Genomic DNA, 72,089 nt, shown 5'->3' on the forward strand with positions numbered 1-72,089 from the left:
TATTTGACTAAGAGATATCTTGCTGGGAAAAAAGGTGGAAGTGGGATTTGAACCCTTGTAGCTCCTGCACTTCGCTTCTAATTGGGAACATGTGGATCTACACGTTGAGCTACCAGAGAAGACATGAACATAGGGTAAACTTTAGGTCTTTTGAGGCAAGGATAGAATGTACAATGTCAATGCGCAGTTGCCTCTACAATTTATATTTCAAATCCGAGTTTGTCATCTGTCCACAGAATGTGATTTCGGATACACTAGCTGTCTGGTAAAAAAAAATTACTTGGTTTCAGGTATTTGACTAAGAGATATCTTGCTGGGAAAAAAGGTGGAAGTGGGATTTGAACCCATGTAGCTCCTGCACTTCGCTTCTAATTGGGAGCATGTGGCTCAACACGTTGAGCTACCAGAGAAGACATGAACATAGGGTAAACTTTAGGTCTTTTTAGGCAAGGACAAAATGTACAATGTCAATACGCAGTTGCCTCTACAATTTATATTTCAAATCTGAGTTTGTCATCTGTCCACAGAATGTGATTTTGGATACACTAGCTGTCTGGTAAAAAAAAAATTACTTGGTTTCAGGTATTTGACTAAGAGATATCTTGCTGGGAAAAAAGGTGGAAGTGGGATTTGAACCCTTGTAGCTCCTGCACTTCGCTTCTAATTGGGAACATGTGGATCTACACGTTGAGCTACCAGAGAAGACATGAACATAGGGTAAACTTTAGGTCTTTTGAGGCAAGGATAGAATGTACAATGTCAATGCGCAGTTGCCTCTACAATTTATATTTCAAATCCGAGTTTGTCATCTGTCCACAGAATGTGATTTCGGATACACTAGCTGTCTGGTAAAAAAAATTACTTGGTTTCAGGTATTTGACTAAGAGATATCTTGCTGGGAAAAAAGGTGGAAGTGGGATTTGAACCCTTGTAGCTCCTGCACTTCGCTTCTAATTGGGAACATGTGGATCTACACGTTGAGCTACCAGAGAAGACATGAACATAGGGTAAACTTTAGGTCTTTTGAGGCAAGGATAGAATGTACAATGTCAATGCGCAGTTGCCTCTACAATTTATATTTCAAATCCGAGTTTGTCATCTGTCCACAGAATGTGATTTCGGATACACTAGCTGTCTGGTAAAAAAAAATTACTTGGTTTCAGGTATTTGACTAAGAGATATCTTGCTGGGAAAAAAGGTGGAAGTGGGATTTGAACCCATGTAGCTCCTGCACTTCGCTTCTAATTGGGAGCATGTGGCTCAACACGTTGAGCTACCAGAGAAGACATGAACATAGGGTAAACTTAAGGTCTTTTGAGGCAAGGATAAAATGTACAATGTCAATGCGCAGTTGCCTCTACAATTTATATTTCAAATCCGAGTTTGTCATCTGTCCACAGAATGTGATTTCGGATACACTAGCTGTCTGGTAAAAAAAATTACTTGGTTTCAGGTATTTGACTAAGAGATATCTTGCTGGGAAAAAAGGTGGAAGTGGGATTTGAACCCATGTAGCTCCTGCACTTCGCTTCTAATTGGGAGCATGTGGCTCAGCACGTTGAGCTACCAGAGAAGACATGAACATAGGGTAAACTTTAGGTCTTTTTAGGCAAGGACAAAATGTACAATGTCAATACGCAGTTGCCTCTACAATTTATATTTCAAATCTGAGTTTGTCATCTGTCCACAGAATGTGATTTCGGATACACTAGCTGTCTGGTAAAAAAAAATTACTTGGTTTCAGGTATTTGACTAAGAGATATCTTGCTGGGAAAAAAGGTGGAAGTGGGATTTGAACCCTTGTAGCTCCTGCACTTCGCTTCTAATTGGGAACATGTGGATCTACACGTTGAGCTACCAGAGAAGACATGAACATAGGGTAAACTTTAGGTCTTTTGAGGCAAGGATAGAATGTACAATGTCAATGCGCAGTTGCCTCTACAATTTATATTTCAAATCCGAGTTTGTCATCTGTCCACAGAATGTGATTTCGGATACACTAGCTGTCTGGTAAAAAAAAATTACTTGGTTTCAGGTATTTGACTAAGAGATATCTTGCTGGGAAAAAAGGTGGAAGTGGGTTTTGAACCCATGTAGCTCCTGCACTTCGCTTCTAATTGGGAGCATGTGGCTCAACACGTTGAGCTACCAGAGAAGACATGAACATAGGGTAAACTTTAGGTCTTTTTAGGCAAGGACAAAATGTACAATGTCAATACGCAGTTGCCTCTACAATTTATATTTCAAATCTGAGTTTGTCATCTGTCCACAGAATGTGATTTTGGATACACTAGCTGTCTGGTAAAAAAAAATTACTTGGTTTCAGGTATTTGACTAAGAGATATCTTGCTGGGAAAAAAGGTGGAAGTGGGATTTGAACCAATGTAGCTCCTGCACTTCGCTTCTAATTGGGAGCATGTGGCTCAACACGTTGAGCTACCAGAGAAGACATGAACATAGGGTAAACTTTAGGTCTTTTGAGGCAAGGATAAAATGTACAATGTCAATACGCAGTTGCCTCTACAATTTATATTTCAAATCCGAGTTTGTCATCTGTCCACAGAATGTGATTTCGGATACAATAGCTGTCTGGTAAAAAAAAATTACTTGGTTTCAGGTATTTGACTAAGAGATATCTTGCTGGGAAAAAAGGTGGAAGTGGGATTTGAACCCTTGTAGCTCCTGCACTTCACTTCTAATTGGGAACATGTGGATCTACACGTTGAGCTACCAGAGAAGACATGAACATAGGGTAAACTTTAGGTCTTTTGAGGCAAGGATAGAATGTACCATGTCAATGCGCAGTTGCCTCTACAATTTATATTTCAAATCCGAGTTTGTCATCTGTCCACAGAATGTGATTTCGGATACACTAGCTGTCTGGTAAAAAAAAATTACTTGGTTTCAGGTATTTGACTAAGAGATATCTTGCTGGGAAAAAAGATGGAAGTGGGATTTGAACCCTTGTAGCTCCTGCACTTCGCTTCTAATTGGGAACATGTGGATCTACACGTTGAGCTACCAGAGAAGACATGAACATAGGGTAAACTTTAGGTCTTTTGAGGCAAGGATAGAATGTACAATGTCAATGCGCAGTTGCCTCTACAATTTATATTTCAAATCCGAGTTTGTCTTCTGTCCACAGAATGTGATTTCGGATACACTAGCTGTCTGGTAAAAAAAAATTACTTGGTTTCAGGTATTTGACTAAGAGATATCTTGCTGGGAAAAAAGGTGGAAGTGGGATTTGAACCCATGTAGCTCCTGCACTTCGCTTCTAATTGGGAGCATGTGGCTCAACACATTGAGCTACCAGAGAAGACATGAACATAGGGTAAACTTTAGGTCTTTTGAGGCAAGGATAAAATGTACAATGTCAATGCGCAGTTGCCTCTACAATTTATATTTCAAATCCGAGTTTGTCATCTGTCCACAGAATGTGATTTCGGATACACTAGCTGTCTGGTAAAAAAAAATTACTTGGTTTCAGGTATTTGACTAAGAGATATCTTGCTGGGAAAAAAGATGGAAGTGGGATTTGAACCCTTGTAGCTCCTGCACTTCGCTTCTAATTGGGAACATGTGGATCTACACGTTGAGCTACCAGAGCAGACATGAACATAGGGTAAACTTTAGGTCTTTTGAGGCAAGGATAGAATGTACAATGTCAATGCGCAGTTGCCTCTACAATTTATATTTCAAATCCGAGTTTGTCTTCTGTCCACAGAATGTGATTTCGGATACACTAGCTGTCTGGTAAAAAAAAATTACTTGGTTTCAGGTATTTGACTAAGAGATATCTTGCTGGGAAAAAAGGTGGAAGTGGGATTTGAACCCATGTAGCTCCTGCACTTCGCTTCTAATTGGGAGCATGTGGCTCAACACATTGAGCTACCAGAGAAGACATGAACATAGGGTAAACTTTAGGTCTTTTGAGGCAAGGATAAAATGTACAATGTCAATACGCAGTTGCCTCTACAATTTATATTTCAAATCCGAGTTTGTCATCTGTCCACAGAATGTGATTTCGGATACAATAGCTGTCTGGTAAAAAAAAATTACTTGGTTTCAGGTATTTGACTAAGAGATATCTTGCTGGGAAAAAAGGTGGAAGTGGGATTTGAACCCTTGTAGCTCCTGCACTTCGCTTCTAATTGGGAACATGTGGATCTACACGTTGAGCTACCAGAGAAGACATGAACATAGGGTAAACTTTAGGTCTTTTGAGGCAAGGATAGAATGTACAATGTCAATGCGCAGTTGCCTCTACAATTTATATTTCAAATCCGAGTTTGTCATCTGTCCACAGAATGTGATTTCGGATACACTAGCTGTCTGGTAAAAAAAAATTACTTGGTTTCAGGTATTTGACTAAGAGATATCTTGCTGGGAAAAAAGGTGGAAGTGGGATTTGAACCCATGTAGCTCCTGCACTTCGCTTCTAATTGGGAGCATGTGGCTCAACACGTTGAGCTACCAGAGAAGACATGAACATAGGGTAAACTTTAGGTCTTTTTAGGCAAGGACAAAATGTACAATGTCAATACGCAGTTGCCTCTACAATTTATATTTCAAATCTGAGTTTGTCATCTGTCCACAGAATGTGATTTTGGATACACTAGCTGTCTGGTAAAAAAAAATTACTTGGTTTCAGGTATTTGACTAAGAGATATCTTGCTGGGAAAAAAGGTGGAAGTGGGATTTGAACCAATGTAGCTCCTGCACTTCGCTTCTAATTGGGAGCATGTGGCTCAACACGTTGAGCTACCAGAGAAGACATGAACATAGGGTAAACTTTAGGTCTTTTGAGGCAAGGATAAAATGTACAATGTCAATACGCAGTTGCCTCTACAATTTATATTTCAAATCCGAGTTTGTCATCTGTCCACAGAATGTGATTTCGGATACAATAGCTGTCTGGTAAAAAAAAATTACTTGGTTTCAGGTATTTGACTAAGAGATATCTTGCTGGGAAAAAAGGTGGAAGTGGGATTTGAACCCTTGTAGCTCCTGCACTTCGCTTCTAATTGGGAACATGTGGATCTACACGTTGAGCTACCAGAGAAGACATGAACATAGGGTAAACTTTAGGTCTTTTGAGGCAAGGATAGAATGTACCATGTCAATGCGCAGTTGCCTCTACAATTTATATTTCAAATCCGAGTTTGTCATCTGTCCACAGAATGTGATTTCGGATACACTAGCTGTCTGGTAAAAAAAAATTACTTGGTTTCAGGTATTTGACTAAGAGATATCTTGCTGGGAAAAAAGGTGGAAGTGGGATTTGAACCCTTGTAGCTCCTGCACTTCGCTTCTAATTGGGAACATGTGGATCTACACGTTGAGCTACCAGAGAAGACATGAACATAGGGTAAACTTTAGGTCTTTTGAGGCAAGGATAGAATGTACAATGTCAATGCGCAGTTGCCTCTACAATTTATATTTCAAATCCGAGTTTGTCATCTGTCCACAGAATGTGATTTCGGATACACTAGCTGTCTGGTAAAAAAAAATTACTTGGTTTCAGGTATTTGACTAAGAGATATCTTGCTGGGAAAAAAGGTGGAAGTGGGATTTGAACCCATGTAGCTCCTGCACTTCGCTTCTAATTGGGAGCATGTGGCTCAACACATTGAGCTACCAGAGAAGACATGAACATAGGGTAAACTTTAGGTCTTTTGAGGCAAGGATAAAATGTACAATGTCAATACGCAGTTGCCTCTACAATTTATATTTCAAATCCGAGTTTGTCATCTGTCCACAGAATGTGATTTCGGATACAATAGCTGTCTGGTAAAAAAAAATTACTTGGTTTCAGGTATTTGACTAAGAGATATCTTGCTGGGAAAAAAGGTGGAAGTGGGATTTGAACCAATGTAGCTCCTGCACTTCGCTTCTAATTGGGAGCATGTGGCTCAACACGTTGAGCTACCAGAGAAGACATGAACATAGGGTAAACTTTAGGTCTTTTGAGGCAAGGATAAAATGTACAATGTCAATACGCAGTTGCCTCTACAATTTATATTTCAAATCCGAGTTTGTCATCTGTCCACAGAATGTGATTTCGGATACACTAGCTGTCTGGTAAAAAAAAAATTACTTGGTTTCAGGTATTTGACTAAGAGATATCTTGCTGGGAAAAAAGGTGGAAGTGGGATTTGAACCCTTGTAGCTCCTGCACTTCGCTTCTAATTGGGAACATGTGGATCTACACGTTGAGCTACCAGAGAAGACATGAACATAGGGTAAACTTTAGGTCTTTTGAGGCAAGGATAGAATGTACAATGTCAATGCGCAGTTGCCTCTACAATTTATATTTCAAATCCGAGTTTGTCATCTGTCCACAGAATGTGATTTCGGATACACTAGCTGTCTGGTAAAAAAAAATTACTTGGTTTCAGGTATTTGACTAAGAGATATCTTGCTGGGAAAAAAGGTGGAAGTGGGATTTGAACCCATGTAGCTCCTGCACTTCGCTTCTAATTGGGAGCATGTGGCTCAACACGTTGAGCTACCAGAGAAGACATGAACATAGGGTAAACTTTAGGTATTTTGAGGCAAGGATAAAATGTACAATGTCAATACGCAGTTGCCTCTACAATTTATATTTCAAATCCGAGTTTGTCATCTGTCCACAGAATGTGATTTCGGATACACTAGCTGTCTGGTAAAAAAAATTACTTGGTTTCAGGTATTTGACTAAGAGATATCTTGCTGGGAAAAAAGGTGGAAGTGGGATTTGAACCCTTGTAGCTCCTGCACTTCGCTTCTAATTGGGAACATGTGGATCTACACGTTGAGCTACCAGAGAAGACATGAACATAGGGTAAACTTTAGGTCTTTTGAGGCAAGGATAGAATGTACAATGTCAATGCGCAGTTGCCTCTACAATTTATATTTCAAATCCGAGTTTGTCATCTGTCCACAGAATGTGATTTCGGATACACTAGCTGTCTGGTAAAAAAAAATTACTTGGTTTCAGGTATTTGACTAAGAGATATCTTGCTGGGAAAAAAGGTGGAAGTGGGATTTGAACCCTTGTAGCTCCTGCACTTCGCTTCTAATTGGGAACATGTGGATCTACACATTGAGCTACCAGAGAAGACATGAACATAGGGTAAACTTTAGGTCTTTTGAGGCAAGGATAGAATGTACAATGTCAATGCGCAGTTGCCTCTACAATTTATATTTCAAATCCGAGTTTGTCATCTGTCCACAGAATGTGATTTCGGATACACTAGCTGTCTGGTAAAAAAAAATTACTTGGTTTCAGGTATTTGACTAAGAGATATCTTGCTGGGAAAAAAGGTGGAAGTGGGATTTGAACCCATGTAGCTCCTGCACTTCGCTTCTAATTGGGAGCATGTGGCTCAACACATTGAGCTACCAGAGAAGACATGAACATAGGGTAAACTTTAGGTCTTTTGAGGCAAGGATAAAATGTACAATGTCAATACGCAGTTGCCTCTACAATTTATATTTCAAATCCGAGTTTGTCATCTGTCCACAGAATGTGATTTCGGATACAATAGCTCTCTGGTAAAAAAAAATTACTTGGTTTCAGGTATTTGACTAAGAGATATCTTGCTGGGAAAAAAGGTGGAAGTGGGATTTGAACCAATGTAGCTCCTGCACTTCGCTTCTAATTGGGAGCATGTGGCTCAACACATTGAGCTACCAGAGAAGACATGAACATAGGGTAAACTTTAGGTCTTTTGAGGCAAGGATAAAATGTACAATGTCAATACGCAGTTGCCTCTACAATTTATATTTCAAATCCGAGTTTGTCATCTGTCCACAGAATGTGATTTCGGATACACTAGCTGTCTGGTAAAAAAAATTACTTGGTTTCAGGTATTTGACTAAGAGATATCTTGCTGGGAAAAAAGGTGGAAGTGGGATTTGAACCCTTGTAGCTCCTGCACTTCGCTTCTAATTGGGAACATGTGGATCTACACGTTGAGCTACCAGAGAAGACATGAACATAGGGTAAACTTTAGGTCTTTTGAGGCAAGGATAGAATGTACAATGTCAATGCGCAGTTGCCTCTACAATTTATATTTCAAATCCGAGTTTGTCATCTGTCCACAGAATGTGATTTCGGATACACTAGCTGTCTGGTAAAAAAAAATTACTTGGTTTCAGGTATTTGACTAAGAGATATCTTGCTGGGAAAAAAGGTGGAAGTGGGATTTGAACCCATGTAGCTCCTGCACTTCGCTTCTAATTGGGAGCATGTGGCTCAACACATTGAGCTACCAGAGAAGACATGAACATAGGGTAAACTTTAGGTCTTTTGAGGCAAGGATAAAATGTACAATGTCAATACGCAGTTGCCTCTACAATTTATATTTCAAATCCGAGTTTGTCATCTGTCCACAGAATGTGATTTCGGATACAATAGCTCTCTGGTAAAAAAAAATTACTTGGTTTCAGGTATTTGACTAAGAGATATCTTGCTGGGAAAAAAGGTGGAAGTGGGATTTGAACCCTTGTAGCTCCTGCACTTCGCTTCTAATTGGGAACATGTGGATCTACACGTTGAGCTACCAGAGAAGACATGAACATAGGGTAAACTTTAGGTCTTTTGAGGCAAGGATAGAATGTACAATGTCAATGCGCAGTTGCCTCTACAATTTATATTTCAAATCCGAGTTTGTCATCTGTCCACAGAATGTGATTTCGGATACACTAGCTGTCTGGTAAAAAAAAATTACTTGGTTTCAGGTATTTGACTAAGAGATATCTTGCTGGGAAAAAAGGTGGAAGTGGGATTTGAACCCTTGTAGCTCCTGCACTTCGCTTCTAATTGGGAACATGTGGATCTACACGTTGAGCTACCAGAGAAGACATGAACATAGGGTAAACTTTAGGTCTTTTGAGGCAAGGATAGAATGTACAATGTCAATGCGCAGTTGCCTCTACAATTTATATTTCAAATCCGAGTTTGTCATCTGTCCACAGAATGTGATTTCGGATACACTAGCTGTCTGGTAAAAAAAAATTACTTGGTTTCAGGTATTTGACTAAGAGATATCTTGCTGGGAAAAAAGGTGGAAGTGGGATTTGAACCCATGTAGCTCCTGCACTTCGCTTCTAATTGGGAGCATGTGGCTCAACACATTGAGCTACCAGAGAAGACATGAACATAGGGTAAACTTTAGGTCTTTTGAGGCAAGGATAAAATGTACAATGTCAATACGCAGTTGCCTCTACAATTTATATTTCAAATCCGAGTTTGTCATCTGTCCACAGAATGTGATTTCGGATACAATAGCTCTCTGGTAAAAAAAAATTACTTGGTTTCAGGTATTTGACTAAGAGATATCTTGCTGGGAAAAAAGGTGGAAGTGGGATTTGAACCAATGTAGCTCCTGCACTTCGCTTCTAATTGGGAGCATGTGGCTCAACACATTGAGCTACCAGAGAAGACATGAACATAGGGTAAACTTTAGGTCTTTTGAGGCAAGGATAAAATGTACAATGTCAATACGCAGTTGCCTCTACAATTTATATTTCAAATCCGAGTTTGTCATCTGTCCACAGAATGTGATTTCGGATACACTAGCTGTCTGGTAAAAAAAATTACTTGGTTTCAGGTATTTGACTAAGAGATATCTTGCTGGGAAAAAAGGTGGAAGTGGGATTTGAACCCTTGTAGCTCCTGCACTTCGCTTCTAATTGGGAACATGTGGATCTACACGTTGAGCTACCAGAGAAGACATGAACATAGGGTAAACTTTAGGTCTTTTGAGGCAAGGATAGAATGTACAATGTCAATGCGCAGTTGCCTCTACAATTTATATTTCAAATCCGAGTTTGTCATCTGTCCACAGAATGTGATTTCGGATACACTAGCTGTCTGGTAAAAAAAAATTACTTGGTTTCAGGTATTTGACTAAGAGATATCTTGCTGGGAAAAAAGGTGGAAGTGGGATTTGAACCCATGTAGCTCCTGCACTTCGCTTCTAATTGGGAGCATGTGGCTCAACACATTGAGCTACCAGAGAAGACATGAACATAGGGTAAACTTTAGGTCTTTTGAGGCAAGGATAAAATGTACAATGTCAATACGCAGTTGCCTCTACAATTTATATTTCAAATCCGAGTTTGTCATCTGTCCACAGAATGTGATTTCGGATACAATAGCTCTCTGGTAAAAAAAAATTACTTGGTTTCAGGTATTTGACTAAGAGATATCTTGCTGGGAAAAAAGGTGGAAGTGGGATTTGAACCAATGTAGCTCCTGCACTTCGCTTCTAATTGGGAGCATGTGGCTCAACACATTGAGCTACCAGAGAAGACATGAACATAGGGTAAACTTTAGGTCTTTTGAGGCAAGGATAAAATGTACAATGTCAATACGCAGTTGCCTCTACAATTTATATTTCAAATCCGAGTTTGTCATCTGTCCACAGAATGTGATTTCGGATACACTAGCTGTCTGGTAAAAAAAATTACTTGGTTTCAGGTATTTGACTAAGAGATATCTTGCTGGGAAAAAAGGTGGAAGTGGGATTTGAACCCTTGTAGCTCCTGCACTTCGCTTCTAATTGGGAACATGTGGATCTACACGTTGAGCTACCAGAGAAGACATGAACATAGGGTAAACTTTAGGTCTTTTGAGGCAAGGATAGAATGTACAATGTCAATGCGCAGTTGCCTCTACAATTTATATTTCAAATCCGAGTTTGTCATCTGTCCACAGAATGTGATTTCGGATACACTAGCTGTCTGGTAAAAAAAAATTACTTGGTTTCAGGTATTTGACTAAGAGATATCTTGCTGGGAAAAAAGGTGGAAGTGGGATTTGAACCCTTGTAGCTCCTGCACTTCGCTTCTAATTGGGAACATGTGGATCTACACGTTGAGCTACCAGAGAAGACATGAACATAGGGTAACCTTTAGGTCTTTTGAGGCAAGGATAGAATGTACAATGTCAATGCGCAGTTGCCTCTACAATTTATATTTCAAATCCGAGTTTGTCATCTGTCCACAGAATGTGATTTCGGATACACTAGCTGTCTGGTAAAAAAAAATTACTTGGTTTCAGGTATTTGACTAAGAGATATCTTGCTGGGAAAAAAGGTGGAAGTGGGATTTGAACCCATGTAGCTCCTGCACTTCGCTTCTAATTGGGAGCATGTGGCTCAACACGTTGAGCTACCAGAGAAGACATGAGCATAGGGTAAACTTTAGGTCTTTTGAGGCAAGGATAAAATGTACAATGTCAATACGCAGTTGCCTCTACAATTTATATTTCAAATCCGAGTTTGTCATCTGTCCACAGAATGTGATTTCGGATACAATAGCTGTCTGGTAAAAAAAAATTACTTGGTTTCAGGTATTTGACTAAGAGATATCTTGCTGGGAAAAAAGGTGGAAGTGGGATTTGAACCCATGTAGCTCCTGCACTTCGCTTCTAATTGGGAGCATGTGGCTCAGCACATTGAGCTACCAGAGAAGACATGAACATAGGGTAAACTTTAGGTCTTTTGAGGCAAGGATAAAATGTACAATGTCAATACGCAGTTGCTTCTACAATTTATATTTCAAATCCGAGTTTGTCATCTGTCCACAGAATGTGATTTCGGATACACTAGCTGTCTGGTAAAAAAAAATTACTTGGTTTCAGGTATTTGACTAAGAGATATCTTGCTGGGAAAAAAGGTGGAAGTGGGATTTGAACCCTTGTAGCTCCTGCACTTCGCTTCTAATTGGGAACATGTGGATCTACACGTTGAGCTACCAGAGAAGACATGAACATAGGGTAAACTTTAGGTCTTTTGAGGCAAGGATAGAATGTACAATGTCAATGCGCAGTTGCCTCTACAATTTATATTTCAAATCCGAGTTTGTCATCTGTCCACAGAATGTGATTTCGGATACACTAGCTGTCTGGTAAAAAAAAATTACTTGGTTTCAGGTATTTGACTAAGAGATCTTGCTGGGAAAAAAGGTGGAAGTGGGATTTGAACCCATGTAGCTCCTGCACTTCGCTTCTAATTGGGAGCATGTGGCTCAACACGTTGAGCTACCAGAGAAGACATGAACATAGGGTAAACTTTAGGTCTTTTTAGGCAAGGATAAAATGTACAATGTCAATACGCAGTTGCCTCTACAATTTATATTTCAAATCTGAGTTTGTCATCTGTCCACAGAATGTGATTTCGGATACACTAGCTGTCTGGTAAAAAAAAATTACTTGGTTTCAGGTATTTGACTAAGAGATATCTTGCTGGGAAAAAAGGTGGAAGTGGGATTTGAACCAATGTAGCTCCTGCACTTCGCTTCTAATTGGGAGCATGTGGCTCAACACGTTGAGCTACCAGAGAAGACATGAACATAAGGTAAACTTTAGGTCTTTGGAGGCAAGGATAAAATGTACAATGTCAATACGCAGTTGCCTCTACAATTTATATTTCAAATCCGAGTTTGTCATCTGTCCACAGAATGTGATTTCGGATACAATAGCTGTCTGGTAAAAAAAAATTACTTGGTTTCAGGTATTTGACTAAGAGATATCTTGCTGGGAAAAAAGGTGGAAGTGGGATTTGAACCCTTGTAGCTCCTGCACTTCGCTTCTAATTGGGAACATGTGGATCTACACGTTGAGCTACCAGAGAAGACATGAACATAGGGTAAACTTTAGGTCTTTTGAGGCAAGGATAGAATGTACAATGTCAATGCGCAGTTGCCTCTACAATTTATATTTCAAATCCGAGTTTGTCATCTGTCCACAGAATGTGATTTCGGATACACTAGCTGTCTGGTAAAAAAAAATTACTTGGTTTCAGGTATTTGACTAAGAGATATCTTGCTGGGAAAAAAGGTGGAAGTGGGATTTGAACCCATGTAGCTCCTGCACTTCGCTTCTAATTGGGAACATGTGGATCTACACGTTGAGCTACCAGAGAAGACATGAACATAGGGTAAACTTTAGGTCTTTTGAGGCAAGGATAAAATGTACAATGTCAATGCGCAGTTGCCTCTACAATTTATATTTCAAATCCGAGTTTGTCATCTGTCCACAGAATGTGATTTCGGATACACTAGCTGTCTGGTAAAAAAAAATTACTTGGTTTCAGGTATTTGACTAAGAGATATCTTGCTGGGAAAAAAGGTGGAAGTGGGATTTGAACCCATGTAGCTCCTGCACTTCGCTTCTAATTGGGAGCATGTGGCTCAACACGTTGAGCTACCAGAGAAGACATGAACATAGGGTAAACTTTAGGTATTTTGAGGCAAGGATAAAATGTACAATGTCAATACGCAGTTGCCTCTACAATTTATATTTCAAATCCGAGTTTGTCATCTGTCCACAGAATGTGATTTCGGATACACTAGCTGTCTGGTAAAAAAAATTACTTGGTTTCAGGTATTTGACTAAGAGATATCTTGCTGGGAAAAAAGGTGGAAGTGGGATTTGAACCCTTGTAGCTCCTGCACTTCGCTTCTAATTGGGAACATGTGGATCTACACGTTGAGCTACCAGAGAAGACATGAACATAGGGTAAACTTTAGGTCTTTTGAGGCAAGGATAGAATGTACAATGTCAATTCGCAGTTGCCTCTACAATTTATATTTCAAATCCGAGTTTGTCATCTGTCCACAGAATGTGATTTCGGATACACTAGCTGTCTGGTAAAAAAAAATTACTTGGTTTCAGGTATTTGACTAAGAGATATCTTGCTGGGAAAAAAGGTGGAAGTGGGATTTGAACCCTTGTAGCTCCTGCACTTCGCTTCTAATTGGGAACATGTGGATCTACACATTGAGCTACCAGAGAAGACATGAACATAGGGTAAACTTTAGGTCTTTTGAGGCAAGGATAGAATGTACAATGTCAATGCGCAGTTGCCTCTACAATTTATATTTCAAATCCGAGTTTGTCATCTGTCCACAGAATGTGATTTCGGATACAATAGCTCTCTGGTAAAAAAAAATTACTTGGTTTCAGGTATTTGACTAAGATATCTTGCTGGGAAAAAAGGTGGAAGTGGGATTTGAACCAATGTAGCTCCTGCACTTCGCTTCTAATTGGGAGCATGTGGCTCAACACATTGAGCTACCAGAGAAGACATGAACATAGGGTAAACTTTAGGTCTTTTGAGGCAAGGATAAAATGTACAATGTCAATACGCAGTTGCCTCTACAATTTATATTTCAAATCCGAGTTTGTCATCTGTCCACAGAATGTGATTTCGGATACACTAGCTGTCTGGTAAAAAAAATTACTTGGTTTCAGGTATTTGACTAAGAGATATCTTGCTGGGAAAAAAGGTGGAAGTGGGATTTGAACCCTTGTAGCTCCTGCACTTCGCTTCTAATTGGGAACATGTGGATCTACACGTTGAGCTACCAGAGAAGACATGAACATAGGGTAAACTTTAGGTCTTTTGAGGCAAGGATAGAATGTACAATGTCAATGCGCAGTTGCCTCTACAATTTATATTTCAAATCCGAGTTTGTCATCTGTCCACAGAATGTGATTTCGGATACACTAGCTGTCTGGTAAAAAAAATTACTTGGTTTCAGGTATTTGACTAAGAGATATCTTGCTGGGAAAAAAGGTGGAAGTGGGATTTGAACCCTTGTAGCTCCTGCACTTCGCTTCTAATTGGGAACATGTGGATCTACACGTTGAGCTACCAGAGAAGACATGAACATAGGGTAAACTTTAGGTCTTTTGAGGCAAGGATAGAATGTACAATGTCAATGCGCAGTTGCCTCTACAATTTATATTTCAAATCCGAGTTTGTCATCTGTCCACAGAATGTGATTTCGGATACACTAGCTGTCTGGTAAAAAAAAATTACTTGGTTTCAGGTATTTGACTAAGAGATATCTTGCTGGGAAAAAAGGTGGAAGTGGGATTTGAACCCATGTAGCTCCTGCACTTCGCTTCTAATTGGGAGCATGTGGCTCAACACGTTGAGCTACCAGAGAAGACATGAGCATAGGGTAAACTTTAGGTCTTTTGAGGCAAGGATAAAATGTACAATGTCAATACGCAGTTGCCTCTACAATTTATATTTCAAATCCGAGTTTGTCATCTGTCCACAGAATGTGATTTCGGATACAATAGCTGTCTGGTAAAAAAAAATTACTTGGTTTCAGGTATTTGACTAAGAGATATCTTGCTGGGAAAAAAGGTGGAAGTGGGATTTGAACCCATGTAGCTCCTGCACTTCGCTTCTAATTGGGAGCATGTGGCTCAGCACATTGAGCTACCAGAGAAGACATGAACATAGGGTAAACTTTAGGTCTTTTGAGGCAAGGATAAAATGTACAATGTCAATACGCAGTTGCTTCTACAATTTATATTTCAAATCCGAGTTTGTCATCTGTCCACAGAATGTGATTTCGGATACACTAGCTGTCTGGTAAAAAAAAATTACTTGGTTTCAGGTATTTGACTAAGAGATATCTTGCTGGGAAAAAAGGTGGAAGTGGGATTTGAACCCTTGTAGCTCCTGCACTTCGCTTCTAATTGGGAACATGTTGATCTACACGTTGAGCTACCAGAGAAGACATGAACATAGGGTAAACTTTAGGTCTTTTGAGGCAAGGATAGAATGTACAATGTCAATGCGCAGTTGCCTCTACAATTTATATTTCAAATCCGAGTTTGTCATCTGTCCACAGAATGTGATTTCGGATACACTAGCTGTCTGGTAAAAAAAAATTACTTGGTTTCAGGTATTTGACTAAGAGATCTTGCTGGGAAAAAAGGTGGAAGTGGGATTTGAACCCATGTAGCTCCTGCACTTCGCTTCTAATTGGGAGCATGTGGCTCAACACGTTGAGCTACCAGAGAAGACATGAACATAGGGTAAACTTTAGGTCTTTTTAGGCAAGGATAAAATGTACAATGTCAATACGCAGTTGCCTCTACAATTTATATTTCAAATCTGAGTTTGTCATCTGTCCACAGAATGTGATTTCGGATACACTAGCTGTCTGGTAAAAAAAAAATTACTTGGTTTCAGGTATTTGACTAAGATATCTTGCTGGGAAAAAAGGTGGAAGTGGGATTTGAACCAATGTAGCTCCTGCACTTCGCTTCTAATTGGGAACATGTGGATCTACACGTTGAGCTACCAGAGAAGACATGAACATAGGGTAAACTTTAGGTCTTTTGAGGCAAGGATAGAATGTACAATGTCAATGCGCAGTTGCCTCTACAATTTATATTTCAAATCCGAGTTTGTCATCTGTCCACAGAATGTGATTTCGGATACACTAGCTGTCTGGTAAAAAAAAATTACTTGGTTTCAGGTATTTGACTAAGAGATATCTTGCTGGGAAAAAAGGTGGAAGTGGGATTTGAACCCTTGTAGCTCCTGCACTTCGCTTCTAATTGGGAACATGTGGATCTACACGTTGAGCTACCAGAGAAGACATGAACATAGGGTAAACTTTAGGTCTTTTGAGGCAAGGATAAAATGTACAATGTCAATACGCAGTTGCTTCTACAATTTATATTTCAAATCCGAGTTTGTCATCTGTCCACAGAATGTGATTTCGGATACACTAGCTGTCTGGTAAAAAAAAATTACTTGGTTTCAGGTATTTGACTAAGAGATATCTTGCTGGGAAAAAAGGTGGAAGTGGGATTTGAACCCTTGTAGCTCCTGCACTTCGCTTCTAATTGGGAGCATGTGGCTCAACACGTTGAGCTACCAGAGAAGACATGAACATAGGGTAAACTTTAGGTCTTTTTAGGCAAGGATAAAATGTACAATGTCAATACGCAGTTGCCTCTACAATTTATATTTCAAATCTGAGTTTGTCATCTGTCCACAGAATGTGATTTCGGATACACTAGCTGTCTGGTAAAAAAAAATTACTTGGTTTCAGGTATTTGACTAAGAGATATCTTGCTGGGAAAAAAGGTGGAAGTGGGATTTGAACCAATGTAGCTCCTGCACTTCGCTTCTAATTGGGAGCATGTGGCTCAACACGTTGAGCTACCAGAGAAGACATGAACATAAGGTAAACTTTAGGTCTTTGGAGGCAAGGATAAAATGTACAATGTCAATACGCAGTTGCCTCTACAATTTATATTTCAAATCCGAGTTTGTCATCTGTCCACAGAATGTGATTTCGGATACAATAGCTGTCTGGTAAAAAAAAATTACTTGGTTTCAGGTATTTGACTAAGAGATATCTTGCTGGGAAAAAAGGTGGAAGTGGGATTTGAACCCTTGTAGCTCCTGCACTTCGCTTCTAATTGGGAACATGTGGATCTACACGTTGAGCTACCAGAGAAGACATGAACATAGGGTAAACTTTAGGTCTTTTGAGGCAAGGATAGAATGTACAATGTCAATGCGCAGTTGCCTCTACAATTTATATTTCAAATCCGAGTTTGTCATCTGTCCACAGAATGTGATTTCGGATACACTAGCTGTCTGGTAAAAAAAAACTTACTTGGTTTCAGGTATTTGACTAAGAGATATCTTGCTGGGAAAAAAGGTGGAAGTGGGATTTGAACCCTTGTAGCTCCTGCACTTCGCTTCTAATTGGGAACATGTGGATCTACACGTTGAGCTACCAGAGAAGACATGAACATAGGGTAAACTTTAGGTCTTTTGAGGCAAGGATAGAATGTACAATGTCAATGCGCAGTTGCCTCTACAATTTATATTTCAAATCCGAGTTTGTCATCTGTCCACAGAATGTGATTTCGGATACACTAGCTGTCTGGTAAAAAAAAATTACTTGGTTTCAGGTATTTGACTAAGAGATATCTTGCTGGGAAAAAAGGTGGAAGTGGGATTTGAACCCATGTAGCTCCTGCACTTCGCTTCTAATTGGGAGCATGTGGCTCAACACGTTGAGCTACCAGAGAAGACATGAACATAGGGTAAACTTTAGGTATTTTGAGGCAAGGATAAAATGTACAATGTCAATACGCAGTTGCCTCTACAATTTATATTTCAAATCCGAGTTTGTCATCTGTCCACAGAATGTGATTTCGGATACACTAGCTGTCTGGTAAAAAAAATTACTTGGTTTCAGGTATTTGACTAAGAGATATCTTGCTGGGAAAAAAGGTGGAAGTGGGATTTGAACCCTTGTAGCTCCTGCACTTCGCTTCTAATTGGGAACATGTGGATCTACACGTTGAGCTACCAGAGAAGACATGAACATAGGGTAAACTTTAGGTCTTTTGAGGCAAGGATAGAATGTACAATGTCAATGCGCAGTTGCCTCTACAATTTATATTTCAAATCCGAGTTTGTCATCTGTCCACAGAATGTGATTTCGGATACACTAGCTGTCTGGTAAAAAAAAATTACTTGGTTTCAGGTATTTGACTAAGAGATATCTTGCTGGGAAAAAAGGTGGAAGTGGGATTTGAACCCTTGTAGCTCCTGCACTTCGCTTCTAATTGGGAACATGTGGATCTACACGTTGAGCTACCAGAGAAGACATGAACATAGGGTAAACTTTAGGTCTTTTGAGGCAAGGATAGAATGTACAATGTCAATGCGCAGTTGCCTCTACAATTTATATTTCAAATCCGAGTTTGTCATCTGTCCACAGAATGTGATTTCGGATACACTAGCTGTCTGGTAAAAAAAAATTACTTGGTTTCAGGTATTTGACTAAGAGATATCTTGCTGGGAAAAAAGGTGGAAGTGGGATTTGAACCCATGTAGCTCCTGCACTTCGCTTCTAATTGGGAGCATGTGGATCTACACGTTGAGCTACCAGAGAAGACATGAACATAGGGTAAACTTTAGGTCTTTTGAGGCAAGGATAGAATGTACAATGTCAATGCGCAGTTGCCTCTACAATTTATATTTCAAATCCGAGTTTGTCATCTGTCCACAGAATGTGATTTCGGATACAATAGCTCTCTGGTAAAAAAAAATTACTTGGTTTCAGGTATTTGACTAAGAGATATCTTGCTGGGAAAAAAGGTGGAAGTGGGATTTGAACCAATGTAGCTCCTGCACTTCGCTTCTAATTGGGAGCATGTGGCTCAACACGTTGAGCTACCAGAGAAGACATGAACATAGGGTAAACTTTAGGTCTTTTGAGGCAAGGATAAAATGTACAATGTCAATACGCAGTTGCCTCTACAATTTATATTTCAAATCCGAGTTTGTCATCTGTCCACAGAATGTGATTTCGGATACACTAGCTGTCTGGTAAAAAAAATTACTTGGTTTCAGGTATTTGACTAAGAGATATCTTGCTGGGAAAAAAGGTGGAAGTGGGATTTGAACCCTTGTAGCTCCTGCACTTCGCTTCTAATTGGGAACATGTGGATCTACACGTTGAGCTACCAGAGAAGACATGAGCATAGGGTAAACTTTAGGTCTTTTGAGGCAAGGATAAAATGTACAATGTCAATACGCAGTTGCCTCTACAATTTATATTTCAAATCCGAGTTTGTCATCTGTCCACAGAATGTGATTTCGGATACAATAGCTGTCTGGTAAAAAAAAATTACTTGGTTTCAGGTATTTGACTAAGAGATATCTTGCTGGGAAAAAAGGTGGAAGTGGGATTTGAACCCTTGTAGCTCCTGCACTTCGCTTCTAATTGGGAACATGTGGATCTACACGTTGAGCTACCAGAGAAGACATGAACATAGGGTAAACTTTAGGTCTTTTGAGGCAAGGATAAAATGTACAATGTCAATACGCAGTTGCTTCTACAATTTATATTTCAAATCCGAGTTTGTCATCTGTCCACAGAATGTGATTTCGGATACACTAGCTGTCTGGTAAAAAAAAATTACTTGGTTTCAGGTATTTGACTAAGAGATATCTTGCTGGGAAAAAAGGTGGAAGTGGGATTTGAACCCTTGTAGCTCCTGCACTTCGCTTCTAATTGGGAACATGTGGATCTACACGTTGAGCTACCAGAGAAGACATGAACATAGGGTAAACTTTAGGTCTTTTGAGGCAAGGATAGAATGTACAATGTCAATGCGCAGTTGCCTCTACAATTTATATTTCAAATCCGAGTTTGTCATCTGTCCACAGAATGTGATTTCGGATACACTAGCTGTCTGGTAAAAAAAAATTACTTGGTTTCAGGTATTTGACTAAGAGATATCTTGCTGGGAAAAAAGGTGGAAGTGGGATTTGAACCCATGTAGCTCCTGCACTTCGCTTCTAATTGGGAGCATGTGGCTCAACACGTTGAGCTACCAGAGAAGACATGAGCATAGGGTAAACTTTAGGTCTTTTGAGGCAAGGATAAAATGTACAATGTCAATACGCAGTTGCCTCTACAATTTATATTTCAAATCCGAGTTTGTCATCTGTCCACAGAATGTGATTTCGGATACAATAGCTGTCTGGTAAAAAAAAATTACTTGGTTTCAGGTATTTGACTAAGAGATATCTTGCTGGGAAAAAAGGTGGAAGTGGGATTTGAACCCATGTAGCTCCTGCACTTCGCTTCTAATTGGGAGCATGTGGCTCAGCACATTGAGCTACCAGAGAAGACATGAACATAGGGTAAACTTTAGGTCTTTTGAGGCAAGGATAAAATGTACAATGTCAATACGCAGTTGCTTCTACAATTTATATTTCAAATCCGAGTTTGTCATCTGTCCACAGAATGTGATTTCAGATACACTAGCTGTCTGGTAAAAAAAAATTACTTGGTTTCAGGTATTTGACTAAGAGATATCTTGCTGGGAAAAAAGGTGGAAGTGGGATTTGAACCCTTGTAGCTCCTGCACTTCGCTTCTAATTGGGAACATGTGGATCTACACGTTGAGCTACCAGAGAAGACATGAACATAGGGTAAACTTTAGGTCTTTTGAGGCAAGGATAGAATGTACAATGTCAATGCGCAGTTGCCTCTACAATTTATATTTCAAATCCGAGTTTGTCATCTGTCCACAGAATGTGATTTCGGATACACTAGCTGTCTGGTAAAAAAAAATTACTTGGTTTCAGGTATTTGACTAAGAGATCTTGCTGGGAAAAAAGGTGGAAGTGGGATTTGAACCCATGTAGCTCCTGCACTTCGCTTCTAATTGGGAGCATGTGGCTCAACACGTTGAGCTACCAGAGAAGACATGAACATAGGGTAAACTTTAGGTCTTTTTAGGCAAGGATAAAATGTACAATGTCAATACGCAGTTGCCTCTACAATTTATATTTCAAATCTGAGTTTGTCATCTGTCCACAGAATGTGATTTCGGATACACTAGCTGTCTGGTAAAAAAAAATTACTTGGTTTCAGGTATTTGACTAAGAGATATCTTGCTGGGAAAAAAGGTGGAAGTGGGATTTGAACCAATGTAGCTCCTGCACTTCACTTCTAATTGGGAGCATGTGGCTCAACACGTTGAGCTACCAGAGAAGACATGAACATAAGGTAAACTTTAGGTCTTTGGAGGCAAGGATAGAATGTACAATGTCAATGCGCAGTTGCCTCTACAATTTATATTTCAAATCCGAGTTTGTCATCTGTCCACAGAATGTGATTTCGGATACACTAGCTGTCTGGTAAAAAAAAATTACTTGGTTTCAGGTATTTGACTAAGAGATATCTTGCTGGGAAAAAAGGTGGAAGTGGGATTTGAACCCTTGTAGCTCCTGCACTTCGCTTCTAATTGGGAAAATGTGGATCTACACGTTGAGCTACCAGAGAAGACATGAACATAGGGTAAACTTTAGGTCTTTTGAGGCAAGGATAGAATGTACAATGTCAATGCGCAGTTGCCTCTACAATTTATATTTCAAATCCGAGTTTGTCATCTGTCCACAGAATGTGATTTCGGATACACTAGCTGTCTGGTAAAAAAAAATTACTTGGTTTCAGGTATTTGACTAAGAGATATCTTGCTGGGAAAAAAGGTGGAAGTGGGATTTGAACCCATGTAGCTCCTGCACTTCGCTTCTAATTGGGAGCATGTGGCTCAACACGTTGAGCTACCAGAGAAGACATGAACATAGGGTAAACTTAAGGTCTTTTGAGGCAAGGATAAAATGTACAATGTCAATACGCAGTTGCCTCTACAATTTATATTTCAAATCCGAGTTTGTCATCTGTCCACAGAATGTGATTTCGGATACAATAGCTGTCTGGTAAAAAAAAATTACTTGGTTTCAGGTATTTGACTAAGAGATATCTTGCTGGGAAAAAAGGTGGAAGTGGGATTTGAACCAATGTAGCTCCTGCACTTCGCTTCTAATTGGGAGCATGTGGCTCAACACGTTGAGCTACCAGAGAAGACATGAACATAGGGTAAACTTTAGGTCTTTTGAGGCAAGGATAAAATGTACAATGTCAATACGCAGTTGCCTCTACAATTTATATTTCAAATCCGAGTTTGTCATCTGTCCACAGAATGTGATTTCGGATACACTAGCTGTCTGGTAAAAAAAATTACTTGGTTTCAGGTATTTGACTAAGAGATATCTTGCTGGGAAAAAAGGTGGAAGTGGGATTTGAACCCTTGTAGCTCCTGCACTTCGCTTCTAATTGGGAACATGTGGATCTACACGTTGAGCTACCAGAGAAGACATGAACATAGGGTAAACTTTAGGTCTTTTGAGGCAAGGATATAATGTACAATGTCAATGCGCAGTTGCCTCTACAATTTATATTTCAAATCCGAGTTTGTCATCTGTCCACAGAATGTGATTTCGGATACACTAGCTGTCTGGTAAAAAAAAAATTACTTGGTTTCAGGTATTTGACTAAGAGATATCTTGCTGGGAAAAAAGGTGGAAGTGGGATTTGAACCCTTGTAGCTCCTGCACTTCGCTTCTAATTGGGAACATGTGGATCTACACGTTGAGCTACCAGAGAAGACATGAACATAGGGTAAACTTTAGGTCTTTTGAGGCAAGGATAGAATGTACAATGTCAATGCGCAGTTGCCTCTACAATTTATATTTCAAATCCGAGTTTGTCATCTGTCCACAGAATGTGATTTCGGATACACTAGCTGTCTGGTAAAAAAAAATTACTTGGTTTCAGGTATTTGACTAAGAGATATCTTGCTGGGAAAAAAGGTGGAAGTGGGATTTGAACCCATGTAGCTCCTGCACTTCGCTTCTAATTGGGAGCATGTGGCTCAACACGTTGAGCTACCAGAGAAGACATGAACATAGGGTAAACTTTAGGTCTTTTGAGGCAAGGATAAAATGTACAATGTCAATACGCAGTTGCCTCTACAATTTATATTTCAAATCCGAGTTTGTCATCTGTCCACAGAATGTGATTTCGGATACAATAGCTGTCTGGTAAAAAAAAATTACTTGGTTTCGGGTATTTGACTAAGAGATATCTTGCTGGGAAAAAAGGTGGAAGTGGGATTTGAACCAATGTAGCTCCTGCACTTCGCTTCTAATTGGGAGCATGTGGCTCAACACGTTGAGCTACCAGAGAAGACTTGAACATAGGGTAAACTTTAGGTCTTTTGAGGCAAGGATAAAATGTACAATGTCAATACGCAGTTGCCTCTACAATTTATATTTCAAATCCGAGTTTGTCATCTGTCCACAGAATGTGATTTCGGATACACTAGCTGTCTGGTAAAAAAAATTACTTGGTTTCAGGTATTTGACTAAGAGATATCTTGCTGGGAAAAAAGGTGGAAGTGGGATTTGAACCCTTGTAGCTCCTGCACTTCGCTTCTAATTGGGAGCATGTGGCTCAACACGTTGAGCTACCAGAGAAGACATGAACATAGGGTAAACTTTAGGTCTTTTTAGGCAAGGATAAAATGTACAATGTCAATACGCAGTTGCCTCTACAATTTATATTTCAAATCTGAGTTTGTCATCTGTCCACAGAATGTGATTTCGGATACACTAGCTGTCTGGTAAAAAAAAATTACTTGGTTTCAGGTATTTGACTAAGAGATATCTTGCTGGGAAAAAAGGTGGAAGTGGGATTTGAACCAATGTAGCTCCTGCACTTCACTTCTAATTGGGAGCATGTGGCTCAACACGTTGAGCTACCAGAGAAGACATGAACATAAGGTAAACTTTAGGTCTTTGGAGGCAAGGATAGAATGTACAATGTCAATGCGCAGTTGCCTCTACAATTTATATTTCAAATCCGAGTTTGTCATCTGTCCACAGAATGTGATTTCGGATACACTAGCTGTCTGGTAAAAAAAAATTACTTGGTTTCAGGTATTTGACTAAGAGATATCTTGCTGGGAAAAAAGGTGGAAGTGGGATTTGAACCCTTGTAGCTCCTGCACTTCGCTTCTAATTGGGAAAATGTGGATCTACACGTTGAGCTACCAGAGAAGACATGAACATAGGGTAAACTTTAGGTCTTTTGAGGCAAGGATAGAATGTACAATGTCAATGCGCAGTTGCCTCTACAATTTATATTTCAAATCCGAGTTTGTCATCTGTCCACAGAATGTGATTTCGGATACACTAGCTGTCTGGTAAAAAAAAATTACTTGGTTTTAGGTATTTGACTAAGAGATATCTTGCTGGGAAAAAAGGTGGAAGTGGGATTTGAACCCATGTAGCTCCTGCACTTCGCTTCTAATTGGGAGCATGTGGCTCAACACGTTGAGCTACCAGAGAAGACATGAACATAGGGTAAACTTAAGGTCTTTTGAGGCAAGGATAAAATGTACAATGTCAATACGCAGTTGCCTCTACAATTTATATTTCAAATCCGAGTTTGTCATCTGTCCACAGAATGTGATTTCGGATACAATAGCTGTCTGGTAAAAAAAAATTACTTGGTTTCAGGTATTTGACTAAGAGATATCTTGCTGGGAAAAAAGGTGGAAGTGGGATTTGAACCAATGTAGCTCCTGCACTTCGCTTCTAATTGGGAGCATGTGGCTCAACACGTTGAGCTACCAGAGAAGACATGAACATAGGGTAAACTTTAGGTCTTTTGAGGCAAGGATAAAATGTACAATGTCAATACGCAGTTGCCTCTACAATTTATATTTCAAATCCGAGTTTGTCATCTGTCCACAGAATGTGATTTCGGATACACTAGCTGTCTGGTAAAAAAAATTACTTGGTTTCAGGTATTTGACTAAGAGATATCTTGCTGGGAAAAAAGGTGGAAGTGGGATTTGAACCCTTGTAGCTCCTGCACTTCGCTTCTAATTGGGAACATGTGGATCTACACGTTGAGCTACCAGAGAAGACATGAACATAGGGTAAACTTTAGGTCTTTTGAGGCAAGGATATAATGTACAATGTCAATGCGCAGTTGCCTCTACAATTTATATTTCAAATCCGAGTTTGTCATCTGTCCACAGAATGTGATTTCGGATACACTAGCTGTCTGGTAAAAAAAAATTACTTGGTTTCAGGTATTTGACTAAGAGATATCTTGCTGGGAAAAAAGGTGGAAGTGGGATTTGAACCCTTGTAGCTCCTGCACTTCGCTTCTAATTGGGAACATGTGGATCAACACGTTGAGCTACCAGAGAAGACATGAACATAGGGTAAACTTTAGGTCTTTTGAGGCAAGGATAGAATGTACAATGTCAATGCGCAGTTGCCTCTACAATTTATATTTCAAATCCGAGTTTGTCATCTGTCCACAGAATGTGATTTCGGATACACTAGCTGTCTGGTAAAAAAAAATTACTTGGTTTCAGGTATTTGACTAAGAGATATCTTGCTGGGAAAAAAGGTGGAAGTGGGATTTGAACCCATGTAGCTCCTGCACTTCGCTTCTAATTGGGAGCATGTGGCTCAACACGTTGAGCTACCAGAGAAGACATGAACATAGGGTAAACTTTAGGTCTTTTGAGGCAAGGATAAAATGTACAATGTCAATACGCAGTTGCCTCTACAATTTATATTTCAAATCCGAGTTTGTCATCTGTCCACAGAATGTGATTTCGGATACAATAGCTGTCTGGTAAAAAAAAATTACTTGGTTTCGGGTATTTGACTAAGAGATATCTTGCTGGGAAAAAAGGTGGAAGTGGGATTTGAACCAATGTAGCTCCTGCACTTCGCTTCTAATTGGGAGCATGTGGCTCAACACGTTGAGCTACCAGAGAAGACTTGAACATAGGGTAAACTTTAGGTCTTTTGAGGCAAGGATAAAATGTACAATGTCAATACGCAGTTGCCTCTACAATTTATATTTCAAATCCGAGTTTGTCATCTGTCCACAGAATGTGATTTCGGATACACTAGCTGTCTGGTAAAAAAAATTACTTGGTTTCAGGTATTTGACTAAGAGATATCTTGCTGGGAAAAAAGGTGGAAGTGGGATTTGAACCCTTGTAGCTCCTGCACTTCGCTTCTAATTGGGAACATGTGGATCTACACGTTGAGCTACCAGAGAAGACATGAACATAGGGTAAACTTTAGGTCTTTTGAGGCAAGGATAGAATGTACAATGTCAATGCGCAGTTGCCTCTACAATTTATATTTCAAATCCGAGTTTGTCATCTGTCCACAGAATGTGATTTCGGATACACTAGCTGTCTGGTAAAAAAAAATTACTTGGTTTCAGGTATTTGACTAAGAGATATCTTGCTGGGAAAAAAGGTGGAAGTGGGATTTGAACCAATGTAGCTCCTACACTTCGCTTCTAATTGGGAACATGTGGATCTACACATTGAGCTACCAGAGAAGACATGAACATAGGGTAAACTTTAGGTCTTTTGAGGCAAGGATAGAATGTACAATGTCAATGCGCAGTTGCCTCTACAATTTATATTTCAAATCCGAGTTTGTCATCTGTCCACAGAATGTGATTTCGGATACACTAGCTGTCTGGTAAAAAAAAATTACTTGGTTTCAGGTATTTGACTAAGAGATCTTGCTGGGAAAAAAGGTGGAAGTGGGATTTGAACCCATGTAGCTCCTGCACTTCGCTTCTAATTGGGAGCATGTGGCTCAACACGTTGAGCTACCAGAGAAGACATGAACATAGGGTAAACTTTAGGTCTTTTTAGGCAAGGATAAAATGTACAATGTCAATACGCAGTTGCCTCTACAATTTATATTTCAAATCTGAGTTTGTCATCTGTCCACAGAATGTGATTTCGGATACACTAGCTGTCTGGTAAAAAAAAATTACTTGGTTTCAGGTATTTGACTAAGAGATATCTTGCTGGGAAAAAAGGTGGAAGTGGGATTTGAACCAATGTAGCTCCTGCACTTCGCTTCTAATTGGGAGCATGTGGCTCAACACGTTGAGCTACCAGAGAAGACATGAACATAAGGTAAACTTTAGGTCTTTGGAGGCAAGGATAGAATGTACAATGTCAATGCGCAGTTGCCTCTACAATTTATATTTCAAATCCGAGTTTGTCATCTGTCCACAGAATGTGATTTCGGATACACTAGCTGTCTGGTAAAAAAAAATTACTTGGTTTCAGGTATTTGACTAAGAGATATCTTGCTGGGAAAAAAGGTGGAAGTGGGATTTGAACCCTTGTAGCTCCTGCACTTCGCTTCTAATTGGGAACATGTGGATCTACACGTTGAGCTACCAGAGAAGACATGAACATAGGGTAAACTTTAGGTCTTTTGAGGCAAGGATAGAATGTACAATGTCAATGCGCAGTTGCCTCTACAATTTATATTTCAAATCCGAGTTTGTCATCTGTCCACAGAATGTGATTTCGGATACACTAGCTGTCTGGTAAAAAAAAATTACTTGGTTTCAGGTATTTGACTAAGAGATATCTTGCTGGGAAAAAAGGTGGAAGTGGGATTTGAACCCATGTAGCTCCTGCACTTCGCTTCTAATTGGGAGCATGTGGCTCAACACGTTGAGCTACCAGAGAAGACATGAACATAGGGTAAACTTAAGGTCTTTTGAGGCAAGGATAAAATGTACAATGTCAATACGCAGTTGCCTCTACAATTTATATTTCAAATCCGAGTTTGTCATCTGTCCACAGAATGTGATTTCGGATACAATAGCTGTCTGGTAAAAAAAAATTACTTGGTTTCAGGTATTTGACTAAGAGATATCTTGCTGGGAAAAAAGGTGGAAGTGGGATTTGAACCAATGTAGCTCCTGCACTTCGCTTCTAATTGGGAGCATGTGGCTCAACACGTTGAGCTACCAGAGAAGACATGAACATAGGGTAAACTTTAGGTCTTTTGAGGCAAGGATAAAATGTACAATGTCAATACGCAGTTGCCTCTACAATTTATATTTCAAATCCGAGTTTGTCATCTGTCCACAGAATGTGATTTCGGATACACTAGCTGTCTGGTAAAAAAAATTACTTGGTTTCAGGTATTTGACTAAGAGATATCTTGCTGGGAAAAAAGGTGGAAGTGGGATTTGAACCCTTGTAGCTCCTGCACTTCGCTTCTAATTGGGAACATGTGGATCTACACGTTGAGCTACCAGAGAAGACATGAACATAGGGTAAACTTTAGGTCTTTTGAGGCAAGGATATAATGTACAATGTCAATGCGCAGTTGCCTCTACAATTTATATTTCAAATCCGAGTTTGTCATCTGTCCACAGAATGTGATTTCGGATACACTAGCTGTCTGGTAAAAAAAAAATTACTTGGTTTCAGGTATTTGACTAAGAGATATCTTGCTGGGAAAAAAGGTGGAAGTGGGATTTGAACCCTTGTAGCTCCTGCACTTCGCTTCTAATTGGGAACATGTGGATCTACACGTTGAGCTACCAGAGAAGACATGAACATAGGGTAAACTTTAGGTCTTTTGAGGCAAGGATAGAATGTACAATGTCAATGCGCAGTTGCCTCTACAATTTATATTTCAAATCCGAGTTTGTCATCTGTCCACAGAATGTGATTTCGGATACACTAGCTGTCTGGTAAAAAAAAATTACTTGGTTTCGGGTATTTGACTAAGAGATATCTTGCTGGGAAAAAAGGTGGAAGTGGGATTTGAACCAATGTAGCTCCTGCACTTCGCTTCTAATTGGGAGCATGTGGCTCAACACGTTGAGCTACCAGAGAAGACTTGAACATAGGGTAAACTTTAGGTCTTTTGAGGCAAGGATAAAATGTACAATGTCAATACGCAGTTGCCTCTACAATTTATATTTCAAATCCGAGTTTGTCATCTGTCCACAGAATGTGATTTCGGATACACTAGCTGTCTGGTAAAAAAAATTACTTGGTTTCAGGTATTTGACTAAGAGATATCTTGCTGGGAAAAAAGGTGGAAGTGGGATTTGAACCCTTGTAGCTCCTGCACTTCGCTTCTAATTGGGAACATGTGGATCTACACGTTGAGCTACCAGAGAAGACATGAACATAGGGTAAACTTTAGGTCTTTTGAGGCAAGGATAGAATGTACAATGTCAATGCGCAGTTGCCTCTACAATTTATATTTCAAATCCGAGTTTGTCATCTGTCCACAGAATGTGATTTCGGATACACTAGCTGTCTGGTAAAAAAAAATTACTTGGTTTCAGGTATTTGACTAAGAGATATCTTGCTGGGAAAAAAGGTGGAAGTGGGATTTGAACCAATGTAGCTCCTACACTTCGCTTCTAATTGGGAGCATGTGGCTCAACACGTTGAGCTACCAGAGAAGACATGAACATAGGGTAAACTTTAGGTCTTTTGAGGCAAGGATAAAATGTACAATGTCAATACGCAGTTGCCTCTACAATTTATATTTCAAATCCGAGTTTGTCATCTGTCCACAGAATGTGATTTCGTATACAATAGCTGTCTGGTAAAAAAAAATTACTTGGTTTCAGGTATTTGACTAAGAGATATCTTGCTGGGAAAAAAGGTGGAAGTGGGATTTGAACCCTTGTAGCTCCTGCACTTCGCTTCTAATTGGGAACATGTGGATCTACACGTTGAGCTACCAGAGAAGACATGAACATAGGGTAAACTTTAGGTCTTTTGAGGCAAGGATAGAATGTACAATGTCAATGCGCAGTTGCCACTACAATTTATATTTCAAATCCGAGTTTGTCATCTGTCCACAAAATGTGATTTCGGATACACTAGCTGTCTGGTAAAAAAAAATTACTTGGTTTCAGGTATTTGACTAAGAGATATCTTGCTGGGAAAAAAGGTGGAAGTAGGATTTGAACCCATGTAGCTCCTGCACTTCGCTTCTAATTGGGAGCATGTGGCTCAACACGTTGAGCTACCAGAGAAGACATGAACATAGGGTAAACTTTAGGTCTTTTGAGGCAAGGATAAAATGTACAATGTCAATACGCAGTTGCCTCTACAATTTATATTTCAAATCCGAGTTTGTCATCTGTCCACAGAATGTGATTTCGGATACACTAGCTGTCTGGTAAAAAAAATTACTTGGTTTCAGGTATTTGACTAAGAGATATCTTGCTGGGAAAAAAGGTGGAAGTGGGATTTGAACCCTTGTAGCTCCTGCACTTCGCTTCTAATTGGGAACATGTGGATCTACACGTTGAGCTACCAGAGAAGACATGAACATAGGGTAAACTTTAGGTCTTTTGAGGCAAGGATAGAATGTACAATGTCAATGCGCAGTTGCCTCTACAATTTATATTTCAAATCCGAGTTTGTCATCTGTCCACAGAATGTGATTTCGGATACACTAGCTGTCTGGTAAAAAAAAATTACTTGGTTTCAGGTATTTGACTAAGAGATATCTTGCTGGGAAAAAAGGTGGAAGTGGGATTTGAACCCATGTAGCTCCTGCACTTCGCTTCTAATTGGGAGCATGTGGCTCAACACATTGAGCTACCAGAGAAGACATGAACATAGGGTAAACTTTAGGTCTTTTGAGGCAAGGATAAAATGTACAATGTCAATACGCAGTTGCCTCTACAATTTATATTTCAAATCCGAGTTTGTCATCTGTCCACAGAATGTGATTTCGGATACAATAGCTGTCTGGTAAAAAAAAATTACTTGGTTTCAGGTATTTGACTAAGAGATATCTTGCTGGGAAAAAAGGTGGAAGTGGGATTTGAACCAATGTAGCTCCTGCACTTCGCTTCTAATTGGGAGCATGTGGCTCAACACGTTGAGCTACCAGAGAAGACATGAACATAGGGTAAACTTTAGGTCTTTTGAGGCAAGGATAAAATGTACAATGTCAATACGCAGTTGCCTCTACAATTTATATTTCAAATCCGAGTTTGTCATCTGTCCACAGAATGTGATTTCGGATACACTAGCTGTCTGGTAAAAAAAATTACTTGGTTTCAGGTATTTGACTAAGAGATATCTTGCTGGGAAAAAAGGTGGAAGTGGGATTTGAACCCTTGTAGCTCCTGCACTTCGCTTCTAATTGGGAACATGTGGATCTACACGTTGAGCTACCAGAGAAGACATGAACATAGGGTAAACTTTAGGTCTTTTGAGGCAAGGATAGAATGTACAATGTCAATGCGCAGTTGCCTCTACAATTTATATTTCAAATCCGAGTTTGTCATCTGTCCACAGAATGTGATTTCGGATACACTAGCTGTCTGGTAAAAAAAAATTACTTGGTTTCAGGTATTTGACTAAGAGATATCTTGCTGGGAAAAAAGGTGGAAGTGGGATTTGAACCAATGTAGCTCCTGCACTTCGCTTCTAATTGGGAGCATGTGGCTCAACACGTTGAGCTACCAGAGAAGACATGAACATAGGGTAAACTTTAGGTCTTTTGAGGCAAGGATAAAATGTACAATGTCAATACGCAGTTGCCTCTACAATTTATATTTCAAATCCGAGTTTGTCATCTGTCCACAGAATGTGATTTCGGATACACTAGCTGTCTGGTAAAAAAAATTACTTGGTTTCAGGTATTTGACTAAGAGATATCTTGCTGGGAAAAAAGGTGGAAGTGGGATTTGAACCCTTGTAGCTCCTGCACTTCGCTTCTAATTGGGAACATGTGGATCTACACGTTGAGCTACCAGAGAAGACATGAACATAGGGTAAACTTTAGGTCTTTTGAGGCAAGGATAGAATGTACAATGTCAATGCGCAGTTGCCTCTACAATTTATATTTCAAATCCGAGTTTGTCATCTGTCCACAGAATGTGATTTCGGATACACTAGCTGTCTGGTAAAAAAAAATTACTTGGTTTCAGGTATTTGACTAAGAGATATCTTGCTGGGAAAAAAGGTGGAAGTGGGATTTGAACCCTTGTAGCTCCTGCACTTCGCTTCTAATTGGGAACATGTGGATCTACACGTTGAGCTACCAGAGAAGACATGAACATAGGGTAAACTTTAGGTCTTTTGAGGCAAGGATAGAATGTACAATGTCAATGCGCAGTTGCCTCTACAATTTATATTTCAAATCCGAGTTTGTCATCTGTCCACAGAATGTGATTTCGGATACACTAGCTGTCTGGTAAAAAAAAATTACTTGGTTTCAGGTATTTGACTAAGAGATATCTTGCTGGGAAAAAAGGTGGAAGTGGGATTTGAACCCATGTAGCTCCTGCACTTCGCTTCTAATTGGGAGCATGTGGCTCAACACGTTGAGCTACCAGAGAAGACATGAGCATAGGGTAAACTTTAGGTCTTTTGAGGCAAGGATAAAATGTACAATGTCAATACGCAGTTGCCTCTACAATTTATATTTCAAATCCGAGTTTGTCATCTGTCCACAGAATGTGATTTCGGATACAATAGCTGTCTGGTAAAAAAAAATTACTTGGTTTCAGGTATTTGACTAAGAGATATCTTGCTGGGAAAAAAGGTGGAAGTGGGATTTGAACCCATGTAGCTCCTGCACTTCGCTTCTAATTGGGAGCATGTGGCTCAGCACATTGAGCTACCAGAGAAGACATGAACATAGGGTAAACTTTAGGTCTTTTGAGGCAAGGATAAAATGTACAATGTCAATACGCAGTTGCTTCTACAATTTATATTTCAAATCCGAGTTTGTCATCTGTCCACAGAATGTGATTTCGGATACACTAGCTGTCTGGTAAAAAAAAATTACTTGGTTTCAGGTATTTGACTAAGAGATATCTTGCTGGGAAAAAAGGTGGAAGTGGGATTTGAACCCTTGTAGCTCCTGCACTTCGCTTCTAATTGGGAACATGTGGATCTACACGTTGAGCTACCAGAGAAGACATGAACATAGGGTAAACTTTAGGTCTTTTGAGGCAAGGATAGAATGTACAATGTCAATGCGCAGTTGCCTCTACAATTTATATTTCAAATCCGAGTTTGTCATCTGTCCACAGAATGTGATTTCGGATACACTAGCTGTCTGGTAAAAAAAAATTACTTGGTTTCAGGTATTTGACTAAGAGATATCTTGCTGGGAAAAAAGGTGGAAGTGGGATTTGAACCCATGTAGCTCCTGCACTTCGCTTCTAATTGGGAGCATGTGGCTCAACACGTTGAGCTACCAGAGAAGACATGAACATAGGGTAAACTTTAGGTCTTTTTAGGCAAGGATAAAATGTACAATGTCAATACGCAGTTGCCTCTACAATTTATATTTCAAATCTGAGTTTGTCATCTGTCCACAGAATGTGATTTCGGATACACTAGCTGTCTGGTAAAAAAAAATTACTTGGTTTCAGGTATTTGACTAAGAGATATCTTGCTGGGAAAAAAGGTGGAAGTGGGATTTGAACCAATGTAGCTCCTGCACTTCGCTTCTAATTGGGAGCATGTGGCTCAACACGTTGAGCTACCAGAGAAGACATGAACATAAGGTAAACTTTAGGTCTTTGGAGGCAAGGATAAAATGTACAATGTCAATACGCAGTTGCCTCTACAATTTATATTTCAAATCCGAGTTTGTCATCTGTCCACAGAATGTGATTTCGGATACAATAGCTGTCTGGTAAAAAAAAATTACTTGGTTTCAGGTATTTGACTAAGAGATATCTTGCTGGGAAAAAAGGTGGAAGTGGGATTTGAACCCTTGTAGCTCCTGCACTTCGCTTCTAATTGGGAACATGTGGATCTACACGTTGAGCTACCAGAGAAGACATGAACATAGGGTAAACTTTAGGTCTTTTGAGGCAAGGATAGAATGTACAATGTCAATGCGCAGTTGCCTCTACAATTTATATTTCAAATCCGAGTTTGTCATCTGTCCACAGAATGTGATTTCGGATACACTAGCTGTCTGGTAAAAAAAAAATTACTTGGTTTCAGGTATTTGACTAAGAGATATCTTGCTGGGAAAAAAGGTGGAAGTGGGATTTGAACCCATGTAGCTCCTGCACTTCGCTTCTAATTGGGAACATGTGGATCTACACGTTGAGCTACCAGAGAAGACATGAACATAGGGTAAACTTTAGGTATTTTGAGGCAAGGATAAAATGTACAATGTCAATACGCAGTTGCCTCTACAATTTATATTTCAAATCCGAGTTTGTCATCTGTCCACAGAATGTGATTTCGGATACACTAGCTGTCTGGTAAAAAAAATTACTTGGTTTCAGGTATTTGACTAAGAGATATCTTGCTGGGAAAAAAGGTGGAAGTGGGATTTGAACCCTTGTAGCTCCTGCACTTCGCTTCTAATTGGGAACATGTGGATCTACACGTTGAGCTACCAGAGAAGACATGAACATAGGGTAAACTTTAGGTCTTTTGAGGCAAGGATAGAATGTACAATGTCAATGCGCAGTTGCCTCTACAATTTATATTTCAAATCCGAGTTTGTCATCTGTCCACAGAATGTGATTTCGGATACACTAGCTGTCTGGTAAAAAAAAATTACTTGGTTTCAGGTATTTGACTAAGAGATATCTTGCTGGGAAAAAAGGTGTAAGTGGGATTTGAACCCTTGTAGCTCCTGCACTTCGCTTCTAATTGGGAACATGTGGATCTACACATTGAGCTACCAGAGAAGACATGAACATAGGGTAAACTTTAGGTCTTTTGAGGCAAGGATAGAATGTACAATGTCAATGCGCAGTTGCCTCTACAATTTATATTTCAAATCCGAGTTTGTCATCTGTCCACAGAATGTGATTTCGGATACACTAGCTGTCTGGTAAAAAAAAATTACTTGGTTTCAGGTATTTGACTAAGAGATATCTTGCTGGGAAAAAAGGTGGAAGTGGGATTTGAACCCATGTAGCTCCTGCACTTCACTTCTAATTGGGAGCATGTGGCTCAACACATTGAGCTACCAGAGAAGACATGAACATAGGGTAAACTTTAGGTCTTTTGAGGCAAGGATAAAATGTACAATGTCAATACGCAGTTGCCTCTACAATTTATATTTCAAATCCGAGTTTGTCATCTGTCCACAGAATGTGATTTCGGATACACTAGCTGTCTGGTAAAAAAAATTACTTGGTTTCAGGTATTTGACTAAGAGATATCTTGCTGGGAAAAAAGGTGGAAGTGGGATTTGAACCCTTGTAGCTCCTGCACTTCGCTTCTAATTGGGAACATGTGGATCTACACGTTGAGCTACCAGAGAAGACATGAACATAGGGTAAACTTTAGGTCTTTTGAGGCAAGGATAGAATGTACAATGTCAATGCGCAGTTGCCTCTACAATTTATATTTCAAATCCGAGTTTGTCATCTGTCCACAGAATGTGATTTCGGATACACAAGCTGTCTGGTAAAAAAAAATTACTTGGTTTCAGGTATTTGACTAAGAGATATCTTGCTGGGAAAAAAGGTGGAAGTGGGATTTGAACCCTTGTAGCTCCTGCACTTCGCTTCTAATTGGGAACATGTGGATCTACACGTTGAGCTACCAGAGAAGACCTGAACATAGGGTAAACTTTAGGTCTTTTGAGGCAAGGATAGAATGTACAATGTCAATACGCAGTTGCCTCTACAATTTATATTTCAAATCCGAGTTTGTCATCTGTCCACAGAATGTGATTTCGGATACACTAGCTGTCTGGTAAAAAAAATTACTTGGTTTCAGGTATTTGACTAAGAGATATCTTGCTGGGAAAAAAGGTGGAAGTGGGATTTGAACCCTTGTAGCTCCTGCACTTCGCTTCTAATTGGGAACATGTGGATCTACACGTTGAGCTACCAGAGAAGACATGAACATAGGGTAAACTTTAGGTCTTTTGAGGCAAGGATAGAATGTACAATGTCAATGCGCAGTTGCCTCTACAATTTATATTTCAAATCCGAGTTTGTCATCTGTCCACAGAATGTGATTTCGGATACACTAGCTGTCTGGTAAAAAAAAATTACTTGGTTTCAGGTATTTGACTAAGAGATATCTTGCTGGGAAAAAAGGTGTAAGTGGGATTTGAACCCTTGTAGCTCCTGCACTTCGCTTCTAATTGGGAACATGTGGATCTACACATTGAGCTACCAGAGAAGACATGAACATAGGGTAAACTTTAGGTCTTTTGAGGCAAGGATAGAATGTACAATGTCAATGCGCAGTTGCCTCTACAATTTATATTTCAAATCCGAGTTTGTCATCTGTCCACAGAATGTGATTTCGGATACACTAGCTGTCTGGTAAAAAAAAATTACTTGGTTTCAGGTATTTGACTAAGAGATATCTTGCTGGGAAAAAAGGTGGAAGTGGGATTTGAACCCATGTAGCTCCTGCACTTCACTTCTAATTGGGAGCATGTGGCTCAACACATTGAGCTACCAGAGAAGACATGAACATAGGGTAAACTTTAGGTCTTTTGAGGCAAGGATAAAATGTACAATGTCAATACGCAGTTGCCTCTACAATTTATATTTCAAATCCGAGTTTGTCATCTGTCCACAGAATGTGATTTCGGATACACTAGCTGTCTGGTAAAAAAAATTACTTGGTTTCAGGTATTTGACTAAGAGATATCTTGCTGGGAAAAAAGGTGGAAGTGGGATTTGAACCCTTGTAGCTCCTGCACTTCGCTTCTAATTGGGAACATGTGGATCTACACGTTGAGCTACCAGAGAAGACATGAACATAGGGTAAACTTTAGGTCTTTTGAGGCAAGGATAGAATGTACAATGTCAATGCGCAGTTGCCTCTACAATTTATATTTCAAATCCGAGTTTGTCATCTGTCCACAGAATGTGATTTCGGATACACAAGCTGTCTGGTAAAAAAAAATTACTTGGTTTCAGGTATTTGACTAAGAGATATCTTGCTGGGAAAAAAGGTGGAAGTGGGATTTGAACCCTTGTAGCTCCTGCACTTCGCTTCTAATTGGGAACATGTGGATCTACACGTTGAGCTACCAGAGAAGACCTGAACATAGGGTAAACTTTAGGTCTTTTGAGGCAAGGATAGAATGTACAATGTCAATGCGCAGTTGCCTCTACAATTTATATTTCAAATCCGAGTTTGTCATCTGTCCACAGAATGTGATTTCGGATACACTAGCTGTCTGGTAAAAAAAAAATTACTTGGTTTCAGGTATTTGACTAAGAGATATCTTGCTGGGAAAAAAGGTGGAAGTGGGATTTGAACCCTTGTAGCTCCTGCACTTCGCTTCTAATTGGGAACATGTGGATCTACACGTTGAGCTACCAGAGAAGACATGAGCATAGGGTAAACTTTAGGTCTTTTGAGGCAAGGATAAAATGTACAATGTCAATGCGCAGTTGCCTCTACAATTTATATTTCAAATCCGAGTTTGTCATCTGTCCACAGAATGTGATTTCGGATACACTAGCTGTCTGGTAAAAAAAAATTACTTGGTTTCAGGTATTTGACTAAGAGATATCTTGCTGGGAAAAAAGGTGGAAGTGGGATTTGAACCCATGTAGCTCCTGCACTTCGCTTCTAATTGGGAGCATGTGGCTCAACACGTTGAGCTACCAGAGAAGACATGAACATAGGGTAAACTTTAGGTATTTTGAGGCAAGGATAAAATGTACAATGTCAATACGCAGTTGCCTCTACAATTTATATTTCAAATCCGAGTTTGTCATCTGTCCACAGAATGTGATTTCGGATACACTAGCTGTCTGGTAAAAAAAATTACTTGGTTTCAGGTATTTGACTAAGAGATATCTTGCTGGGAAAAAAGGTGGAAGTGGGATTTGAACCCTTGTAGCTCCTGCACTTCGCTTCTAATTGGGAACATGTGGATCTACACGTTGAGCTACCAGAGAAGACATGAACATAGGGTAAACTTTAGGTCTTTTGAGGCAAGGATAGAATGTACAATGTCAATGCGCAGTTGCCTCTACAATTTATATTTCAAATCCGAGTTTGTCATCTGTCCACAGAATGTGATTTCGGATACACTAGCTGTCTGGTAAAAAAAAATTACTTGGTTTCAGGTATTTGACTAAGAGATATCTTGCTGGGAAAAAAGGTGGAAGTGGGATTTGAACCCTTGTAGCTCCTGCACTTCGCTTCTAATTGGGAACATGTGGATCTACACATTGAGCTACCAGAGAAGACATGAACATAGGGTAAACTTTAGGTCTTTTGAGGCAAGGATAGAATGTACAATGTCAATGCGCAGTTGCCTCTACAATTTATATTTCAAATCCGAGTTTGTCATCTGTCCACAGAATGTGATTTCGGATACAATAGCTCTCTGGTAAAAAAAAATTACTTGGTTTCAGGTATTTGACTAAGAGATATCTTGCTGGGAAAAAAGGTGGAAGTGGGATTTGAACCAATGTAGCTCCTGCACTTCGCTTCTAATTGGGAGCATGTGGCTCAACACATTGAGCTACCAGAGAAGACATGAACATAGGGTAAACTTTAGGTCTTTTGAGGCAAGGATAAAATGTACAATGTCAATACGCAGTTGCCTCTACAATTTATATTTCAAATCCGAGTTTGTCATCTGTCCACAGAATGTGATTTCGGATACACTAGCTGTCTGGTAAAAAAAATTACTTGGTTTCAGGTATTTGACTAAGAGATATCTTGCTGGGAAAAAAGGTGGAAGTGGGATTTGAACCCTTGTAGCTCCTGCACTTCGCTTCTAATTGGGAACATGTGGATCTACACGTTGAGCTACCAGAGAAGACATGAACATAGGGTAAACTTTAGGTCTTTTGAGGCAAGGATAGAATGTACAATGTCAATGCGCAGTTGCCTCTACAATTTATATTTCAAATCCGAGTTTGTCATCTGTCCACAGAATGTGATTTCGGATACACTAGCTGTCTGGTAAAAAAAATTACTTGGTTTCAGGTATTTGACTAAGAGATATCTTGCTGGGAAAAAAGGTGGAAGTGGGATTTGAACCCTTGTAGCTCCTGCACTTCGCTTCTAATTGGGAACATGTGGATCTACACGTTGAGCTACCAGAGAAGACATGAACATAGGGTAAACTTTAGGTCTTTTGAGGCAAGGATAGAATGTACAATGTCAATGCGCAGTTGCCTCTACAATTTATATTTCAAATCCGAGTTTGTCATCTGTCCACAGAATGTGATTTCGGATACACTAGCTGTCTGGTAAAAAAAAGTTACTTGGTTTCAGGTATTTGACTTAGAGATATCTTGCTGGGAAAAAAGGTGGAAGTGGGATTTGAACCCATGTAGCTCCTGCACTTCGCTTCTAATTGGGAGCATGTGGCTCAACACGTTGAGCTACCAGAGAAGACATGAGCATAGGGTAAACTTTAGGTCTTTTGAGGCAAGGATAAAATGTACAATGTCAATACGCAGTTGCCTCTACAATTTATATTTCAAATCCGAGTTTGTCATCTGTCCACAGAATGTGATTTCGGATACAATAGCTGTCTGGTAAAAAAAAATTACTTGGTTTCAGGTATTTGACTAAGAGATATCTTGCTGGGAAAAAAGGTGGAAGTGGGATTTGAACCCATGTAGCTCCTGCACTTCGCTTCTAATTGGGAGCATGTGGCTCAGCACATTGAGCTACCAGAGAAGACATGAACATAGGGTAAACTTTAGGTCTTTTGAGGCAAGGATAAAATGTACAATGTCAATACGCAGTTGCTTCTACAATTTATATTTCAAATCCGAGTTTGTCATCTGTCCACAGAATGTGATTTCGGATACACTAGCTGTCTGGTAAAAAAAAATTACTTGGTTTCAGGTATTTGACTAAGAGATATCTTGCTGGGAAAAAAGGTGGAAGTGGGATTTGAACCCTTGTAGCTCCTGCACTTCGCTTCTAATTGGGAACATGTGGATCTACACGTTGAGCTACCAGAGAAGACATGAACATAGGGTAAACTTTAGGTCTTTTGAGGCAAGGATAGAATGTACAATGTCAATGCGCAGTTGCCTCTACAATTTATATTTCAAATCCGAGTTTGTCATCTGTCCACAGAATGTGATTTCGGATACACTAGCTGTCTGGTAAAAAAAAATTACTTGGTTTCAGGTATTTGACTAAGAGATCTTGCTGGGAAAAAAGGTGGAAGTGGGATTTGAACCCATGTAGCTCCTGCACTTCGCTTCTAATTGGGAGCATGTGGCTCAACACGTTGAGCTACCAGAGAAGACATGAACATAGGGTAAACTTTAGGTCTTTTTAGGCAAGGATAAAATGTACAATGTCAATACGCAGTTGCCTCTACAATTTATATTTCAAATCTGAGTTTGTCATCTGTCCACAGAATGTGATTTCGGATACACTAGCTGTCTGGTAAAAAAAAATTACTTGGTTTCAGGTATTTGACTAAGAGATATCTTGCTGGGAAAAAAGGTGGAAGTGGGATTTGAACCAATGTAGCTCCTGCACTTCGCTTCTAATTGGGAACATGTGGATCTACACGTTGAGCTACCAGAGAAGACATGAACATAGGGTAAACTTTAGGTCTTTTGAGGCAAGGATAGAATGTACAATGTCAATGCGCAGTTGCCTCTACAATTTATATTTCAAATCCGAGTTTGTCATCTGTCCACAGAATGTGATTTCGGATACACTAGCTGTCTGGTAAAAAAAAATTACTTGGTTTCAGGTATTTGACTAAGAGATATCTTGCTGGGAAAAAAGGTGGAAGTGGGATTTGAACCCTTGTAGCTCCTGCACTTCGCTTCTAATTGGGAACATGTGGATCTACACGTTGAGCTACCAGAGAAGACATGAACATAGGGTAAACTTTAGGTCTTTTGAGGCAAGGATAAAATGTACAATGTCAATACGCAGTTGCTTCTACAATTTATATTTCAAATCCGAGTTTGTCATCTGTCCACAGAATGTGATTTCGGATACACTAGCTGTCTGGTAAAAAAAAATTACTTGGTTTCAGGTATTTGACTAAGAGATATCTTGCTGGGAAAAAAGGTGGAAGTGGGATTTGAACCCTTGTAGCTCCTGCACTTCGCTTCTAATTGGGAGCATGTGGCTCAACACGTTGAGCTACCAGAGAAGACATGAACATAGGGTAAACTTTAGGTCTTTTTAGGCAAGGATAAAATGTACAATGTCAATACGCAGTTGCCTCTACAATTTATATTTCAAATCTGAGTTTGTCATCTGTCCACAGAATGTGATTTCGGATACACTAGCTGTCTGGTAAAAAAAAATTACTTGGTTTCAGGTATTTGACTAAGAGATATCTTGCTGGGAAAAAAGGTGGAAGTGGGATTTGAACCAATGTAGCTCCTGCACTTCGCTTCTAATTGGGAGCATGTGGCTCAACACGTTGAGCTACCAGAGAAGACATGAACATAAGGTAAACTTTAGGTCTTTGGAGGCAAGGATAAAATGTACAATGTCAATACGCAGTTGCCTCTACAATTTATATTTCAAATCCGAGTTTGTCATCTGTCCACAGAATGTGATTTCGGATACAATAGCTGTCTGGTAAAAAAAAATTACTTGGTTTCAGGTATTTGACTAAGAGATATCTTGCTGGGAAAAAAGGTGGAAGTGGGATTTGAACCCTTGTAGCTCCTGCACTTCGCTTCTAATTGGGAACATGTGGATCTACACGTTGAGCTACCAGAGAAGACATGAACATAGGGTAAACTTTAGGTCTTTTGAGGCAAGGATAGAATGTACAATGTCAATGCGCAGTTGCCTCTACAATTTATATTTCAAATCCGAGTTTGTCATCTGTCCACAGAATGTGATTTCGGATACACTAGCTGTCTGGTAAAAAAAAAATTACTTGGTTTCAGGTATTTGACTAAGAGATATCTTGCTGGGAAAAAAGGTGGAAGTGGGATTTGAACCCTTGTAGCTCCTGCACTTCGCTTCTAATTGGGAACATGTGGATCTACACGTTGAGCTACCAGAGAAGACATGAACATAGGGTAAACTTTAGGTCTTTTGAGGCAAGGATAGAATGTACAATGTCAATGCGCAGTTGCCTCTACAATTTATATTTCAAATCCGAGTTTGTCATCTGTCCACAGAATGTGATTTCGGATACACTAGCTGTCTGGTAAAAAAAAATTACTTGGTTTCAGGTATTTGACTAAGAGATATCTTGCTGGGAAAAAAGGTGGAAGTGGGATTTGAACCCATGTAGCTCCTGCACTTCGCTTCTAATTGGGAGCATGTGGCTCAACACGTTGAGCTACCAGAGAAGACATGAACATAGGGTAAACTTTAGGTATTTTGAGGCAAGGATAAAATGTACAATGTCAATACGCAGTTGCCTCTACAATTTATATTTCAAATCCGAGTTTGTCATCTGTCCACAGAATGTGATTTCGGATACACTAGCTGTCTGGTAAAAAAAATTACTTGGTTTCAGGTATTTGACTAAGAGATATCTTGCTGGGAAAAAAGGTGGAAGTGGGATTTGAACCCTTGTAGCTCCTGCACTTCGCTTCTAATTGGGAACATGTGGATCTACACGTTGAGCTACCAGAGAAGACATGAACATAGGGTAAACTTTAGGTCTTTTGAGGCAAGAATAGAATGTACAATGTCAATGCGCAGTTGCCTCTACAATTTATATTTCAAATCCGAGTTTGTCATCTGTCCACAGAATGTGATTTCGGATACACTAGCTGTCTGGTAAAAAAAAATTACTTGGTTTCAGGTATTTGACTAAGAGATATCTTGCTGGGAAAAAAGGTGGAAGTGGGATTTGAACCCTTGTAGCTCCTGCACTTCGCTTCTAATTGGGAACATGTGGATCTACACATTGAGCTACCAGAGAAGACATGAACATAGGGTAAACTTTAGGTCTTTTGAGGCAAGGATAGAATGTACAATGTCAATGCGCAGTTGCCTCTACAATTTATATTTCAAATCCGAGTTTGTCATCTGTCCACAGAATGTGATTTCGGATACACTAGCTGTCTGGTAAAAAAAAATTACTTGGTTTCAGGTATTTGACTAAGAGATATCTTGCTGGGAAAAAAGGTGGAAGTGGGATTTGAACCCTTGTAGCTCCTGCACTTCGCTTCTAATTGGGAACATGTGGATCTACACGTTGAGCTACCAGAGAAGACATGAACATAGGGTAAACTTTAGGTCTTTTGAGGCAAGGATAGAATGTACAATGTCAATGCGCAGTTGCCTCTACAATTTATATTTCAAATCCGAGTTTGTCATCTGTCCACAGAATGTGATTTCGGATACACTAGCTGTCTGGTAAAAAAAAATTACTTGGTTTCAGGTATTTGACTAAGAGATATCTTGCTGGGAAAAAAGGTGGAAGTGGGATTTGAACCCATGTAGCTCCTGCACTTCGCTTCTAATTGGGAACATGTGGATCTACACGTTGAGCTACCAGAGAAGACATGAGCATAGGGTAAACTTTAGGTCTTTTGAGGCAAGGATAAAATGTACAATGTCAATGCGCAGTTGCCTCTACAATTTATATTTCAAATCCGAGTTTGTCATCTGTCCACAGAATGTGATTTCGGATACACTAGCTGTCTGGTAAAAAAAAATTACTTGGTTTCAGGTATTTGACTAAGAGATATCTTGCTGGGAAAAAAGGTGGAAGTGGGATTTGAACCCATGTAGCTCCTGCACTTCGCTTCTAATTGGGAGCATGTGGCTCAACACGTTGAGCTACCAGAGAAGACATGAACATAGGGTAAACTTTAGGTATTTTGAGGCAAGGATAAAATGTACAATGTCAATACGCAGTTGCCTCTACAATTTATATTTCAAATCCGAGTTTGTCATCTGTCCACAGAATGTGATTTCGGATACACTAGCTGTCTGGTAAAAAAAATTACTTGGTTTCAGGTATTTGACTAAGAGATATCTTGCTGGGAAAAAAGGTGGAAGTGGGATTTGAACCCTTGTAGCTCCTGCACTTCGCTTCTAATTGGGAACATGTGGATCTACACGTTGAGCTACCAGAGAAGACATGAACATAGGGTAAACTTTAGGTCTTTTGAGGCAAGGATAGAATGTACAATGTCAATGCGCAGTTGCCTCTACAATTTATATTTCAAATCCGAGTTTGTCATCTGTCCACAGAATGTGATTTCGGATACACTAGCTGTCTGGTAAAAAAAAATTACTTGGTTTCAGGTATTTGACTAAGAGATATCTTGCTGGGAAAAAAGGTGGAAGTGGGATTTGAACCCTTGTAGCTCCTGCACTTCGCTTCTAATTGGGAACATGTGGATCTACACATTGAGCTACCAGAGAAGACATGAACATAGGGTAAACTTTAGGTCTTTTGAGGCAAGGATAGAATGTACAATGTCAATGCGCAGTTGCCTCTACAATTTATATTTCAAATCCGAGTTTGTCATCTGTCCACAGAATGTGATTTCGGATACAATAGCTCTCTGGTAAAAAAAAATTACTTGGTTTCAGGTATTTGACTAAGAGATATCTTGCTGGGAAAAAAGGTGGAAGTGGGATTTGAACCAATGTAGCTCCTGCACTTCGCTTCTAATTGGGAGCATGTGGCTCAACACATTGAGCTACCAGAGAAGACATGAACATAGGGTAAACTTTAGGTCTTTTGAGGCAAGGATAAAATGTACAATGTCAATACGCAGTTGCCTCTACAATTTATATTTCAAATCCGAGTTTGTCATCTGTCCACAGAATGTGATTTCGGATACACTAGCTGTCTGGTAAAAAAAAATTACTTGGTTTCAGGTATTTGACTAAGAGATATCTTGCTGGGAAAAAAGGTGGAAGTGGGATTTGAACCCTTGTAGCTCCTGCACTTCGCTTCTAATTGGGAACATGTGGATCTACACGTTGAGCTACCAGAGAAGACATGAACATAGGGTAAACTTTAGGTCTTTTGAGGCAAGGATAAAATGTACAATGTCAATACGCAGTTGCTTCTACAATTTATATTTCAAATCCGAGTTTGTCATCTGTCCACAGAATGTGATTTCGGATACACTAGCTGTCTGGTAAAAAAAAATTACTTGGTTTCAGGTATTTGACTAAGAGATATCTTGCTGGGAAAAAAGGTGGAAGTGGGATTTGAACCCTTGTAGCTCCTGCACTTCGCTTCTAATTGGGAGCATGTGGCTCAACACGTTGAGCTACCAGAGAAGACATGAACATAGGGTAAACTTTAGGTCTTTTTAGGCAAGGATAAAATGTACAATGTCAATACGCAGTTGCCTCTACAATTTATATTTCAAATCTGAGTTTGTCATCTGTCCACAGAATGTGATTTCGGATACACTAGCTGTCTGGTAAAAAAAAATTACTTGGTTTCAGGTATTTGACTAAGAGATATCTTGCTGGGAAAAAAGGTGGAAGTGGGATTTGAACCAATGTAGCTCCTGCACTTCGCTTCTAATTGGGAGCATGTGGCTCAACACGTTGAGCTACCAGAGAAGACATGAACATAAGGTAAACTTTAGGTCTTTGGAGGCAAGGATAAAATGTACAATGTCAATACGCAGTTGCCTCTACAATTTATATTTCAAATCCGAGTTTGTCATCTGTCCACAGAATGTGATTTCGGATACAATAGCTGTCTGGTAAAAAAAAATTACTTGGTTTCAGGTATTTGACTAAGAGATATCTTGCTGGGAAAAAAGGTGGAAGTGGGATTTGAACCCTTGTAGCTCCTGCACTTCGCTTCTAATTGGGAACATGTGGATCTACACGTTGAGCTACCAGAGAAGACATGAACATAGGGTAAACTTTAGGTCTTTTGAGGCAAGGATAGAATGTACAATGTCAATGCGCAGTTGCCTCTACAATTTATATTTCAAATCCGAGTTTGTCATCTGTCCACAGAATGTGATTTCGGATACACTAGCTGTCTGGTAAAAAAAATTACTTGGTTTCAGGTATTTGACTAAGAGATATCTTGCTGGGAAAAAAGGTGGAAGTGGGATTTGAACCCTTGTAGCTCCTGCACTTCGCTTCTAATTGGGAACATGTGGATCTACACGTTGAGCTACCAGAGAAGACATGAACATAGGGTAAACTTTAGGTCTTTTGAGGCAAGGATAGAATGTACAATGTCAATGCGCAGTTGCCTCTACAATTTATATTTCAAATCCGAGTTTGTCATCTGTCCACAGAATGTGATTTCGGATACACTAGCTGTCTGGTAAAAAAAAATTACTTGGTTTCAGGTATTTGACTAAGAGATATCTTGCTGGGAAAAAAGGTGGAAGTGGGATTTGAACCCATGTAGCTCCTGCACTTCGCTTCTAATTGGGAGCATGTGGCTCAACACGTTGAGCTACCAGAGAAGACATGAACATAGGGTAAACTTTAGGTATTTTGAGGCAAGGATAAAATGTACAATGTCAATACGCAGTTGCCTCTACAATTTATATTTCAAATCCGAGTTTGTCATCTGTCCACAGAATGTGATTTCGGATACACTAGCTGTCTGGTAAAAAAAATTACTTGGTTTCAGGTATTTGACTAAGAGATATCTTGCTGGGAAAAAAGGTGGAAGTGGGATTTGAACCCTTGTAGCTCCTGCACTTCGCTTCTAATTGGGAACATGTGGATCTACACATTGAGCTACCAGAGAAGACATGAACATAGGGTAAACTTTAGGTCTTTTGAGGCAAGGATAGAATGTACAATGTCAATGCGCAGTTGCCTCTACAATTTATATTTCAAATCCGAGTTTGTCATCTGTCCACAGAATGTGATTTCGGATACAATAGCTGTCTGGTAAAAAAAAATTACTTGGTTTCAGGTATTTGACTAAGAGATATCTTGCTGGGAAAAAAGGTGGAAGTGGGATTTGAACCCTTGTAGCTCCTGCACTTCGCTTCTAATTGGGAACATGTGGATCTACACGTTGAGCTACCAGAGAAGACATGAACATAGGGTAAACTTTAGGTCTTTTGAGGCAAGGATAGAATGTACAATGTCAATGCGCAGTTGCCTCTACAATTTATATTTCAAATCCGAGTTTGTCATCTGTCCACAGAATGTGATTTCGGATACACTAGCTGTCTGGTAAAAAAAAATTACTTGGTTTCAGGTATTTGACTAAGAGATATCTTGCTGGGAAAAAAGGTGGAAGTGGGATTTGAACCCTTGTAGCTCCTGCACTTCGCTTCTAATTGGGAACATGTGGATCTACACGTTGAGCTACCAGAGAAGACATGAACATAGGGTAAACTTTAGGTCTTTTGAGGCAAGGATAAAATGTACAATGTCAATACGCAGTTGCTTCTACAATTTATATTTCAAATCCGAGTTTGTCATCTGTCCACAGAATGTGATTTCGGATACACTAGCTGTCTGGTAAAAAAAAATTACTTGGTTTCAGGTATTTGACTAAGAGATATCTTGCTGGGAAAAAAGGTGGAAGTGGGATTTGAACCCTTGTAGCTCCTGCACTTCGCTTCTAATTGGGAACATGTGGATCTACACGTTGAGCTACCAGAGAAGACATGAACATAGGGTAAACTTTAGGTCTTTTGAGGCAAGGATAGAATGTACAATGTCAATGCGCAGTTGCCTCTACAATTTATATTTCAAATCCGAGTTTGTCATCTGTCCACAGAATGTGATTTCGGATACACTAGCTGTCTGGTAAAAAAAAATTACTTGGTTTCAGGTATTTGACTAAGAGATATCTTGCTGGGAAAAAAGGTGGAAGTGGGATTTGAACCCATGTAGCTCCTGCACTTCGCTTCTAATTGGGAGCATGTGGCTCAACACGTTGAGCTACCAGAGAAGACATGAGCATAGGGTAAACTTTAGGTCTTTTGAGGCAAGGATAAAATGTACAATGTCAATACGCAGTTGCCTCTACAATTTATATTTCAAATCCGAGTTTGTCATCTGTCCACAGAATGTGATTTCGGATACAATAGCTGTCTGGTAAAAAAAAATTACTTGGTTTCAGGTATTTGACTAAGAGATATCTTGCTGGGAAAAAAGGTGGAAGTGGGATTTGAACCCATGTAGCTCCTGCACTTCGCTTCTAATTGGGAGCATGTGGCTCAGCACATTGAGCTACCAGAGAAGACATGAACATAGGGTAAACTTTAGGTCTTTTGAGGCAAGGATAAAATGTACAATGTCAATACGCAGTTGCTTCTACAATTTATATTTCAAATCCGAGTTTGTCATCTGTCCACAGAATGTGATTTCAGATACACTAGCTGTCTGGTAAAAAAAAATTACTTGGTTTCAGGTATTTGACTAAGAGATATCTTGCTGGGAAAAAAGGTGGAAGTGGGATTTGAACCCTTGTAGCTCCTGCACTTCGCTTCTAATTGGGAACATGTGGATCTACACGTTGAGCTACCAGAGAAGACATGAACATAGGGTAAACTTTAGGTCTTTTGAGGCAAGGATAGAATGTACAATGTCAATGCGCAGTTGCCTCTACAATTTATATTTCAAATCCGAGTTTGTCATCTGTCCACAGAATGTGATTTCGGATACACTAGCTGTCTGGTAAAAAAAAATTACTTGGTTTCAGGTATTTGACTAAGAGATCTTGCTGGGAAAAAAGGTGGAAGTGGGATTTGAACCCATGTAGCTCCTGCACTTCGCTTCTAATTGGGAGCATGTGGCTCAACACGTTGAGCTACCAGAGAAGACATGAACATAGGGTAAACTTTAGGTCTTTTTAGGCAAGGATAAAATGTACAATGTCAATACGCAGTTGCCTCTACAATTTATATTTCAAATCTGAGTTTGTCATCTGTCCACAGAATGTGATTTCGGATACACTAGCTGTCTGGTAAAAAAAAATTACTTGGTTTCAGGTATTTGACTAAGAGATATCTTGCTGGGAAAAAAGGTGGAAGTGGGATTTGAACCAATGTAGCTCCTGCACTTCGCTTCTAATTGGGAGCATGTGGCTCAACATGTTGAGCTACCAGAGAAGACATGAACATAAGGTAAACTTTAGGTCTTTGGAGGCAAGGATAGAATGTACAATGTCAATGCGCAGTTGCCTCTACAATTTATATTTCAAATCCGAGTTTGTCATCTGTCCACAGAATGTGATTTCGGATACACTAGCTGTCTGGTAAAAAAAAATTACTTGGTTTCAGGTATTTGACTAAGAGATATCTTGCTGGGAAAAAAGGTGGAAGTGGGATTTGAACCCTTGTAGCTCCTGCACTTCGCTTCTAATTGGGAACATGTGGATCTACACGTTGAGCTACCAGAAAAGACATGAACATAGGGTAAACTTTAGGTCTTTTGAGGCAAGGATAGAATGTACAATGTCAATGCGCAGTTGCCTCTACAATTTATATTTCAAATCCGAGTTTGTCATCTGTCCACAGAATGTGATTTCGGATACACTAGCTGTCTGGTAAAAAAAAATTACTTGGTTTCAGGTATTTGACTAAGAGATATCTTGCTGGGAAAAAAGGTGGAAGTGGGATTTGAACCCATGTAGCTCCTGCACTTCGCTTCTAATTGGGAGCATGTGGCTCAACACGTTGAGCTACCAGAGAAGACATGAACATAGGGTAAACTTAAGGTCTTTTGAGGCAAGGATAAAATGTACAATGTCAATACGCAGTTGCCTCTACAATTTATATTTCAAATCCGAGTTTGTCATCTGTCCACAGAATGTGATTTCGGATACAATAGCTGTCTGGTAAAAAAAAATTACTTGGTTTCAGGTATTTGACTAAGAGATATCTTGCTGGGAAAAAAGGTGGAAGTGGGATTTGAACCAATGTAGCTCCTGCACTTCGCTTCTAATTGGGAGCATGTGGCTCAACACGTTGAGCTACCAGAGAAGACATGAACATAGGGTAAACTTTAGGTCTTTTGAGGCAAGGATAAAATGTACAATGTCAATACGCAGTTGCCTCTACAATTTATATTTCAAATCCGAGTTTGTCATCTGTCCACAGAATGTGATTTCGGATACACTAGCTGTCTGGTAAAAAAAATTACTTGGTTTCAGGTATTTGACTAAGAGATATCTTGCTGGGAAAAAAGGTGGAAGTGGGATTTGAACCCTTGTAGCTCCTGCACTTCACTTCTAATTGGGAACATGTGGATCTACACGTTGAGCTACCAGAGAAGACATGAACATAGGGTAAACTTTAGGTCTTTTGAGGCAAGGATATAATGTACAATGTCAATGCGCAGTTGCCTCTACAATTTATATTTCAAATCCGAGTTTGTCATCTGTCCACAGAATGTGATTTCGGATACACTAGCTGTCTGGTAAAAAAAAAATTACTTGGTTTCAGGTATTTGACTAAGAGATATCTTGCTGGGAAAAAAGGTGGAAGTGGGATTTGAACCCTTGTAGCTCCTGCACTTCGCTTCTAATTGGGAACATGTGGATCTACACGTTGAGCTACCAGAGAAGACATGAACATAGGGTAAACTTTAGGTCTTTTGAGGCAAGGATAGAATGTACAATGTCAATGCGCAGTTGCCTCTACAATTTATATTTCAAATCCGAGTTTGTCATCTGTCCACAGAATGTGATTTCGGATACACTAGCTGTCTGGTAAAAAAAAATTACTTGGTTTCAGGTATTTGACTAAGAGATATCTTGCTGGGAAAAAAGGTGGAAGTGGGATTTGAACCCATGTAGCTCCTGCACTTCGCTTCTAATTGGGAGCATGTGGCTCAACACGTTGAGCTACCAGAGAAGACATGAACATAGGGTAAACTTTAGGTCTTTTGAGGCAAGGATAAAATGTACAATGTCAATACGCAGTTGCCTCTACAATTTATATTTCAAATCCGAGTTTGTCATCTGTCCACAGAATGTGATTTCGGATACAATAGCTGTCTGGTAAAAAAAAATTACTTGGTTTCGGGTATTTGACTAAGAGATATCTTGCTGGGAAAAAAGGTGGAAGTGGGATTTGAACCAATGTAGCTCCTGCACTTCGCTTCTAATTGGGAGCATGTGGCTCAACACGTTGAGCTACCAGAGAAGACTTGAACATAGGGTAAACTTTAGGTCTTTTGAGGCAAGGATAAAATGTACAATGTCAATACGCAGTTGCCTCTACAATTTATATTTCAAATCCGAGTTTGTCATCTGTCCACAGAATGTGATTTCGGATACACTAGCTGTCTGGTAAAAAAAATTACTTGGTTTCAGGTATTTGACTAAGAGATATCTTGCTGGGAAAAAAGGTGGAAGTGGGATTTGAACCCTTGTAGCTCCTGCACTTCGCTTCTAATTGGGAACATGTGGATCTACACGTTGAGCTACCAGAGAAGACATGAACATAGGGTAAACTTTAGGTCTTTTGAGGCAAGGATAGAATGTACAATGTCAATGCGCAGTTGCCTCTACAATTTATATTTCAAATCCGAGTTTGTCATCTGTCCACAGAATGTGATTTCGGATACACTAGCTGTCTGGTAAAAAAAAATTACTTGGTTTCAGGTATTTGACTAAGAGATATCTTGCTGGGAAAAAAGGTGGAAGTGGGATTTGAACCAATGTAGCTCCTACACTTCGCTTCTAATTGGGAACATGTGGATCTACACGTTGAGCTACCAGAGAAGACATGAACATAGGGTAAACTTTAGGTCTTTTGAGGCAAGGATAGAATGTACAATGTCAATGCGCAGTTGCCTCTACAATTTATATTTCAAATCCGAGTTTGTCATCTGTCCACAGAATGTGATTTCGGATACACTAGCTGTCTGGTAAAAAAAAATTACTTGGTTTCAGGTATTTGACTAAGAGATCTTGCTGGGAAAAAAGGTGGAAGTGGGATTTGAACCCATGTAGCTCCTGCACTTCGCTTCTAATTGGGAGCATGTGGCTCAACACGTTGAGCTACCAGAGAAGACATGAACATAGGGTAAACTTTAGGTCTTTTTAGGCAAGGATAAAATGTACAATGTCAATACGCAGTTGCCTCTACAATTTATATTTCAAATCTGAGTTTGTCATCTGTCCACAGAATGTGATTTCGGATACACTAGCTGTCTGGTAAAAAAAAATTACTTGGTTTCAGGTATTTGACTAAGAGATATCTTGCTGGGAAAAAAGGTGGAAGTCGGATTTGAACCAATGTAGCTCCTGCACTTCGCTTCTAATTGGGAGCATGTGGCTCAACACGTTGAGCTACCAGAGAAGACATGAACATAAGGTAAACTTTAGGTCTTTGGAGGCAAGGATAGAATGTACAATGTCAATGCGCAGTTGCCTCTACAATTTATATTTCAAATCCGAGTTTGTCATCTGTCCACAGAATGTGATTTCGGATACACTAGCTGTCTGGTAAAAAAAAATTACTTGGTTTCAGGTATTTGACTAAGAGATATCTTGCTGGGAAAAAAGGTGGAAGTGGGATTTGAACCCTTGTAGCTCCTGCACTTCGCTTCTAATTGGGAACATGTGGATCTACACGTTGAGCTACCAGAGAAGACATGAACATAGGGTAAACTTTAGGTCTTTTGAGGCAAGGATAGAATGTACAATGTCAATGCGCAGTTGCCTCTACAATTTATATTTCAAATCCGAGTTTGTCATCTGTCCACAGAATGTGATTTCGGATACACTAGCTGTCTGGTAAAAAAAAATTACTTGGTTTCAGGTATTTGACTAAGAGATATCTTGCTGGGAAAAAAGGTGGAAGTGGGATTTGAACCCATGTAGCTCCTGCACTTCGCTTCTAATTGGGAGCATGTGGCTCAACACGTTGAGCTACCAGAGAAGACATGAACATAGGGTAAACTTAAGGTCTTTTGAGGCAAGGATAAAATGTACAATGTCAATACGCAGTTGCCTCTACAATTTATATTTCAAATCCGAGTTTGTCATCTGTCCACAGAATGTGATTTCGGATACAATAGCTGTCTGGTAAAAAAAAATTACTTGGTTTCAGGTATTTGACTAAGAGATATCTTGCTGGGAAAAAAGGTGGAAGTGGGATTTGAACCAATGTAGCTCCTGCACTTCGCTTCTAATTGGGAGCATGTGGCTCAACACGTTGAGCTACCAGAGAAGACATGAACATAGGGTAAACTTTAGGTCTTTTGAGGCAAGGATAAAATGTACAATGTCAATACGCAGTTGCCTCTACAATTTATATTTCAAATCCGAGTTTGTCATCTGTCCACAGAATGTGATTTCGGATACACTAGCTGTCTGGTAAAAAAAATTACTTGGTTTCAGGTATTTGACTAAGAGATATCTTGCTGGGAAAAAAGGTGGAAGTGGGATTTGAACCCTTGTAGCTCCTGCACTTCGCTTCTAATTGGGAACATGTGGATCTACACGTTGAGCTACCAGAGAAGACATGAACATAGGGTAAACTTTAGGTCTTTTGAGGCAAGGATATAATGTACAATGTCAATGCGCAGTTGCCTCTACAATTTATATTTCAAATCCGAGTTTGTCATCTGTCCACAGAATGTGATTTCGGATACACTAGCTGTCTGGTAAAAAAAAATTACTTGGTTTCAGGTATTTGACTAAGAGATATCTTGCTGGGAAAAAAGGTGGAAGTGGGATTTGAACCCTTGTAGCTCCTGCACTTCGCTTCTAATTGGGAACATGTGGATCTACACGTTGAGCTACCAGAGAAGACATGAACATAGGGTAAACTTTAGGTCTTTTGAGGCAAGGATAGAATGTACAATGTCAATGCGCAGTTGCCTCTACAATTTATATTTCAAATCCGAGTTTGTCATCTGTCCACAGAATGTGATTTCGGATACACTAGCTGTCTGGTAAAAAAAAATTACTTGGTTTCAGGTATTTGACTAAGAGATATCTTGCTGGGAAAAAAGGTGGAAGTGGGATTTGAACCCATGTAGCTCCTGCACTTCGCTTCTAATTGGGAGCATGTGGCTCAACACGTTGAGCTACCAGAGAAGACATGAACATAGGGTAAACTTTAGGTCTTTTGAGGCAAGGATAAAATGTACAATGTCAATACGCAGTTGCCTCTACAATTTATATTTCAAATCCGAGTTTGTCATCTGTCCACAGAATGTGATTTCGGATACAATAGCTGTCTGGTAAAAAAAAATTACTTGGTTTCGGGTATTTGACTAAGAGATCTTGCTGGGAAAAAAGGTGGAAGTGGGATTTGAACCCATGTAGCTCCTGCACTTCGCTTCTAATTGGGAGCATGTGGCTCAACACGTTGAGCTACCAGAGAAGACATGAACATAGGGTAAACTTTAGGTCTTTTTAGGCAAGGATAAAATGTACAATGTCAATACGCAGTTGCCTCTACAATTTATATTTCAAATCTGAGTTTGTCATCTGTCCACAGAATGTGATTTCGGATACACTAGCTGTCTGGTAAAAAAAAATTACTTGGTTTCAGGTATTTGACTAAGAGATATCTTGCTGGGAAAAAAGGTGGAAGTGGGATTTGAACCAATGTAGCTCCTGCACTTCGCTTCTAATTGGGAGCATGTGGCTCAACACGTTGAGCTACCAGAGAAGACATGAACATAAGGTAAACTTTAGGTCTTTGGAGGCAAGGATAAAATGTACAATGTCAATACGCAGTTGCCTCTACAATTTATATTTCAAATCCGAGTTTGTCATCTGTCCACAGAATGTGATTTCGGATACAATAGCTGTCTGGTAAAAAAAAATTACTTGGTTTCAGGTATTTGACTAAGAGATATCTTGCTGGGAAAAAAGGTGGAAGTGGGATTTGAACCCTTGTAGCTCCTGCACTTCGCTTCTAATTGGGAACATGTGGATCTACACGTTGAGCTACCAGAGAAGACATGAACATAGGGTAAACTTTAGGTCTTTTGAGGCAAGGATAGAATGTACAATGTCAATGCGCAGTTGCCTCTACAATTTATATTTCAAATCCGAGTTTGTCATCTGTCCACAGAATGTGATTTCGGATACACTAGCTGTCTGGTAAAAAAAAATTACTTGGTTTCAGGTATTTGACTAAGAGATATCTTGCTGGGAAAAAAGGTGGAAGTGGGATTTGAACCCTTGTAGCTCCTGCACTTCGCTTCTAATTGGGAACATGTGGATCTACACGTTGAGCTACCAGAGAAGACATGAACATAGGGTAAACTTTAGGTCTTTTGAGGCAAGGATAAAATGTACAATGTCAATACGCAGTTGCTTCTACAATTTATATTTCAAATCCGAGTTTGTCATCTGTCCACAGAATGTGATTTCGGATACACTAGCTGTCTGGTAAAAAAAAATTACTTGGTTTCAGGTATTTGACTAAGAGATATCTTGCTGGGAAAAAAGGTGGAAGTGGGATTTGAACCCTTGTAGCTCCTGCACTTCGCTTCTAATTGGGAACATGTGGATCTACACGTTGAGCTACCAGAGAAGACATGAACATAGGGTAAACTTTAGGTCTTTTGAGGCAAGGATAGAATGTACAATGTCAATGCGCAGTTGCCTCTACAATTTATATTTCAAATCCGAGTTTGTCATCTGTCCACAGAATGTGATTTCGGATACACTAGCTGTCTGGTAAAAAAAAATTACTTGGTTTCAGGTATTTGACTAAGAGATATCTTGCTGGGAAAAAAGGTGGAAGTGGGATTTGAACCCATGTAGCTCCTGCACTTCGCTTCTAATTGGGAGCATGTGGCTCAACACGTTGAGCTACCAGAGAAGACATGAGCATAGGGTAAACTTTAGGTCTTTTGAGGCAAGGATAAAATGTACAATGTCAATACGCAGTTGCCTCTACAATTTATATTTCAAATCCGAGTTTGTCATCTGTCCACAGAATGTGATTTCGGATACAATAGCTGTCTGGTAAAAAAAAATTACTTGGTTTCAGGTATTTGACTAAGAGATATCTTGCTGGGAAAAAAGGTGGAAGTGGGATTTGAACCCATGTAGCTCCTGCACTTCGCTTCTAATTGGGAGCATGTGGCTCAGCACATTGAGCTACCAGAGAAGACATGAACATAGGGTAAACTTTAGGTCTTTTGAGGCAAGGATAAAATGTACAATGTCAATACGCAGTTGCTTCTACAATTTATATTTCAAATCCGAGTTTGTCATCTGTCCACAGAATGTGATTTCAGATACACTAGCTGTCTGGTAAAAAAAAATTACTTGGTTTCAGGTATTTGACTAAGAGATATCTTGCTGGGAAAAAAGGTGGAAGTGGGATTTGAACCCTTGTAGCTCCTGCACTTCGCTTCTAATTGGGAACATGTGGATCTACACGTTGAGCTACCAGAGAAGACATGAACATAGGGTAAACTTTAGGTCTTTTGAGGCAAGGATAGAATGTACAATGTCAATGCGCAGTTGCCTCTACAATTTATATTTCAAATCCGAGTTTGTCATCTGTCCACAGAATGTGATTTCGGATACACTAGCTGTCTGGTAAAAAAAAATTACTTGGTTTCAGGTATTTGACTAAGAGATCTTGCTGGGAAAAAAGGTGGAAGTGGGATTTGAACCCATGTAGCTCCTGCACTTCGCTTCTAATTGGGAGCATGTGGCTCAACACGTTGAGCTACCAGAGAAGACATGAACATAGGGTAAACTTTAGGTCTTTTTAGGCAAGGATAAAATGTACAATGTCAATACGCAGTTGCCTCTACAATTTATATTTCAAATCTGAGTTTGTCATCTGTCCACAGAATGTGATTTCGGATACACTAGCTGTCTGGTAAAAAAAAATTACTTGGTTTCAGGTATTTGACTAAGAGATATCTTGCTGGGAAAAAAGGTGGAAGTGGGATTTGAACCAATGTAGCTCCTGCACTTCGCTTCTAATTGGGAGCATGTGGCTCAACACGTTGAGCTACCAGAGAAGACATGAACATAAGGTAAACTTTAGGTCTTTGGAGGCAAGGATAGAATGTACAATGTCAATGCGCAGTTGCCTCTACAATTTATATTTCAAATCCGAGTTTGTCATCTGTCCACAGAATGTGATTTCGGATACACTAGCTGTCTGGTAAAAAAAAATTACTTGGTTTCAGGTATTTGACTAAGAGATATCTTGCTGGGAAAAAAGGTGGAAGTGGGATTTGAACCCTTGTAGCTCCTGCACTTCGCTTCTAATTGGGAACATGTGGATCTACACGTTGAGCTACCAGAGAAGACATGAACATAGGGTAAACTTTAGGTCTTTTGAGGCAAGGATAGAATGTACAATGTCAATGCGCAGTTGCCTCTACAATTTATATTTCAAATCCGAGTTTGTCATCTGTCCACAGAATGTGATTTCGGATACACTAGCTGTCTGGTAAAAAAAAATTACTTGGTTTCAGGTATTTGACTAAGAGATATCTTGCTGGGAAAAAAGGTGGAAGTGGGATTTGAACCCATGTAGCTCCTGCACTTCGCTTCTAATTGGGAGCATGTGGCTCAACACGTTGAGCTACCAGAGAAGACATGAACATAGGGTAAACTTAAGGTCTTTTGAGGCAAGGATAAAATGTACAATGTCAATACGCAGTTGCCTCTACAATTTATATTTCAAATCCGAGTTTGTCATCTGTCCACAGAATGTGATTTCGGATACAATAGCTGTCTGGTAAAAAAAAATTACTTGGTTTCAGGTATTTGACTAAGAGATATCTTGCTGGGAAAAAAGGTGGAAGTGGGATTTGAACCAATGTAGCTCCTGCACTTCGCTTCTAATTGGGAGCATGTGGCTCAACACGAGGAGCTACCAGAGAAGACATGAACATAGGGTAAACTTTAGGTCTTTTGAGGCAAGGATAAAATGTACAATGTCAATACGCAGTTGCCTCTACAATTTATATTTCAAATCCGAGTTTGTCATCTGTCCACAGAATGTGATTTCGGATACACTAGCTGTCTGGTAAAAAAAATTACTTGGTTTCAGGTATTTGACTAAGAGATATCTTGCTGGGAAAAAAGGTGGAAGTGGGATTTGAACCCTTGTAGCTCCTGCACTTCACTTCTAATTGGGAACATGTGGATCTACACGTTGAGCTACCAGAGAAGACATGAACATAGGGTAAACTTTAGGTCTTTTGAGGCAAGGATATAATGTACAATGTCAATGCGCAGTTGCCTCTACAATTTATATTTCAAATCCGAGTTTGTCATCTGTCCACAGAATGTGATTTCGGATACACTAGCTGTCTGGTAAAAAAAAAATTACTTGGTTTCAGGTATTTGACTAAGAGATATCTTGCTGGGAAAAAAGGTGGAAGTGGGATTTGAACCCTTGTAGCTCCTGCACTTCGCTTCTAATTGGGAACATGTGGATCTACACGTTGAGCTACCAGAGAAGACATGAACATAGGGTAAACTTTAGGTCTTTTGAGGCAAGGATAGAATGTACAATGTCAATGCGCAGTTGCCTCTACAATTTATATTTCAAATCCGAGTTTGTCATCTGTCCACAGAATGTGATTTCGGATACACTAGCTGTCTGGTAAAAAAAAATTACTTGGTTTCAGGTATTTGACTAAGAGATATCTTGCTGGGAAAAAAGGTGGAAGTGGGATTTGAACCCATGTAGCTCCTGCACTTCGCTTCTAATTGGGAGCATGTGGCTCAACACGTTGAGCTACCAGAGAAGACATGAACATAGGGTAAACTTTAGGTCTTTTGAGGCAAGGATAAAATGTACAATGTCAATACGCAGTTGCCTCTACAATTTATATTTCAAATCCGAGTTTGTCATCTGTCCACAGAATGTGATTTCGGATACAATAGCTGTCTGGTAAAAAAAAATTACTTGGTTTCGGGTATTTGACTAAGAGATATCTTGCTGGGAAAAAAGGTGGAAGTGGGATTTGAACCAATGTAGCTCCTGCACTTCGCTTCTAATTGGGAGCATGTGGCTCAACACGTTGAGCTACCAGAGAAGACTTGAACATAGGGTAAACTTTAGGTCTTTTGAGGCAAGGATAAAATGTACAATGTCAATACGCAGTTGCCTCTACAATTTATATTTCAAATCCGAGTTTGTCATCTGTCCACAGAATGTGATTTCGGATACACTAGCTGTCTGGTAAAAAAAATTACTTGGTTTCAGGTATTTGACTAAGAGATATCTTGCTGGGAAAAAAGGTGGAAGTGGGATTTGAACCCTTGTAGCTCCTGCACTTCGCTTCTAATTGGGAACATGTGGATCTACACGTTGAGCTACCAGAGAAGACATGAACATAGGGTAAACTTTAGGTCTTTTGAGGCAAGGATAGAATGTACAATGTCAATGCGCAGTTGCCTCTACAATTTATATTTCAAATCCGAGTTTGTCATCTGTCCACAGAATGTGATTTCGGATACACTAGCTGTCTGGTAAAAAAAAATTACTTGGTTTCAGGTATTTGACTAAGAGATATCTTGCTGGGAAAAAAGGTGGAAGTGGGATTTGAACCAATGTAGCTCCTACACTTCGCTTCTAATTGGGAACATGTGGATCTACACGTTGAGCTACCAGAGAAGACATGAACATAGGGTAAACTTTAGGTCTTTTGAGGCAAGGATAGAATGTACAATGTCAATGCGCAGTTGCCTCTACAATTTATATTTCAAATCCGAGTTTGTCATCTGTCCACAGAATGTGATTTCGGATACACTAGCTGTCTGGTAAAAAAAAATTACTTGGTTTCAGGTATTTGACTAAGAGATCTTGCTGGGAAAAAAGGTGGAAGTGGGATTTGAACCCTTGTAGCTCCTGCACTTCACTTCTAATTGGGAACATGTGGATCTACACGTTGAGCTACCAGAGAAGACATGAACATAGGGTAAACTTTAGGTCTTTTGAGGCAAGGATATAATGTACAATGTCAATGCGCAGTTGCCTCTACAATTTATATTTCAAATCCGAGTTTGTCATCTGTCCACAGAATGTGATTTCGGATACACTAGCTGTCTGGTAAAAAAAAAATTACTTGGTTTCAGGTATTTGACTAAGAGATATCTTGCTGGGAAAAAAGGTGGAAGTGGGATTTGAACCCTTGTAGCTCCTGCACTTCGCTTCTAATTGGGAACATGTGGATCTACACGTTCAGCTACCAGAGAAGACATGAACATAGGGTAAACTTTAGGTCTTTTGAGGCAAGGATAGAATGTACAATGTCAATGCGCAGTTGCCTCTACAATTTATATTTCAAATCCGAGTTTGTCATCTGTCCACAGAATGTGATTTCGGATACACTAGCTGTCTGGTAAAAAAAAATTACTTGGTTTCAGGTATTTGACTAAGAGATATCTTGCTGGGAAAAAAGGTGGAAGTGGGATTTGAACCCATGTAGCTCCTGCACTTCGCTTCTAATTGGGAGCATGTGGCTCAACACGTTGAGCTACCAGAGAAGACATGAACATAGGGTAAACTTTAGGTCTTTTGAGGCAAGGATAAAATGTACAATGTCAATACGCAGTTGCCTCTACAATTTATATTTCAAATCCGAGTTTGTCATCTGTCCACAGAATGTGATTTCGGATACAATAGCTGTCTGGTAAAAAAAAATTACTTGGTTTCGGGTATTTGACTAAGAGATATCTTGCTGGGAAAAAAGGTGGAAGTGGGATTTGAACCAATGTAGCTCCTGCACTTCGCTTCTAATTGGGAGCATGTGGCTCAACACGTTGAGCTACCAGAGAAGACTTGAACATAGGGTAAACTTTAGGTCTTTTGAGGCAAGGATAAAATGTACAATGTCAATACGCAGTTGCCTCTACAATTTATATTTCAAATCCGAGTTTGTCATCTGTCCACAGAATGTGATTTCGGATACACTAGCTGTCTGGTAAAAAAAATTACTTGGTTTCAGGTATTTGACTAAGAGATATCTTGCTGGGAAAAAAGGTGGAAGTGGGATTTGAACCCTTGTAGCTCCTGCACTTCGCTTCTAATTGGGAACATGTGGATCTACACGTTGAGCTACCAGAGAAGACATGAACATAGGGTAAACTTTAGGTCTTTTGAGGCAAGGATAGAATGTACAATGTCAATGCGCAGTTGCCTCTACAATTTATATTTCAAATCCGAGTTTGTCATCTGTCCACAGAATGTGATTTCGGATACACTAGCTGTCTGGTAAAAAAAAATTACTTGGTTTCAGGTATTTGACTAAGAGATATCTTGCTGGGAAAAAAGGTGGAAGTGGGATTTGAACCAATGTAGCTCCTACACTTCGCTTCTAATTGGGAACATGTGGATCTACACGTTGAGCTACCAGAGAAGACATGAACATAGGGTAAACTTTAGGTCTTTTGAGGCAAGGATAGAATGTACAATGTCAATGCGCAGTTGCCTCTACAATTTATATTTCAAATCCGAGTTTGTCATCTGTCCACAGAATGTGATTTCGGATACACTAGCTGTCTGGTAAAAAAAAATTACTTGGTTTCAGGTATTTGACTAAGAGATCTTGCTGGGAAAAAAGGTGGAAGTGGGATTTGAACCCATGTAGCTCCTGCACTTCGCTTCTAATTGGGAGCATGTGGCTCAACACGTTGAGCTACCAGAGAAGACATGAACATAGGGTAAACTTTAGGTCTTTTTAGGCAAGGATAAAATGTACAATGTCAATACGCAGTTGCCTCTACAATTTATATTTCAAATCTGAGTTTGTCATCTGTCCACAGAATGTGATTTCGGATACACTAGCTGTCTGGTAAAAAAAAATTACTTGGTTTCAGGTATTTGACTAAGAGATATCTTGCTGGGAAAAAAGGTGGAAGTCGGATTTGAACCAATGTAGCTCCTGCACTTCGCTTCTAATTGGGAGCATGTGGCTCAACACGTTGAGCTACCAGAGAAGACATGAACATAAGGTAAACTTTAGGTCTTTGGAGGCAAGGATAGAATGTACAATGTCAATGCGCAGTTGCCTCTACAATTTATATTTCAAATCCGAGTTTGTCATCTGTCCACAGAATGTGATTTCGGATACACTAGCTGTCTGGTAAAAAAAAATTACTTGGTTTCAGGTATTTGACTAAGAGATATCTTGCTGGGAAAAAAGGTGGAAGTGGGATTTGAACCCTTGTAGCTCCTGCACTTCGCTTCTAATTGGGAACATGTGGATCTACACGTTGAGCTACCAGAGAAGACATGAACATAGGGTAAACTTTAGGTCTTTTGAGGCAAGGATAGAATGTACAATGTCAATGCGCAGTTGCCTCTACAATTTATATTTCAAATCCGAGTTTGTCATCTGTCCACAGAATGTGATTTCGGATACACTAGCTGTCTGGTAAAAAAAAATTACTTGGTTTCAGGTATTTGACTAAGAGATATCTTGCTGGGAAAAAAGGTGGAAGTGGGATTTGAACCCATGTAGCTCCTGCACTTCGCTTCTAATTGGGAGCATGTGGCTCAACACGTTGAGCTACCAGAGAAGACTTGAACATAGGGTAAACTTTAGGTCTTTTGAGGCAAGGATAAAATGTACAATGTCAATACGCAGTTGCCTCTACAATTTATATTTCAAATCCGAGTTTGTCATCTGTCCACAGAATGTGATTTCGGATACACTAGCTGTCTGGTAAAAAAAATTACTTGGTTTCAGGTATTTGACTAAGAGATATCTTGCTGGGAAAAAAGGTGGAAGTGGGATTTGAACCCTTGTAGCTCCTGCACTTCGCTTCTAATTGGGAACATGTGGATCTACACGTTGAGCTACCAGAGAAGACATGAACATAGGGTAAACTTTAGGTCTTTTGAGGCAAGGATAGAATGTACAATGTCAATGCGCAGTTGCCTCTACAATTTATATTTCAAATCCGAGTTTGTCATCTGTCCACAGAATGTGATTTCGGATACACTAGCTGTCTGGTAAAAAAAAATTACTTGGTTTCAGGTATTTGACTAAGAGATATCTTGCTGGGAAAAAAGGTGGAAGTGGGATTTGAACCAATGTAGCTCCTACACTTCGCTTCTAATTGGGAACATGTGGATCTACACGTTGAGCTACCAGAGAAGACATGAACATAGGGTAAACTTTAGGTCTTTTGAGGCAAGGATAGAATGTACAATGTCAATGCGCAGTTGCCTCTACAATTTATATTTCAAATCCGAGTTTGTCATCTGTCCACAGAATGTGATTTCGGATACACTAGCTGTCTGGTAAAAAAAAATTACTTGGTTTCAGGTATTTGACTAAGAGATCTTGCTGGGAAAAAAGGTGGAAGTGGGATTTGAACCCTTGTAGCTCCTGCACTTCACTTCTAATTGGGAACATGTGGATCTACACGTTGAGCTACCAGAGAAGACATGAACATAGGGTAAACTTTAGGTCTTTTGAGGCAAGGATATAATGTACAATGTCAATGCGCAGTTGCCTCTACAATTTATATTTCAAATCCGAGTTTGTCATCTGTCCACAGAATGTGATTTCGGATACACTAGCTGTCTGGTAAAAAAAAAATTACTTGGTTTCAGGTATTTGACTAAGAGATATCTTGCTGGGAAAAAAGGTGGAAGTGGGATTTGAACCCTTGTAGCTCCTGCACTTCGCTTCTAATTGGGAACATGTGGATCTACACGTTCAGCTACCAGAGAAGACATGAACATAGGGTAAACTTTAGGTCTTTTGAGGCAAGGATAGAATGTACAATGTCAATGCGCAGTTGCCTCTACAATTTATATTTCAAATCCGAGTTTGTCATCTGTCCACAGAATGTGATTTCGGATACACTAGCTGTCTGGTAAAAAAAAATTACTTGGTTTCAGGTATTTGACTAAGAGATATCTTGCTGGGAAAAAAGGTGGAAGTGGGATTTGAACCCATGTAGCTCCTGCACTTCGCTTCTAATTGGGAGCATGTGGCTCAACACGTTGAGCTACCAGAGAAGACATGAACATAGGGTAAACTTTAGGTCTTTTGAGGCAAGGATAAAATGTACAATGTCAATACGCAGTTGCCTCTACAATTTATATTTCAAATCCGAGTTTGTCATCTGTCCACAGAATGTGATTTCGGATACAATAGCTGTCTGGTAAAAAAAAATTACTTGGTTTCGGGTATTTGACTAAGAGATATCTTGCTGGGAAAAAAGGTGGAAGTGGGATTTGAACCAATGTAGCTCCTGCACTTCGCTTCTAATTGGGAGCATGTGGCTCAACACGTTGAGCTACCAGAGAAGACTTGAACATAGGGTAAACTTTAGGTCTTTTGAGGCAAGGATAAAATGTACAATGTCAATACGCAGTTGCCTCTACAATTTATATTTCAAATCCGAGTTTGTCATCTGTCCACAGAATGTGATTTCGGATACACTAGCTGTCTGGTAAAAAAAATTACTTGGTTTCAGGTATTTGACTAAGAGATATCTTGCTGGGAAAAAAGGTGGAAGTGGGATTTGAACCCTTGTAGCTCCTGCACTTCGCTTCTAATTGGGAACATGTGGATCTACACGTTGAGCTACCAGAGAAGACATGAACATAGGGTAAACTTTAGGTCTTTTGAGGCAAGGATAGAATGTACAATGTCAATGCGCAGTTGCCTCTACAATTTATATTTCAAATCCGAGTTTGTCATCTGTCCACAGAATGTGATTTCGGATACACTAGCTGTCTGGTAAAAAAAAATTACTTGGTTTCAGGTATTTGACTAAGAGATATCTTGCTGGGAAAAAAGGTGGAAGTGGGATTTGAACCAATGTAGCTCCTACACTTCGCTTCTAATTGGGAACATGTGGATCTACACGTTGAGCTACCAGAGAAGACATGAACATAGGGTAAACTTTAGGTCTTTTGAGGCAAGGATAGAATGTACAATGTCAATGCGCAGTTGCCTCTACAATTTATATTTCAAATCCGAGTTTGTCATCTGTCCACAGAATGTGATTTCGGATACACTAGCTGTCTGGTAAAAAAAAATTACTTGGTTTCAGGTATTTGACTAAGAGATCTTGCTGGGAAAAAAGGTGGAAGTGGGATTTGAACCCATGTAGCTCCTGCACTTCGCTTCTAATTGGGAGCATGTGGCTCAACACGTTGAGCTACCAGAGAAGACATGAACATAGGGTAAACTTTAGGTCTTTTTAGGCAAGGATAAAATGTACAATGTCAATACGCAGTTGCCTCTACAATTTATATTTCAAATCTGAGTTTGTCATCTGTCCACAGAATGTGATTTCGGATACACTAGCTGTCTGGTAAAAAAAAATTACTTGGTTTCAGGTATTTGACTAAGAGATATCTTGCTGGGAAAAAAGGTGGAAGTCGGATTTGAACCAATGTAGCTCCTGCACTTCGCTTCTAATTGGGAGCATGTGGCTCAACACGTTGAGCTACCAGAGAAGACATGAACATAAGGTAAACTTTAGGTCTTTGGAGGCAAGGATAGAATGTACAATGTCAATGCGCAGTTGCCTCTACAATTTATATTTCAAATCCGAGTTTGTCATCTGTCCACAGAATGTGATTTCGGATACACTAGCTGTCTGGTAAAAAAAAATTACTTGGTTTCAGGTATTTGACTAAGAGATATCTTGCTGGGAAAAAAGGTGGAAGTGGGATTTGAACCCTTGTAGCTCCTGCACTTCGCTTCTAATTGGGAACATGTGGATCTACACGTTGAGCTACCAGAGAAGACATGAACATAGGGTAAACTTTAGGTCTTTTGAGGCAAGGATAGAATGTACAATGTCAATGCGCAGTTGCCTCTACAATTTATATTTCAAATCCGAGTTTGTCATCTGTCCACAGAATGTGATTTCGGATACACTAGCTGTCTGGTAAAAAAAAATTACTTGGTTTCAGGTATTTGACTAAGAGATATCTTGCTGGGAAAAAAGGTGGAAGTGGGATTTGAACCCATGTAGCTCCTGCACTTCGCTTCTAATTGGGAGCATGTGGCTCAACACGTTGAGCTACCAGAGAAGACATGAACATAGGGTAAACTTAAGGTCTTTTGAGGCAAGGATAAAATGTACAATGTCAATACGCAGTTGCCTCTACAATTTATATTTCAAATCCGAGTTTGTCATATGTCCACAGAATGTGATTTCGGATACAATAGCTGTCTGGTAAAAAAAAATTACTTGGTTTCAGGTATTTGACTAAGAGATATCTTGCTGGGAAAAAAGGTGGAAGTGGGATTTGAACCAATGTAGCTCCTGCACTTCGCTTCTAATTGGGAGCATGTGGCTCAACACGTTGAGCTACCAGAGAAGACATGAACATAGGGTAAACTTTAGGTCTTTTGAGGCAAGGATAAAATGTACAATGTCAATACGCAGTTGCCTCTACAATTTATATTTCAAATCCGAGTTTGTCATCTGTCCACAGAATGTGATTTCGGATACACTAGCTGTCTGGTAAAAAAAATTACTTGGTTTCAGGTATTTGACTAAGAGATATCTTGCTGGGAAAAAAGGTGGAAGTGGGATTTGAACCCTTGTAGCTCCTGCACTTCGCTTCTAATTGGGAACATGTGGATCTACACGTTGAGCTACCAGAGAAGACATGAACATAGGGTAAACTTTAGGTCTTTTGAGGCAAGGATATAATGTACAATGTCAATGCGCAGTTGCCTCTACAATTTATATTTCAAATCCGAGTTTGTCATCTGTCCACAGAATGTGATTTCGGATACACTAGCTGTCTGGTAAAAAAAAAATTACTTGGTTTCAGGTATTTGACTAAGAGATATCTTGCTGGGAAAAAAGGTGGAAGTGGGATTTGAACCCTTGTAGCTCCTGCACTTCGCTTCTAATTGGGAACATGTGGATCTACACGTTGAGCTACCAGAGAAGACATGAACATAGGGTAAACTTTAGGTCTTTTGAGGCAAGGATAGAATGTACAATGTCAATGCGCAGTTGCCTCTACAATTTATATTTCAAATCCGAGTTTGTCATCTGTCCACAGAATGTGATTTCGGATACACTAGCTGTCTGGTAAAAAAAAATTACTTGGTTTCAGGTATTTGACTAAGAGATATCTTGCTGGGAAAAAAGGTGGAAGTGGGATTTGAACCCATGTAGCTCCTGCACTTCGCTTCTAATTGGGAGCATGTGGCTCAACACGTTGAGCTACCAGAGAAGACATGAACATAGGGTAAACTTTAGGTCTTTTGAGGCAAGGATAAAATGTACAATGTCAATACGCAGTTGCCTCTACAATTTATATTTCAAATCCGAGTTTGTCATCTGTCCACAGAATGTGATTTCGGATACAATAGCTGTCTGGTAAAAAAAAATTACTTGGTTTCGGGTATTTGACTAAGAGATATCTTGCTGGGAAAAAAGGTGGAAGTGGGATTTGAACCAATGTAGCTCCTGCACTTCGCTTCTAATTGGGAGCATGTGGCTCAACACGTTGAGCTACCAGAGAAGACTTGAACATAGGGTAAACTTTAGGTCTTTTGAGGCAAGGATAAAATGTACAATGTCAATACGCAGTTGCCTCTACAATTTATATTTCAAATCCGAGTTTGTCATCTGTCCACAGAATGTGATTTCGGATACACTAGCTGTCTGGTAAAAAAAATTACTTGGTTTCAGGTATTTGACTAAGAGATATCTTGCTGGGAAAAAAGGTGGAAGTGGGATTTGAACCCTTGTAGCTCCTGCACTTCGCTTCTAATTGGGAACATGTGGATCTACACGTTGAGCTACCAGAGAAGACATGAACATAGGGTAAACTTTAGGTCTTTTGAGGCAAGGATAGAATGTACAATGTCAATGCGCAGTTGCCTCTACAATTTATATTTCAAATCCGAGTTTGTCATCTGTCCACAGAATGTGATTTCGGATACACTAGCTGTCTGGTAAAAAAAAATTACTTGGTTTCAGGTATTTGACTAAGAGATATCTTGCTGGGAAAAAAGGTGGAAGTGGGATTTGAACCAATGTAGCTCCTACACTTCGCTTCTAATTGGGAGCATGTGGCTCAACACGTTGAGCTACCAGAGAAGACATGAACATAGGGTAAACTTTAGGTCTTTTGAGGCAAGGATAAAATGTACAATGTCAATACGCAGTTGCCTCTACAATTTATATTTCAAATCCGAGTTTGTCATCTGTCCACAGAATGTGATTTCGTATACAATAGCTGTCTGGTAAAAAAAAATTACTTGGTTTCAGGTATTTGACTAAGAGATATCTTGCTGGGAAAAAAGGTGGAAGTGGGATTTGAACCCTTGTAGCTCCTGCACTTCGCTTCTAATTGGGAACATGTGGATCTACACGTTGAGCTACCAGAGAAGACATGAACATAGGGTAAACTTTAGGTCTTTTGAGGCAAGGATAGAATGTACAATGTCAATGCGCAGTTGCCTCTACAATTTATATTTCAAATCCGAGTTTGTCATCTGTCCACAGAATGTGATTTCGGATACACTAGCTGTCTGGTAAAAAAAAATTACTTGGTTTCAGGTATTTGACTAAGAGATATCTTGCTGGGAAAAAAGGTGGAAGTAGGATTTGAACCCATGTAGCTCCTGCACTTCGCTTCTAATTGGGAGCATGTGGCTCAACACGTTGAGCTACCAGAGAAGACATGAACATAGGGTAAACTTTAGGTCTTTTGAGGCAAGGATAAAATGTACAATGTCAATACGCAGTTGCCTCTACAATTTATATTTCAAATCCGAGTTTGTCATCTGTCCACAGAATGTGATTTCGGATACAATAGCTGTCTGGTAAAAAAAAATTACTTGGTTTCAGGTATTTGACTAAGAGATATCTTGCTGGGAAAAAAGGTGGAAGTGGGATTTGAACCAATGTAGCTCCTGCACTTCGCTTCTAATTGGGAGCATGTGGCTCAACACGTTGAGCTACCAGAGAAGACATGAACATAGGGTAAACTTTAGGTCTTTTGAGGCAAGGATAAAATGTACAATGTCAATACGCAGTTGCCTCTACAATTTATATTTCAAATCCGAGTTTGTCATCTGTCCACAGAATGTGATTTCGGATACACTAGCTGTCTGGTAAAAAAAAATTACTTGGTTTCAGGTATTTGACTAAGAGATATCTTGCTGGGAAAAAAGGTGGAAGTAGGATTTGAACCCATGTAGCTCCTGCACTTCGCTTCTAATTGGGAGCATGTGGCTCAACACGTTGAGCTACCAGAGAAGACATGAACATAGGGTAAACTTTAGGTCTTTTGAGGCAAGGATAAAATGTACAATGTCAATACGCAGTTGCCTCTACAATTTATATTTCAAATCCGAGTTTGTCATCTGTCCACAGAATGTGATTTCGGATACAATAGCTGTCTGGTAAAAAAAATTACTTGGTTTCAGGTATTTGACTAAGAGATATCTTGCTGGGAAAAAAGGTGGAAGTGGGATTTGAACCAATGTAGCTCCTGCACTTCGCTTCTAATTGGGAGCATGTGGCTCAACACGTTGAGCTACCAGAGAAGACATGAACATAGGGTAAACTTTAGGTCTTTTGAGGCAAGGATAAAATGTACAATGTCAATACGCAGTTGCCTCTACAATTTATATTTCAAATCCGAGTTTGTCATCTGTCCACAGAATGTGATTTCGGATACACTAGCTGTCTGGTAAAAAAAATTACTTGGTTTCAGGTATTTGACTAAGAGATATCTTGCTGGGAAAAAAGGTGTAAGTGGGATTTGAACCCTTGTAGCTCCTGCACTTCGCTTCTAATTGGGAACATGTGGATCTACACGTTGAGCTACCAGAGAAGACATGAACATAGGGTAAACTTTAGGTCTTTTGAGGCAAGGATAGAATGTACAATGTCAATGCGCAGTTGCCTCTACAATTTATATTTCAAATCCGAGTTTGTCATCTGTCCACAGAATGTGATTTCGGATACACTAGCTGTCTGGTAAAAAAAAATTACTTGGTTTCAGGTATTTGACTAAGAGATATCTTGCTGGGAAAAAAGGTGGAAGTGGGATTTGAACCCATGTAGCTCCTGCACTTCGCTTCTAATTGGGAGCATGTGGCTCAACACGTTGAGCTACCAGAGAAGACATGAACATAGGGTAAACTTTAGGTCTTTTGAGGCAAGGATAAAATGTACAATGTCAATACGCAGTTGCCTCTACAATTTATATTTCAAATCCGAGTTTGTCATCTGTCCACAGAATGTGATTTCGGATACACTAGCTGTCTGGTAAAAAAAATTACTTGGTTTCAGGTATTTGACTAAGAGATATCTTGCTGGGAAAAAAGGTGGAAGTGGGATTTGAACCCATGTAGCTCCTGCACTTCGCTTCTAATTGGGAGCATGTGGCTCAACACGTTGAGCTACCAGAGAAGACATGAACATAGGGTAAACTTTAGGTCTTTTGAGGCAAGGATAAAATGTACAATGTCAATACGCAGTTGCCTCTACAATTTATATTTCAAATCCGAGTTTGTCATCTGTCCACAGAATGTGATTTCAGATACACTAGCTGTCTGGTAAAAAAAAATTACTTGGTTTCAGGTATTTGACTAAGAGATATCTTGCTGGGAAAAAAGGTGGAAGTGGGATTTGAACCCATGTAGCTCCTGCACTTCGCTTCTAATTGGGAGCATGTGGCTCGACACGTTGAGCTACCAGAGAAGACATGAACATAGGGTAAACTTTAGGTCTTTTGAGGCAAGGATAAAATGTACAATGTCAATACGCAGTTGCCTCTACAATTTATATTTCAAATCCGAGTTTGTCATCTGTCCACAGAATGTGATTTCGGATTCACTAGCTGTCTGGTAAAAAAAAATTACTTGGTTTCAGGTATTTGACTAAGAGATATCTTGCTGGGAAAAAAAGGTGGAAGTGGGATTTGAACCCATGTAGCTCCTGCACTTTGCTTCTAATTGGGAGCATGTGGCTCAACACGTTGAGCTACCAGAGAAGGCATGAATGTGAGGTAAACTTTAGGTCTTTTGAGGCAAGGATAAAATGTACAATGTCAATACGCAGTTGCCTCTACAATTTATATTTCAAATCCGAGTTTGTCATCTGTCCACAGAATGTGATTTCGGATACACTAGCTGTCTGGTAAAAAAAAAAATTACTTGGTTTCAGGTATTTGACTAAGAGATATCTTGCTGGGAAAAAAGGTGGAAGTGGGATTTGAACCCTTGTAGCTCCTGCACTTCGCTTCTAATTGGGAACATGTGGATCTACACGTTGAGCTACCAGAGAAGACATGAACATAGGGTAAACTTTAGGTCTTTTGAGGCAAGGATAGAATGTACAATGTCAATGCGCAGTTGCCTCTACAATTTATATTTCAAATCCGAGTTTGTCATCTGTCCACAGAATGTGATTTCGGATACACTAGCTGTCTGGTAAAAAAAAATTACTTGGTTTCAGGTATTTGACTAAGAGATATCTTGCTGGGAAAAAAGGTGGAAGTGGGATTTGAACCAATGTAGCTCCTACACTTCGCTTCTAATTGGGAGCATGTGGCTCAACACGTTGAGCTACCAGAGAAGACATGAACATAGGGTAAACTTTAGGTCTTTTGAGGCAAGGATAAAATGTACAATGTCAATACGCAGTTGCCTCTACAATTTATATTTCAAATCCGAGTTTGTCATCTGTCCACAGAATGTGATTTCGGATACAATAGCTGTCTGGTAAAAAAAAATTACTTGGTTTCAGGTATTTGACTAAGAGATATCTTGCTGGGAAAAAAGGTGGAAGTGGGATTTGAACCAATGTAGCTCCTGCACTTCGCTTCTAATTGGGAGCATGTGGCTCAACACGTTGAGCTACCAGAGAAGACATGAACATAGGGTAAACTTTAGGTCTTTTGAGGCAAGGATAAAATGTACAATGTCAATACGCAGTTGCCTCTACAATTTATATTTCAAATCCGAGTTTGTCATCTGTCCACAGAATGTGATTTCGGATACACTAGCTGTCTGGTAAAAAAAATTACTTGGTTTCAGGTATTTGACTAAGAGATATCTTGCTGGGAAAAAAGGTGGAAGTGGGATTTGAACCCTTGTACCTCCTGCACTTCGCTTCTAATTGGGAACATGTGGATCTACACGTTGAGCTACCAGAGAAGACATGAACATAGGGTAAACTTTAGGTCTTTTGAGGCAAGGATAGAATGTACAATGTCAATGCGCAGTTGCCTCTACAATTTATATTTCAAATCCGAGTTTGTCATCTGTCCACAGAATGTGATTTCGGATACACTAGCTGTCTGGTAAA

The sequence above is a fragment of the Brachyhypopomus gauderio genome, unplaced genomic scaffold (genome assembly GCF_052324685.1).
Source record: "Brachyhypopomus gauderio isolate BG-103 unplaced genomic scaffold, BGAUD_0.2 sc123, whole genome shotgun sequence".
Lineage (NCBI taxonomy): Eukaryota > Metazoa > Chordata > Actinopteri > Gymnotiformes > Hypopomidae > Brachyhypopomus > Brachyhypopomus gauderio.